The sequence below is a fragment of the Coloeus monedula genome (genome assembly GCF_965178545.1).
Source record: "Coloeus monedula genome assembly, chromosome: 16".
Classification (NCBI taxonomy): Eukaryota; Metazoa; Chordata; class Aves; order Passeriformes; family Corvidae; genus Coloeus; species Coloeus monedula.
In genome coordinates, this window is record NC_138796.1 from 9607644 (window position 1) to 9674341 (window position 66698).

A 66698-nucleotide genomic window follows, 5' to 3' on the forward strand; every position below is an offset into this window, starting at 1 on the left:
TGTACTCTCAGCAGAGTGTGGTTCTAGCTGTAGGAACTTATATATATAAATTACTTTTTCCCTTGTCTTGACAAAAATAATTAGCAGACAAATTTTGTTTGTCTATAATATAAGGCTTTCAGAAGATGAAATACATCTCTTTTTTAAATCCATGGATTCATGCATTCTAGAAGTTTAAAACCGTGGATATTCAAAAGCTGTGATCAGTAGATCAGATTGGCATTCTCTTTGAACAAATAAGAAAGATGAGTTTTAATGATATGAATATAAATAACTTTCTAACAGGTAGATTCTTACAAAATAACCTTGTCCTCATTTGCTACAAAGGACTTCAAGATCTGTTTCAAGTGGAATGGAATTTTTGGAGTAAAATTCCAGGTAGTTGTAGATGTCGGGACTTCTGTTGTTTGTGGGACATTGTGTTCCAGTTTGCCAACTTAAAGACCAGCAAGAAAATGTCTGCAAAATAACATGGCTACCCAGAGTGTGAAACCAGGTCGCTGAACTTCTAATATCATTGTATTTAATAAAAATGGAACAGTGAGTGGAACTGCAATTAGAGGGTGCCAAAGTAAGATTTTATTTTTCATAAATATTTTATGCTGAGTGTCAAGGGAAGAAGAGGTTATGTGTTTATTTCAGCTTAAGTGCATGCTCTGAGCTGGGTCTGGGTAAATGACATCCAGAGGTCTCTTTCAAAATAAAATTTTCTCTGTTTCAGTGGCTGATATATTAACAAGAGTGTCTTTATGTATGACATGTCTGTATGTATGAAACAAAGTGAAATCGTGTTTGTTGTATCTTTGCAGACAACAATATGCACAAGTAGGGACTTTGCAGGAATGTTTGTTGCCTCCAGAACATTTCTGTACTTGCACACTGATGTATGAGAACTCATTACTATGGCAGACCAGTTCACAGAGCTCCAGAGAGAACACAGGTAGGCCACACTCCTTGATATAGTTCCCAACAGCTGTGGTAAGTTGTGCTGACTTTCATTCCTTGGTTCATTTAACCTTCTCAGGGTATTCTCAGGCCATCAGCTCTTTAACAAAGCACATTATTGACATTCATCTGCTTTATTATTCCTTGGCCATGAAAGACACTGTCTTGGGCACTTCTGCTCAACTTGCTGATGGGCTTTGCTAAACCCTTCCCTTGTGAGTTGATGTCCATTACAATCCTTGCTTACAGAAGGACTTGTCACAGAGTAGGTGAGTCTGGAATCAAAGTTTTAGGATCACTTACCCTGGACTGAAACCAGGATCTTGGAGCCTTAGGATTTCTTTTTGTTTCTTTCTATTGAAATTAAGCAAACTGAAGTGGCTCTACTTACTTGAGACTTGCATGCATATGAATATGCTACCCAGCAGCAATGTGAAGGACAGTATAACCAGCTACCACATGACATAGCTCTAAAGGTGGTATACGAATATGAAATTATTTCAATGATCTAAGGTTTCTTCTTTTTTCCAGCATATCAAAAAGTAGAAGTATTACATGTGCTTAGAGCTCTAATGTGATTATGTCTCCACAGGATACCAGGATTTAATGTATTGCATAGAAACTTTCATGTATAGTATTATGCTCTTGCTTACTGTATTTGCAGTCACGGCTGGGTTGAAAACTTGAACTGACTCTAAAAATAGCACACATTTCCTTTGCATTTTAAAAAAGAGAAAAGTGTTAATTGATCATCATGAAAGAGGTATCACAGTCAATGAGGCACATTGTAGAAGCATAATTAGTCAGAGGATGATCTGGCATGTGCAGGAAGAATCTAACAAATTTATCAGTGTGTCTGAAGCAAGTTAATTTGGCTGCCTTAATCTATGTTTCATATAATCTTTATGACAAAGAGAGTAACCCATTTTAATTTTAATGTTCAAAAAGCCAAGAGAAATTGGCATTAGTTAAAATTAAGAATAGTGCAAATCAGTGAGATAATATCAAAACAGGGCCCTGAAATATTATTCTAGCCTCATTTTTCCAGAAGCCAAAGTAGTAAAAACTCCCAGTAATTCTGTAATTTAGTTATGATCATAAGCACTCTTTAAGTTGGATTAGAAGTGGAGTTCCAGATTAATGTTTCTGATTGCACCCCTTAGGCTGCTTCTTTTTTGCAATATTCAGTTCTGCTAGCCTTATATATTGACAGCTCTTGTATATACAAAGGAGAAAGCTATTTGGAGGGCAATGGTTAGGTTCATCCTAATGGATGGTTGTCAAAATTACTTTTCCCTGAGTTCTTGGCCTGTAATTCTCAGTGACCTCAGTGATACTACAGGTCAGTCTCTATTCAAATGAAAACCTCAGTGTCTAAACCTGGACATTTAAAAGCAGAAATGTATAAATATTTTTGAAACATTTAAGTCTCTAAGCCAGAATTTGCTTTCAGAAGTGTCACCTTTCATATGCAGATCTGTTTTCTTTTCTCCTTGCAAAGTAAAAATAACCAATCTTAAGTAACTGCAGATACTACATTGTAGGACTTAAGTAACTGTAATCAGTAGACAAAATAACTTGAAGTTACTCACTTCGATTCTATTCCTTTGCTCCACAGCACAACGTGGTTATTGCAGTTCCTGACCATCTTAAAGACACCATTCTGACCCTGTGCAGCTCTCCTGGTCCTTTTAGTGGAGCACTGAGGCTGCCAGAGCTTTCCAAGCCTGGCTCAGGCTGGCAGCTGTGTCAGGATTTGTAGGTCAGTATCTCAGTCTTCCATAACATCCTCATTGTTTGCCAGGACTTTTCCCTGCTTTGACTGAAGAACTCAAATAGGATGGAATCACAGAGACAAGGAGGGGTGGCTGGTGCCTAGCTGACTTTGAAAACCCAGTTATTGACTGGGGCAGCGTGAAGAAAATCAAGCATTTGTCACAGAAATTTTTAAAAATCATTGTAAAAATACCTGGGAAATTTCCTTCTCCCTAAGACAGGCAACTATCTTCTACCACTGGTCATCCCTAAATCTGCTACTAGGTAACTGATGTAGAGGACTAAAAGTGAGGGTGGTCTGTTTGTGTGTTTGAGAAATACTGCAACAGACACAGAGCTTGAAAAACATTTACTGTAAATGTTCTGGACCAGCCAAATGGTTCTGCTGTCCTTTCTGAAACCACACATACACACTGTCCTCCAGAGGTGCTGCTCTATTTTCTCTCTTCAGCCCTCAGAGGGATGGAATCTGGGGAGACTGAGAGTGCATTTCCTATTGGCACAGAAATAAATGTCAGGCTGAAAATTCTTCCATTCTATTGAAGAAAACCTATTTTTCACCACAATGGTGGAACAAAGCTTGTACAATTCCTCTTGTATGACTGAGATGTACTCTGTAACATAGAAATCTCAATGCTTCCTGCTGCTTTTAAAATCTGTGCCTCATTTTGACTGTGGGTTTCAGTCTTTTGAACAAATGCTTTATTTTTTTTTCAACTCACTCAATCATCCAGATTTTTTTTGTTGTGTTATACCACCTGGAATGGAAGGAAAGGAAATGTTGACTGAAAACTGCTGTCTGCTAGAGGTGAATTATCAGATCTACGTTTCTTGAGACAAATGTTAAAAAGAGCTTCATAAAGATTTTTACAATTTGTAGCTCAGTGACAAGTTTAATCAATAATAGTGTGAAGGCTTCCAGCTGGGCCTGTCTGCAAAGATCATGGTAGCTGAACGAGGTGCCCCTGGGGTGTGTTGGGCTGGATGACAATGTTGAAGAGGCTGGCTGTGCCTTAAAGCACACTCTGGTGTGGTTAAAAAAGTGCATGTGTTGAACACAGATATGAAAAGGCCTTTTTCTCATGTTTCCTCCCTCCATGTGCACACATTTTCAAAAGAAATCTCCACTGCTCTTTGGACAGAGAGTGCTCTGTGCAGCTGGAAGTGCCATCAGGACCACTGATCAGCCTCACACTTAACAATCTGATCAATGTGCTTGATCAACTGTGTTCAGCTCTGGAGCTCTTTCAGGGGCAGGGACTCCTTTGTCAGGATTTCAGCCTGTTACCCCAACAGATCATCTTTGTTTTCAGCAGAAGGCAGTAGGGGATCTGTAGTGTTTCTGGTATCTCAAAGCAGTATTTTGCTTGCTTTCTCCCAGTTTCCCTTAAACAGCATCATCCAGCAGAAAGTGGAAAACCTGCTGCTGAGAGTGAAGTCAAAGGCATGAGTGCAACTGTAGTTGGAAGCATCCCTCACTGGGAGTTTCTCTTTGTTAACACCCATGCAGTTATGTGTAAAGATGAGGGGGAGTTCTAGTTATGCATTTTCTGAGCATAAGATCATTGACAGCTAATCAGAAATTTCCAAACTTGTTCAGCATTCAAAGACACATTGTAATGAAATATAAACTTCAAATTTATACCTTTATATCAAACCCTATGTAGATTCTGTTTTCAGTGGTCTTTAATGAAAAACACACCAGCACTTCAGAGGATTTGAAATGCTGACTAGTTAGTTCCCTCTTGCTCTAATTCCTTCAGAGTAAGCACAAGAGCTTTTAAAGAAAGTTCAACAGTTCAACAATTTAATTCACTAATTAGACCTATGTACATAAATATGTTCCTAGCATTTGATTTGCCTTAGTTCAAAGAAGTAAAGTTCTAATTTAGAAGCAGGGTAAGGAAATACAATTACTTCCATATGTTTTGGTTGAGGCTAAATATTAGTTAATAAATTTCCCAGTACCTTTGCTACTTTTACAATGTGCTTAGTGAAATGTAATGTCCAGGAGCAGAGATGATGACAGGCTGACATTTCTGAATACAGCCCTTCCAAATAGTTTGATACCAGGTAAAGTAATGAAATTAGGGTATTTTGGAGGATTATGAAGATTTTAATTTCCTTCTCCTTTGATGTCACCTAGAAAGGGGCTAACAATTCCAGCACATCAAAATGTTTTTGAATAAGGTTTCTGAAGGCTTTTAGATTCTTAATTTGAGTGAAATTTGGTTCTACTTTGCAAACGCTGTAAGACTATTCAAACACATAAGGCTTTTTTAACTAAAAAGCTTTCTTTGCTAAATAGTTATTTTTATCAAGACTTTTAATGCATTAAAATTTATTAGTCACATGTTCAGAACTCAACACTGAAATATTACCTGCTCAGGGCTGAGGTGATAAAAAGGTGCAATGCACATATTCAGTAGTACATTATTTGCTGTCATCGTACCAGTTTTCAGGCAGAGTTCAGTCAAGGAAAGTTCTGTTTCAGGAATAAAATCTACCTGTTTATCCTTTCTTCTTCCTGCTTCTTTGTTAAGCCTCTGAATGTGGAGAGCTAGCTGGACAATTTCCTTAACAGCTTACCCTGTTCTCTCTGTGATGCTTCAGTGTCTCACCCCATCAAAACCCTATGCACAGTTGGAGGCCCCATTTCTGCAGTGAAAATGCTGGATATAATTTAGTTTTCTGGTAGTATTAAAGTAATGAGTCAAAGATGAGCATAAATGTTGAAGAAAAGGTACTGTGAGTTCCCCAGCTGGGAAATAAATGGTACTGATGGATGTGCTCTGTATTTGCAAGGGTTTTATTGTGTTGAGGAATGCAGTTTCTAAGTTGTTTGGTTTTAGCTTGACTGATGTTGTTAACTGAGAGATTTCACAATGAAGCCATTTTTCACCTCAACCTGGCAAACACTGATGTTTTTAAGAAAATGAGTAGTTACAATTTGTTTAGGTGAACTCTTTCCTATGGCCTTGTACCAGGCCACTGCAGTATTTTCATACAGAGAAGACAGCTCGTGTCTACAGCCCCAGGTGAGCAGATGGGTCAGTGCAGAATAATAAAGATGTAATTGCATTAATCCATGCATTCAACATAATAATTAAAAACCCTCAAGTTTTGGATTTTTTTTAATTAATAGCGTTTGGAAATACTTTGCTTAAATGTTTAGAGTAACTTCTACAAATACATTCTTTGTTGCACTAGTATAGAAACTTCTTGCAATGGAGTATTTCTAGCATTGATTTAAAGAAGAAAAAGAGAGAAATATCTGAGAAGAAAGCTATAAAACTGTATTGAGACACCCCAGAAACAGGTACATAAGATATTATATACTTACACAATATAAGTATGTTGCAGCAATTCATGTTCTACTTGTTTCATGTATATAAAGAACTTCAAAAGAAAATTGCAAACTTTTCTCTCGGCTCACAAGGCTGTAAGTTCAGAAGGTAAGAAATAAACCTTATTATTAATTAAGTATTATGTTAAGAATTTGTATACTTAATAACACTTCCAGAACTATCAGGGTACAGTCCTAGTTATAGTCTATATTTTTCAGGGTAAGAAGTGATTTATTGATCTTAAAATATATTAAATGAAAAATTGATCAGACTTGCCAAATCATTCCCTTTATGTATATTAGTTTGTAATAGGCATAATATTCACCAGCTAGTCTGTGGTGTGTTGGAAGTACTAATGCCACTACTGAGAGTGAACTATGAACTGGATCATTTTTTAATATTATGCTGAAAAATTCTGAGTGTTGCCGTCAAGCATCAGTTTGTCTCATTAGCAGACCTTACTTAAGATGTCATTCATTCAGAGTTCATGGGAGAAATAATTATATATCCTTTGTGTAGTGGAAGTTGGAATGGTAAGAAACCACAAGTGAGCTGAGTGGGAAGATCAGTAAAAATTTACAGCGTACCTGGTAGATGAAGGCATGCACTGAATGTGTGCCTGAAGCTCTGGGTTTGCTCATCTTTGAAACAGAGAGTGACAACAGCCAGAGAAGAATGAGAGAAGTCATCAGTAGTAATGAAAGGATTATCTCCCCAGGAGAAATGGGGATCTTTCCAGTGTAAATAGACAATTTTACTGCAAAGAAATGCTTGGGTTGAACAGTTTCTCATGCTTAAGGACCCAACTAATTCCAGTACTGGCTTGAACTTTACTTAAAAATCAAGAGGTCAACTTCTGTGGCCATGGTTAAGGGAGATTTAATTAATAGAGCTGGAGTCTGAGTCTCTGTCAGATCTCTGTGTCTTAACTATGTTGCCTGGTTTACAGCCAACTACAGTTTTTCTGTTCAGCCTCTGCAGGCTGTGTCCTAATTTCAAAACAATATCTTCACTACATTTCAGTCCCCAAGGGCATGAGCTACACCAGATTTAATTAAAACTGGTAATGCTAATCAGCAGGTCTTCCTGAAACTGAGAGATTTCTCACTGTCCCGAAGTTAAGTGGCTTTTGCCTTCTACCATTGTGGGAAGCACTGAAATAATGCTCCTGGGTGACAGATCCCAGAGTCTGTAGTGCCAGTGTTCTTTACCTGAAACTTGGGAATAGCAGCAAGTTCATTCAGGGATAGTTTGCCTTCAGATACATCAGAGAGGTCGCATAATTGAATTCTGTAACAAATACCCTTTCCACATTTGCATATCATAAAACAACATCAAGACTTTTACTAATGAATATGTGTAAGGAAATAAAAAGAACCTTGAGTAACTTAATGCCCTTCTCTGCACTGAACTGGACAACAATTATACATTACTGCAGATTTCTGTTCAAGGCTCCGAGACCTTGATCAGCTAGACTGTCCTAACCATGGCAGGTACCTCTCTGGCACTCATGGTCTGTGCAACTGGATTTTCTTCCCAGGGTGTGCAATATTGGAGGAGAGGTGGAAGTAGAAGCACACTCAAAAGGAAGTAGGAAATGTCCTGAAGTTCAGCAGTTGCAACTAACAATTGAAATCAACAAGGTGACCGATTATTTACTTTGCTGCTTTAAAGAAAGAAGGGGGGGGGGAGTGAGGAAGAGGGAAGCAAGTGGAAATAGTAAGCAATAAATGTACATGCTTAAATTTTCACTGCTGTAGTGTTGTGTAAGAGTACAGAAATTTCATGGGTTTTACTTTACTTCCACAGGAAGTTTCATGTTTGTATTTAATTTCTGGGAACCCAAGGGCAAAGCAAAGCAATTAACATGTTGAAGACTTAAAAATAAACTTCAGAAGCTTCAAGTAAAATACCTTTAGCTGATTAGTGTTACAATGCATCTTTAATGAGAAATAAATGAGGATTGCATTGTTTCTTCGGATAAGGAGAGGCGTTAGATATCTGCATTGATAATAGAGAGCTTAGAAATAATCTATGAGCTGCTTTTCTAGAAGAAAAATAGGAAACTTCTACATGGCCCAGTGCACAGATAAGAAAAAGAGTGAAACAAATAAATTTGTACAAGTCCTTTCAGTAAAAAGCTCATTGCAAGGTGAATTTTAACATAGTCCCATTGCTCTTTGGGTTGTTTAGACTCACTCCTTGGTATGTATCCATGTTTCTCTATTTTTGTCCAACTGGTTTTTCTTAAACTCTGATTTTACTAAGAAACTAATTTGTATAAAAAGTGCAGGCTGTAAAATGTAGAATTAATTTTGAATGACCCACATATAAAATACTATCTCCTCTTGTACCCACAGCAAACAAAATTCTACGGAAAACAAGGCTCAGAAATAGACTTTACAAAATATTTATTTATTCTGTCATGGCTGTGCACCAAATAAAGGGAATACGAAAAGTCCTTTGAGTGGGAAGACTGGCAGCATCTATGTTTTAAAATCAAATTAATTTTAAATATGCATGAATTTATTGTCTTGGTTAAGTTGCTGCACAGTAAAAAGGAATGCTGTTCTCTGAACAATAATTCATCTGAGCTCTCAAATTGGGTCACAGTGAACACACAGAATGCTCTGGTATCTTTCTCTTTTACCTTGCTTTCTTGGAAAAGTGATTGAAACTGTAATCATTACTGTGTTAAGGCAGTGCACTGATAAAAACCAGTGTTTTTCATAAATGATAGATCCTTTTCTTTAGTCCTGTTTTTGATGGTAATGTATTGTAGAACACCTTAAAGGACAATGTAATAATCTGCAGTCTCAAGAAAATATTCTGAAATGCACTGAATGAGTACAGCAGTCCCAGTTATTGCTGGAGTTTATTTTTGGTAATAAACACTTCACCTTCTCTATAGGACTGTGGTAAAATGAAATAAATTTGAATTATTAATATTACAGTATTTTACAGTCATCATATTCCTAAATATGCCAAATAACATTCTAAATATCCCCAAAATGAAGGACTGGGGGTGGGGTGGAGGCAATAATACTGCTACAAAAAGCTCATGTGCTACATCACTTCTCTCCAGTTGTATCTCCAATTGCTCCAACAATTGAATAGGTTGGGAAGAGCTTTGTAGAAGGTCATTGCTGTTACCTTGTGAGCCAGAGCAGGAATGCTGTGAATCAGCCAGACCTTTTTATTGGAATATATGGACACTGAAAAAGGTACCATGGGAACTCTGAAGGATCCTCTGCCTGGTGTGAATACGGTGACCACCAGGGCAGCTGGGAAATCTTCCTCTGTGGTGCACGTAAGTGCATAACATTAACAATATTATACACAGTTGGTGTTTATGTTTTGGAAACAGTGAAAATGTATTGATGTTGAGTTGCTGTGAGTACCCAGCATAGGCAAAGAAGTAAATAGTCTGCAGGAGTGTTCCCTTCTCCTAGAGTGTCAGGAGAGGATGGTGCCAGCTTCAGCCAAGGAGGGGACCCAGTAGCACCTGATGGGTTGTTTCCCACTCCTGCTTCATTTCTCACCCATATCTTCATGTTCTGATTTCCTGGGGTGACAGCTCAAGCCCTGACCTCTTGCCTTCTGCTCCAAGCTAACTGCACTGAGTTACCTTAGGAATCTTGGTAAAGGAATTCCATGGATTATCACAGTCCTTCTGGCTTCTGCATCAGTTGCAGGACAGAATGAATCCCCTGCTGGAGTTACCTGTCTCCAACTGCAGTCTCTGGTTGTGCATAGTGGGAAAGCAGCTTTTATACAGCTGAAGCAAAGTAAGGTGGCCCTACCTTCTCCTCATTGGCTGAGACAGAGCAAGACTTAGAATTAATAAAAGGGTAAGACTAAGTTCAGCTCAGGCTTTGTAAAAAAGTGGCAGAAGATTATCTTTGTGCTGTGTTCTGTTAGCAGCTTCCTGGCTTCAGTGCTTGCAGGGTACTGCAAGAACCACATTCTGCTGTGGTAATTTTATCTTTGTCTCACATGTATCCAAATACAGTCACTGGTGTCCTACCTAGAGTGCTGCTGACCCATTATTCAGGAAATCCCTGGACAGGCAGGCTGCCCTGTGTAGGGCTGTGGATCTTGGTTTGTTAGAGCAGTATGAGCTACCTTTCTGTATTGCTGTGTCTTTTTTATATGGAAAAATGTGAGAAAGACTTGAATACAGATAATGCCATTACCAGTTAATTTAAAAGGCCAAATGGTAGTTTCTAACAATGCTATACCTTTCTAAACAATGTTTGAAAAAGATAAGGATATATTTAGAAGATAGATGTTTCAATTTCTGGCTGCCCAAAAGTGACATAACAACATTATAAATTTAAATAGGCTAAGGCCTTAATGGGTCTCCTAGAGGAAAAGAAAAGGTGTTTTTAGTAGAAATGTACTAAACTATCTGCATTTGACAAAGTGCTAATGGAGGAAATTACTTCTAGAGAAACAAATGAAAATGTCAATTAAAAAAAAGTAATGGCTCTCTGAGTTGTGGGTTGTGGTTTTTGCCTATGGAGTCTTTTAGGGTGTTTTTTCTGAAGAGAAGTGCTGGGTAATTCTGTATTGCTTGAAATGCTTTTGATTTGTCTGTGTTGTCTTAGTTCTGTGAGTTGGGGGTTTTCTGGGGACTCCCCCCCGCCCCCCCTTTCTGTATCTGCTGCTGCAGAGTTGTATTTCATTTAGACTCGAAGCTAATTTAATATTCTGGTCTAATGCTTTTTCTCTATGGTATGTTTTGTATGAACCACTTTCCAGTGAAGTCCAAGAGCACAGCGCCTGCAGCCTAAACCACCTGGCTTTGCACTTCCATACGTGCCAGGGATGTGATGTCAGCAGAGGGCAGGACGAGACATTCCCAGTAACTGCAGAATACTAGTGAAGTGGAAATTCCCTCTTTACAATTCTCTGATGCCAGTCAGCTTTTCTCCCTGGTGACTGGGTATCCTGAGGTGTCAGGTAATGTCAGGGTTTGCTTGGGAGGCACACTGGGAACTACTGTGTGAAGGCTGCCCTTGCTTTAAAGGATATTGCTGTGTTCAGCTGGAGTCTGCACAGAAAGGCTCAGGAAGGGCATGAAGAGAAGCAGCCTTTTCCCAGCATTAAGCACAGTGATACGATGAGTGTGAGCCTGCAGTGACACACACACACTTGTGCTGTCACACACAGGGGGAGCTGAGCCTTCTAAGCAGTGAAATGTTCAGGTTTTACTGCTGCTGTTTGATTTACTTACGATAGATGTGTCTTCAATTATTTGTCTCATAGCAGAATAAACCCAGCTATCTGAGGATAACGTCTGGAAAAACCAGACACTAGAAACCAAGTTGCTGAGCTGAGGTAAGAAGGGAATCACTGAGCAGTGACCATGGCACAGACTGTCTGCAAACAGGGGTGGCAGGGGAAACTTCACTTCTGCCAGTGTAAAATGTGATTAAGTTCTAACAAGACATCAAGTGTTTAGTTTCTGTGTGTAATCTCCAGGAGCTGAATACTGTAGCCCTATAAAAATATTACCTCTATTAAAACCTGCAAGAGTTGATGCTGGGCCCAAATGCACTAAAGGAGAGCATTAGGCAAACAAAGTGTACTTATGTCTTAATGACTTTTTGGAAAGGTTCAGAAATAGTGTGTTCTTAAATTTGTTGCTTAAAGTGACGCTGGCAAACCAGGATTTCTCTCGAGGACTTAGTTTTCAGTCATTTCCTCATGTTCATAGGTCTCCACCTCAGGCTGTACTTTATTATGTAGTATTAGGTTACTTTCACAGGTTTCTCTGGTGTTCTAATGTGTTCCACACTTAATAAGAGCCATCAAGGTTCATCTCATCCTTTTACCAGCCTAAGAGAAACCAAAATGAACTGTGGTCACTTGGTGTTTTTTAATCTCTGCCCAGCCTCTTGAGCCCACAGCAACATGAGGACTTCCTTGCTCTCTTGTTTCATCAGCACTTTGAACTGTTAGTGATGTCTTGCTTTAAAGGCAGTCAGATACTGACACTGACAGAGAGTTGCAATTACCAGCCCTGCTGGACGTACCAAAATAATGTCCTAAACATCAAAAGATGTTGTTTTAAATTATAATTTAAATTATAATTTAAATAAGGTCTCCATGGGTGAATTTTTTCATAACTTAACATGTTTTATTTTTCTTGACATAAACAAGATGAGGCACAGTGACAACAAGGACCTCTGCCACTTCAAATTAGTTAAGGCATCAGTATTAATTCTAAATTAGCTAATTACACTAAGAAAAGTGAGGAAACACAATTTGTCATTTATGCTGGTAAAAACCCACATTCCCAGCTTATTTTTTAACTTTTTACTACATACAGTAATGTCCAGCCACATACTACAGTTAAATATCCTTCCCATGACTGTGTTATATGACTGGTATGTATGAGACTGTGAAAATGTTCTCTCATTTTCCACATTCTACAGAAAGTGAGATTGAAAACATTCAACTAAGCAAAGCCAGGTGGAGAACAAAAGCAAAATAATTTCCTTTCTCTCTGAATCCAACATTACCACTGCTCAAGCTGCTGCCATGGGGCTGCAGTCCCCAGGTAGCCCTGTCCAGCTGCAGGTACAGCCACTTCACTGCTGCAAGGCAATGCTGCAGAGGTGATTTTAGAGTCTCAGCAGTTCCACAAAACAGGCTTGAAGGAGCCTCCTTGATAAACTATTGTGACTATGTAATTAAACTGACTCTTCAGCACAGCATTTCATACCTCTCACCATATTTAAATACCTGTAACACCCTCTAGGGAACACTACTGTATGTGAATACATACATAAAACATGATAGGAGGCATTAATGATACTGTGTTCCTCCCTCCTCAGGTGCCAAAGCTGCACCAGGCTCCAGTTCCAGATAACCAATGGCATGGATTGTAATGTGTTCAACTAAATACTTAAAAACCCAACAGGTATGACTTAATTACATGAAGACTTTATTTTCAACAAATTAGATACACTTGCAAAAAAAGAGGTGGATTGCAGCACATAAACAAATTTATGCATTTGTTTTTAAAGACTTGTTGCAGTGAAGAAAACATACTTTTTAGGGTTTTCAATATTCTGTATATTACAGTAAGGCACTCTATATTGCATTTGGAAATCAAAGCTCTCCCCTTGTCTAGGAATCAATGAAGTGACTTCTGATTACAGTATTCTGGACAGAATATTCTGCCCATGCAATTATTCCAACTTCCATAGCTAGAGCCAGGATATATGTTAACTGAATGGTAGTAAAATTTCAAAACTAAAATAGTTGTTTCACCTTTAGTTTGTCAGTGACATTTATATCAGCCTCATTTACAGACTTTTCATTATATAAAACTATATAATGGAAACTATAAAACTATATAACATTATATAAAACTTTATAACAGATAAAACAGAAACCCAAGCTGTGACTGCAAACCAGAATGTGTCTGCTCTCCTATTGCTCCTGGCTCTGAAGAGCTAAGAAAATAAAGTGTGGGGAATGGGATAAAATATGACACCAAGGGAACAGGATATGATCCAAAAGTTGCTAAAAGTCAGCAGGAGTCTGCTGATTTCAAATGTTTTGAGATTTTTTTCTGTAAAAATGTGCCCCATTCATATTGTCCAGAAGGTAACAGAAATTACTAAATTTATTGATTTTGAAATAACTTCTCCAGTTAAAGGGTTATGCAGACACCAGTTTCTCTGTAATAAGAAAGTATTATCTAGGAGCAAAGTGAAAATTCTCAGAACTGCACTTTTCAATGACACATTACCATATTAGCTTTGCTCTTCTCCCATAGGACCTTCCTCATAGGTCTCATTTTCAAAAAGAAAAACATGTCAACAACTTCCTTGTTATTTAGGATGATAACAAACTGGGAGCTGTTCTGGGACACTGCAGTCAGAAATCTGTAGTTCTGCTTGGGGAAACTTTATGAAACTGTTTATATTTATCTAATATGGAAAAACATCTTTTGATACAGCCTACTTTTGCTTAGCAAGCATATCCAGCAGTTCCTTCTCTATGCCGTGGCTACCCAGTTCAGTTAAGCTGTAGTATCTGTGCACCACCTTCTCCTCTGTCACAAACACCACTCGAAGCCCGTGTGTATCCTGTCCCAGCTGACATCCTATAGCTGATGACACCACCATTTCCAGGCCTTTGTAGGATCCTCCAGCATTCCTATGGTAATGTCCAGAAAATACAGCTCTAATGCCTGTTTAAAAAAAAAAAAGACAGAGTATGTATTTAGTTAGCACCTTACAGGTCCCACATTTACCCTCATTCTTTAATGGCTCTTCAAGGATAAAATTACAACTAAACCATTCACACAAACTTGCATTTTAAACAAATAATTAGTAAAGAGTAGCAAATATTTCTAATACTAATAATTAACCAAACTTTATTGTGCTCCACCAGCTGTGTTTAGGGTTACTGGACTCTGAGTTCTTTATGCCCACTAAAAGGTGTGCTTGCTGTCTCCCCACTCCTTTGCCCAGAAAGAAGGGACAGTCCAGAGGTAGCTGATTAAAATTAGATACCTGCCTAGAGAATGATGGTACTGAAACACAGGTTGGAAGACAAAGAGAGTAGAGCTGTATTTGTCAATTAGCATGAAGAAAATTTACTAAGGAGAGCTTAAACTGTACACCAAGGCCAGTGACCTTAAAAAAATAGAAAGGGCAAGACAAACAAAGAAAAGACATACATGAGAAGGTAAGTTGTAATCATTTCACAAGACATTGAGGGTATCACAGAGGGAACAGAGCCAGGTACATCAAAGAAATCTAATAAAGCAAAAGAAGTTGTGAGTTTTGAAGAGGGAAAGAAGGAGGAGCAGCCAGGAAAGGAAAGGTTCACACCTGCAAGAGTCAGGCTTGGAATGACATGAATTAACATTTATCTGGTATGGTGACAAACAAGGCAGGTTGACTCTGATTCCTTCTATTTTTAATGACTTAAGGCTGTTCTGTTTCATTTTCTTAAAAAAAAATAGATTACTTATATTTTGGACTTTATTGGAGTAAAAAAATATAGAATTTTTACAGAAATTTTGATACAATTTGAAATCAAATTAATTGTGTCATCCTCACCTCCAAACCAGTAATTTCCACTTTTTGTTTCTCCTGTCTTGCAAGCATAAACAAACAAATGCTGTATTTGTTTGCATAAACAATACAAAAGCTGTATTTGTTACTCTAAGTGGCCTTTTTGATTGTCTTTACAAGTCAAATTCTTGGTGCCAAATAGATTACTTTCCCCTCCCCATATTTTATAAATTTTAATAAAATGTTTCTATTACTACAAAATAATGAAATCTTGAGTCTGAGTAAAAAAAAAGAGTAATTTTGTTGTTTAGTACTTTCTTTCCTGTCAAAGTTTGCAAAGCTCCTCACAAGAGACTTGGGAATGGAGCTTCCTCTCCAAGAGAGACTGTTCTGCCCTAGACAAAGCTTTTCATTCCCAGCTTATTCCAGCCTCCTTTGCCATTTTGCCTTTCCATGCTCTGCCCATAGGTACATCTGAGCACCACAGTGAACAGCATTCAGAGTTTGGTAAAAAAATATTAATCAGTTTTCTTGCTAATTTAAGCTAGTACATGTTTTATTTTGAATGAAAACGTGGAGTTAGTATAAATAGCTAATTTTACAAACAGGTTTTGGGATTATGTTTTGGCATGCTTAGTCTAAGGTCCTTGGACCTTTGGTCCAGACTCCTACAGCTTCCTGAAGCTGCATCTAATGCTACTTTATACTGTTGTGAAAGAGAAAAATTACTGGACCAGATGGCTAAAAATACTGGAAATTTTGTCGGCACTACAACCTTAAATGACGTTTAAAAAATAAAAGCTAGCAACAACTGATTTAGCCTTCAGACTGCAGAATTTCAGTAAGACAGCAGAGACAATTCAAAGCCAGAGAGCTGTAATGAGGAACATGCTGTAACTTCACATGGAAACCCTTATTTCTCTAGCCAGAAAAAACTTTCCACATTTTCTCCTGCAGTAGACTTAGACCTCTTTCACAGAGATAAAATGAAAAGGGAAGTAGGTGAACCCATCTTAAGACAGCTGGCTAACATCAATCCTTTGCTCTTGTGGGAGTGATCTGAAGACTGATATAAAATATATAAACTTGGCTCAAAGTATAGTTAAAAATTAAGCAGCTTCGAAAGCAAAATATAAATTATTCTGCTGTGTGTCTGGTAAGAGCTATATGGGCTTTCATATTTCAGATCCAAGCCCTTCTCAAACAGCAAATGAGTCAAGGTAGAAAACAGAGAACGAAGCCACCTTGTCACCGAGCAGTGATACATGGGCCTTGTCAGCTCCAGCCTGTCTGTTCCCCTGTTTTAGTGTATCAGGGCTGATTACCCTGCTGCTGGAACCATCCTCTGGCTGCAGCATGAGGTACACTTGTGAGTAAGGCAGCAGGGCAACTTTGGGAGCTTGCTGTGACTCAGCTGTACAAACCCAGCAAAACCGGTGAAGTGTTTTTACATCTTGGGAGAAAGCCAGTTAGAGTCCCTCAAAAGGCAATGGTGGAATATAAAAGTCAGCTGCTACTGTAACAAGGTAACAAGGCCTTTTCAGTATATTCAGTATTCTTCAGGTAAGCAGAACTACTTTAGTCTATGAAAAAGTTAAGAACAAGTAAGAATCATAAACCCATAGTGAGGTCCAAACCCATGTGACACACTTTTAGTAACAGAAATAAGTATTTTAGAAAGGAATTAAGTTCTCTCTTTTTACTGGAAGCATCTGTGTCCTAAAGTAGCATCTTCCCACCATCCAGAGAATTTAACATTTGGGTTTAAAAGAGGAAAAGAAGCCAAGACTTTGTGTCATCATATATGTAAACCAAACCCTAAGTGTGATTAGAAGGACAGAGGATACAAAAGTCATAAAGGAACTGTAGTTATGCTAAAGAAAAAAAAATTCCACTTGTCTGATAATTCAAGGAAAAATTTTGAGAAACCCATCCTAGACAGACAGACACAAGTAAAACATTTTGTTTCCAAGACTTCAGTTTTCAGATACCCCTTAGTGCCAGTATAAACTCTTCTTATTGCTGGGTTACAGTACGTTACATCTTGAAGAAGGAAACAAACAGGTCACTGCTGTGTATGGACAGGAGGCTCACTGATGGCGTTTTTCTGCAAGAGCACATTTGTGTTCACTCAACTGTACTGCACCCACTTTGTGGCTTAGCACAAGGAGGAAAGCTGAACCAGTCACTGCAATAACACTAAGATGACAAGCAGGCAATTTACTTTGCTCTTGCTTTTGATCTTTAACATAAAAAGAATCTTAGAGATGTATGCACTCAAATTTAATTTACTAATGTCAGATGTTTTTCTGAAGTAATAATGTCAAGTTGCTAGCAACAGACACCCCTCACCCCCTTATTTTTCCCCCTAACTCTGTGAGGAAAGAACAGTACCCTGGCAGACCTCAATTTCATAGCCCACTTTAATGCACCCCCAGGTCAGTTAAATGCATCCAGCTATACATGAAAACATACAGTCCCTTCCCACTACAACAAAAGAAAAAAAGTGATTTGTTTTTAATCGCTGGTTTTGTTAAACAGCAGCTGGAAAAAGCATTAATATAAAAGCTGTATGAAATACTGAAAAACTACTGTGTAAATAAATGTCCAAAGAACAGCACCTTCACAAGCATTCATTATTTCATTTTTTATGAAATACACAGTTATTTGAACTGAAATGTGACTGGAGGTTTCACAGTATCCATTTACTAAAAAAGAGCTGGATCCATTACTGCAAGACCCTATTCATACCTAATGGATTATTCATTAAAGAAAAAAGGGATTAAAATCAGAATAAAGTAAAAAGCTGTGCAGACAGTTACTCTAAAACAAAAGCAAAACAATCCACACATCCTTTTCTCCGTGATCATCACCATCATCTAATGTCAGACTGCATAACAACACAACACAGATTACAGAGTATCTGCTAAGGAAGAAAGGTCTAACCTGCCAAATTCATTTTTGATCAGAAAAGGTCAGGCTCCACCCAGTGCTGGGTACCAGGTCCTGTTCTGTCTGTGCTAAAACTGTACTTGGATCATGAAAACACCTAAACCCACTGAGCTTCATGCCTGCTACCAAATATGAGTTTTATGAATCAGTCAATATGCAAAAAAAATCAGGGTCTTTGTAAAAAATGGTTTAGATACAGGAATTACTTTTGATTTTAGTAAACAAAAGCTGTTCTGCTATGCAATTTACCATCATTTTCTTATCAAGCACAAAATGTCCTTTTTAGTTCTGATCTGAAAAAGCTGAATCTGAAAGACAAAATGTTTTCCTTTTCCAAAGACCTGATCATAACTCTTTTTCCCTTTAGAATAATGCATCCCTACTAAAGAAAGAAATACCTATTTTGGTACAAGTTCTTTGACCCTAGAGCAGCCTACTTAGCAAAAATAATTCATGATGTAACAACCAACCCAAACAAGCATTGTTCAAGAGCCATCTGATGAGATGTAATACTTGCATATGCTGATATGCCTTAGACTTTTCATCAGTTCAACCATGAAAGAAGTTAATAAACACTTTGGTTTGATGCTAATTCATACACTGCATTATGGCTCTTGGGGCTGTAAGGCCACACAGTGGCTGTGGCAAGGCAAGAGGGGAGTTCTGGGGAAGGGAATTACCAGCTCAAGCAGTTCAGCATGCTGCCTCTGATGCTACCTGTTTCATAAGCAGAATCTTTAAAGCACAACTCAATTTTGAGAAAATTTCAAACAAAGTTCATATTTTAATTTGGATACCTTTTCCCAAGTCAAAAACACAGTATGAACACTTGACTCATAGTTTCTGTTGTGGACATTTTTCAACAGGAAATACAAAAGCACCTCTGAAGACTTTCCTCCCCGCTCTCCTTTCCAGTGTCTGCTTTCTAAAGCCAGCTCATCAAATAAGTAGTGGAACTTCAGCAAGTTCTTGTTGATTTCCTCACTTGATTTTCCTCATTTGATTTTCTTGTGATCTTCCTCACTTTAACAGCTTTGGGAATTTGGACAATTTCTTCCAGCATTTCCCATCTTCTCTTTTTCTGCTGGTTCTCTCTCCAAGCTTTGTGACCCACACCAGCACATTGTATTAAAGGTGTTTTTCTTACAGAAAAGATGCAATGGGTACTGTTCAACTTCCTCACTGGCCTAACAGGAGAAGGTATCACAAGTGTCTGAGACCTGCTCTGGATGCTGCACAGAAAAGGCTGATACAGAAAGGGACCAGGAGGCTCTAGGGGATCCAAGCAAGCTCAGAAGCAGCTGCCTATGTACAACCATCATATCCTCACAGGCTGCAGCAGCTCTGATTTTAAAGAGATTATTCTCTGTAACTGTGGCCATCTTACAGCACTTCTGAGCTCCAAGCAATCCAAAGCAGAGAAATGTTCTGAAGGAAACCAAGTCCTAAATTAAATATTCACCACCTTTTTCAACCCTGGAGATACTGAAGAAAATGAGAAGAAAACTTTAGCTATCCCAGTGCTGTTAGCACACTGTTGACTTTATTTCTGACAAGAATCAGGTGAGAAAATACTTCATTACACAAAAAGAAACTACAACTGAGTATCGTGCAGGAGGCAGTTTGTCTGTCAGCAGAAAATGGCGAGGAATTTTACAGAATTTAAAAAGTGCAGCAGATTCCTTCTACAAATTACCATTTATCACTGAGAAAAACCCTTCCGTGGCACCAGAGGAAAGGGTCAGCATGATTTTGATACAATTGCACTGTAAGAGAACAAAGGTATTTAGCTGTGTCTCATGGATGATTCACCTGGGGGCAACAACATCCCTGTCTTACCATATTATGCAAGCGCAGTCCTGTAATTCCCAGACTCCTTTCCCTTACTTGGGACTCTACTGCTGTCTTCTGTAGTGTAGAAAAATGTAAGGACATGGAAGACTGGGCATGGTTCTCAACTCCATTTGGGCAGGAAAGAAAGGGGACTCTGGTCTGCCTTCACTGTGTGGCCCAACAACAAATCTTTTCTACTCGATGTTTTGACCAGCCTTTCTATTTCAGTAGTTAAATCATGTTAAAGTCTCAATTTAAACATGAAATGCTAGACAAATCATCTTTTTGATTTATTAAACAAACAGGTATATTCTGTAACCATGCAACAGTAAGATTTTGTGAAATAGGTAACATCTCTTTTTGTAACTTCTTGAAAAATTTACTGTTTTCTAGTTTAATTCAAGAAATACAGACTGAGCCCCAGGCTCCAGGGAAAACTGAGTTGCAATGGCACTGACAGGATGGAAAATAATACACCCATGTTTACCCTGAAATATAAAAAAATAACAAAGAAACATGCACCTGGAAAACAATTTTTTCTCACATAATCAGATAATATTGGGTTGTAGTTCACACTTGAACTGGTTTAAATTCCAGGGATGTCTGACTCCAGTGTCTGTAATTACACTCACTTCTATGGCTTGATTCCAAACCCCCCTGAGTTCAGAAGAAGCTGTTTTCCAACTCTAGTTCCAAATGTACAAACCCCATTTTTGAGGCAGGTTTGCTGTGTCCAAAATGTGACTGGCCTTAGCTGGAAATCAAACTGCTCAACCCAGCACTATGGACAGAGTAAAAATATAGGAAAAAAATTACCAATATAAAAATAAACCAAGAAAAGCAAGCAGATTTTCCAAATTAGGAGGAGAATGCCTGGAATAATCAGCATAGGCAATCAGTGGCATGCTTTATTTAGACTGAGCCTTCAATTAAATAAATGCTTTTCTCAGCAAAAGCAAATGAGACTGTAAAAGAAGGAGAAGGCTAAATTAGTGCAATATGAATGACATAATAAATATGTAATGGGTACAGTACAGACCTTGTCTCTCTTCCCATGCCCTCAGTAGAGAATTTTGATGAAAAAAAAGTGGTTCTGACTGAACAATGAAATTTATCACATGGTTCAGATTATCACCTTTTAAGTGCTGATTAATAAACTGCAGACATGAATCAATGTTCACTGCATTTCATGTACAGATTAATGGCTCTCCACCCAGACTGCAGGTAAAGTTCAAAGCAAACTAAAGAAGGCATTTCTTCACAGAGCTGTGAAACATGAAATTCCCTCCTGCAGACCACTGTGAAAGCTGGCAGTTTTCACAAATCAACTGAACAAATCTAGAGAGGAACCACTAAATTGCATTATGTTGATAACATTAGTATGACACAGAAAGTCCTTGAAAGAAAAATTGTTGGAGGTGGGAAGAGGCCTGGAAAGAAATACCATTATGCTCTTTTCTATCCTGTGCCCTTCACAAGGGTTTGGGGAGTAGGAGCAGCAGGAGACTGGGCTACTGGGACCCTCATTCTGGTCCTATTACTCTGCTTTTCTGTTAGCTGTCCAAATTTAATGATAAAATTAGATTTTAAACATAATTATGTTTATCCAAAACTCCCTGATTCACCAGACAAACGTCTTGCTTGGTCAAGGACTGAAGAAAGAGGACAGACTGGAAAAAGCTGATCCTAGATACATTTGTCGCCCAAAATTAAGAGAGCTAGAGAGGAGCAGCAGTAGAGCCAAAGTGGAAGCAAACAGGTGGAGAAGCAGTTCTGTAAAGACATGAAATTGTATTGGAGGATCTGAATGTTATCAACACTCTTGTACCCTTTCATAGTTTTCAAAGACAGGAGAACCAAACAGCCAGGCACAGGGAGATGCTACCATGAGATGTGCGTGTATACCCCCGCACAGGTGAGAGTACACAGGTGTTTTGTAAAAGGCAGTGTTTCTGGCAAATACAGCCATTTGAGTCATATTGGTAAATTGATCTTGAACATTTTCCCTGGAGTATCAGGCACAAACTGGCTTTTCTTTCTTCCTTTCACTTGCAGAGTACAGCTCTGTCTGAAGTGCTGAACAATGTGGTCAGTTCAAGAGCAGTACCTGTTCTCACAACAATTCTGCACTCCAAAATTATATTCTTTCAGCTTCCCTACAAGAGCCACATTAACCATAGGCATTTTTTGCTGCACATTTTGTCTCCCCCTGGGCACGTGGTGTACCTCATCTTTCCAAGACTCCAGTGCTACACAACGAATGACAATATTTAGAAGTCTTTGAAAACAAAATCTCTTCAGTGGAATGGAATTGATTTTATCTCATTGCAATTTCAGAGTGCTTGCATTGCCTCATCTGCCAAGCAGGTGTTACAGCAGCAAAGATGTGAAAGCACCAGTCACAGCACTGTTAGCAGAACTGCTTGGTGCTCAGGCAGTTCTCAGATCCTGTTATCCAAAAAAAACCCCAATAATTTCCCACCAACAGAGCTCCAGTAGAAGGAAATAGTCCCACTGTAAAGCATTGGGGATCAGCACCCTCCCTTTCATAAGCTCTTTGGTCAGCCCTCAGTAACATACAGAATTATTTTGTGTAGCCCTTTTGAAGCTCTCTGTTATCCTTTCTCCTCAGAAGAGCTGTATGAATAAAATAGAACTGAGTAATTAGAATTTACATTGCACAGCTCTATAAGCATCTCAATAAAAATATCCCATGCACTCCTGTTTCCAAACATTATCCTGCAAATGTGCAGGAAACCTCTGCCTTAAATTTGCTTTGTGCACTAAAAAATCAGGAGTTTGATGCAGCCGGTGGTCAGTGGGTCTGTGTAAATGGGAGACAAGATATTATTTTGCACAGTGTATTTATGTCGAAGCTTCTTTCTATAGGACAATACTAAATAGAGCTATATACAAAAGGATTTTAGTGTCACTTGGGTTTCCTGTATAATCAGAGAAACAACAGGCACAGCCAGAGGGTGATTCCAGATCACCTAATTAGAGCACTGATCTAAATAAGCCTTTAGAGGTGCTGTCTCTAGAAGGTCACTCTGTCTTTGAGGTTTATTTTTGTGAATGTCTCTTGTGACCTTTCAGTGGAATTTACTTCCTGGTTTTGTTACTTTTTTCCATTTGAAAGCGATGCTTTCTCAGAGAGCTGACACAAACCCCAAACAGTCCTGGATTGCTGTGTGCTCTAAGGATCAAGAAGAAGCTTTAGCCCAGTGGATAAAACTGATTTCAAAAATTTATCCAAGAAGAAATATTACTTAATGTCCTTACAGATTATACGTATTTTGTACTTGCTGCTGAACTTCTGGAAAAAAAATTTTTAAAGATCTATGTATAAGTGTATCTCCATGCAAGATTTACACTACCATACCTAGGGAACTGTTCTTACACAGAATGTATCAGATGTTGTCACTCTACCTGTGCCATAAGTAAATAATTGCAACCTTGAAAGAGGTTGATCTAAATCACTGAAGTTGAGAGTATTTAAATTATCTTAAATACTGACACATAAGCGCTGAGATTACTCACTCAATGTATGGGCTTTGCCAAAATCAAGGTCTCAATGGCAGGAAGATGAAAATATTACTCCCCTGTCAACTCTGATTACACAACAAAGAAAATAATGAAACATAGCATATGTTGTCTGGTAAATTTTAGAAACAACAGCTTTCAACACTCCATGCTTTAATTTTGTGCTCAAATATATCTCAGCTGTGGATGTTCTGAAAGCTTCTTCTTCCTTTAACACTACTCTCCTGTCACAACATTTCTAAGAGGAGAATGTAGATATCACACTCTTTTAATGAGTAAAGGTGTTAGAAGTTATAGCACCTCCAGTCACAAATATAATGAAAAAATACACCATTTAATGAAGTTCGGTTGTTATTTTTGCCCCATGTACGTATTAAGTACTTTTAACCACATCTGAAAAATTGCTTTGAAGACACTTAGATGAATTTAAAACTTTTTAATTAAAAGAAGCTGAAGACTGAAGGGAATTTCCTTCTGTATATTCCTATCTCTAGTCTAGTTATTTTCTCTAAGATGCAACATCTCTCAGCTACACAAACCACCTATACTCTTCATCTAACTCTGAAACAAGGTCTTTTTTAACTCTGTTGGTGAAAAAACAGCTATTAATTGAGATTTTATTCAATAGAGCTCTTAAACAAGTTCACACATTTACTTAAATGCTTTATCTCATTTGTGCCATTAAGAAATGTTTATTACTATATTGTATTAAGTAATGTAAGTAATGCTCAGTGTGTCAGTGATGGTTCTCAGGACAAAAAGTCTTTAAAAGATTGTTTATAGCTCACCAAAAATATCCATACTTTTCAGGTCATAGAAAAAAAAAAATTAACATCCTAAGAAAATTTTACTGGAATGAGATATGTAGAAAAAAGTAGGTCTTCTATTACATAAACTGCCTAATTTGAAAACTAATTTGCTGCTTATGTTTATCAAAGACACATGAATTGCAGACCAGATTTTTGGCCAGACCATTACTACTTCTTTATTTTCCCTACAATGCTATGAGGAAACCTATTTATATCAGCGCTGTAAAATCCTTAAAAGCTGAATATGCATTTCATGCAGCAGAGTTGAGTGACTGCAGCAGATCTTACAGATGAGAACGTCAGGTCAGCTTTTTCACAGTTCTTGCACATAGGTTTTTTCTGTACTTAACTTCTGCACATAGAAGAGACAAAGCTTTGACAACTTAGGCTAAACTTGCAGAAGTTATACCAATATACCTTCAGAAAGGTATTTCTGCTTAAATTCTAAGCTCTGTTCTCAACTGATCTGGTTTTCACTGTGGCCGAAATCACATTTTCAAGGACAATAGTTGTTATAATACATTTAAAAAAAAAAAGGTCTAGCTGGATTTCTTAGATACGCAGCTCACAAGTATGGTTTAACTTTGCACAGTAGTAATACATATTTACAAGTGCCAGATTTTCAATTATAAATATTTATCATAAGGACATGATTTTATCTTTAATTAGCCCAACTGTTAAGGACACTTCTAATGTGAGAAATGTAATTCAGTACTTCATACCAGATGTAGCCTCTGCAGCTAGTCTTTTATCTCTGCTTGTAATGAGCAGATACTTACACCAAAACCATTATGTAACATGGGAGTGATTACAAGAGAATAACTACAAAAGATCTGGGCTTTGGAATTAAAATAAGAATGTTCTTAAGTTGCTTACCTCACTTTAACTCACCTGTGCAATATGACCATACTTTAGTATCTGATTATTTCCTACACATATCCATATGAATTTCTTTGTTCTTGGAAAGAGCTGAATTACTAGATTGTCCTTCTTTTCCATCCCTCTCTACCCAGCTGAGTTATAGCTCTGTGTTTGACACTTCCAGAAAAAGTATAAACATGAGAACTGGGATAATTACAGGTTTGATCCTGGGTTATAAACGACAGAAATATGATGTCCATCTAATAATGCCAAACACAGCAACCCCTAAACCATGCATGTACTGACATAATGACACAACAAACCTTTGGCGTGGTTACAAACACTGAAACAGCAAGAGGCAGAAGGAAGGAAGGAAGGAAGGACTGCTGACAGGCTGGAGGAAGAATAGTGGCAGCCTGGTGGTCTCCTAAAAAGGCAGACTGACTTGCTTTTTCCAGAATAAATAGTTATACCTAATATATAAATTTAAAAAAAGCAAAGTAGATTGGGATTTCATTAGCAATATTCTGTGTTTTAATCCTCCAAGAATGTATGAAGTGAACTGGGGGAAAACCAATTTTGTGTCTAATGATGTGCTAAAATTCATTACTCTTTGGCAAAGCAGAGCTTCAGAAAGCAAGTGGTGTCCTTGCATCTCTGTGCTTCTACCCCACCATGCCAACAGCCTCTCTGCAACCCGCTGAGACCTCTGTGGTCTCACAAAGGCTGCTCTTCAACAGAATAATAAAATGGAACAGCACCCGTTACTAAGGAAACTCTGAGCCAACTTTTGATTCAGCTCATTTTTCTCAGCAGTCTGAGTTACTGAGCTGCCTGTTCTCTGTATTCATTTCATTAGCAAAATGTTTGATTATTGGCTTGTGAACGTTACCTATTGAGTCAGTGTATAGTAATAAGCATGCCAAAGATCAGTGTTTAAACAGACTCATTAGGGAACCAAACAACTTATTAGAGATAAGGAACACAAGGAGAAATGATGGAGGGAACAGAAAGGTGGCACAAAGGAGTTTGGGAATTTCTTCCCTGGAGCTGTATTGCTCACTTCCCATTCTGCTCCCTTCCCCCATCATTTGGAGCTTTCCCAACTTTTGGTTAAGCCTCTGGACACCCTTCTAAGAAACACTACAATGTAACAACAGTGTTACAATGAAAATGTTTTGCATAATTTCTTTTACCTCTTGATTCCCAGTGTTGTCAAATGTTAGTAAACCTACTAGGCAACAGAAAATCCTAGAACAGAACTGCTTTAGTTCGCACATTAATGCCAATTTCCTGGGATATGCCCATGAACTAGGATGTGCTGTAGTCCATGGTACACAGGCAGTCACAGCTGCCCAGCTCTCCAAGAGCAACTCTTCCCACTATACTAACACTGACACAAAAATGAAAAAAGATATGAGGTATTCTCAGTGTGTCTCCTTATGGGGAAAAAACCCCACCTGTAAATCTTGAATCTGGAAATATATCTGTGCCCTGGAGAGCCCAGAGAGCTGTGAATTTTGGCCCCACTGATTGGAAACAGTAGGAGATTGAGAGCTTGGAAATTAGGCTGAGTTGGATGAGGCCAGGCTTAACAATTATATGGTAAATTAGGAATATAAAAATTTTGCATTGTTCAGTAATCCAAATAATGTGCTCTCTTACAGATACAGAGACAATGACATTCTGATGCAGCAATGGCAGGATAGCAGGAAATTTTGAGGGACTGGCACACTCCAGGAACATGAAGGCAATTACCAGAAAACAATGGGAACAGCATGGAGGAGTAGCTGTGTACTGTGTCTGTCTCCATGGCGCTCAAGTGGCATCACACAAAGCTGAGGGATTTGGTACAATTACTCATTTAGCACATGCTCCACCTGCCCTTCATCCCAGACGTGGCCCCTATTAGAAACGGATGGGCAAAGCACTGATTTTAGCAGAGCAAGACTTGTTTTAACACTGAATAAATGTGGGGTGCATTACACTCTTGATTTAAAATTGGCTCAGTGTGGGAGAAAGCAACCTCCAAGGTAATTGTGAATTCTGTTTCCATGTTTTATGTAAAACATAAATTCTGTATTTTTCTCCTATGGCAATACCTGATTTTCCACTCTGTAGGCAGGATAAACTCAGGTTGTCTTGTATCTGTCAGTGCTTGCAAATGGAACCCTTGCTATTTATGTTAAGGAACTTTTCATGTTTAGCTTTTTACTTTTCAAAGTTTTAGATTTTGTTTAGTACTTTTTACAGGTGACTAGATTCAGTTGATAATTTTGATCTATGGGAAACAATGAGGCTTATAAACTATATTCAAAATTCCTTGAAAACAGTACCATTTAAGTGAAATGTATTTTGTCTGACAGCAGAGCCATTAACAATTTGAAACAAAAATTCAAGAGTGGGAAAGTTTGAGCAAATACCTGCTTTATGAAACTTTTCCATTATCTCCTGACGAACCGATTTATCCAAGTTGAAATAATCATGGTCTTCATCAGGTTTGCTCAGAAATAGAGGGATGTGCTGAAATACAATTATATGCTTGCATTTCTGGTTTGCAGCAACAGCCAGCTGCTCATCAAGCCACTCATCCTGGGCTTGCCTTAACTCAGGGCACTTGGAAGAATCAAAGTATAGCTGAGAATTCAGCACAAGAAAGAAAACACCTCCAACCCAAAAGCTGAAGTAATCATCTCCCCAGTTCTTGCAATAATCATCTATTGTTTCTCTTGTAGGAGTATTGCCAATATCATGATTCCCACTGACGAATACCAGTGGTATGTCCTGGTCAGTGTTTTTCAGAACATCCTTTAAATCTTGCTCTTGGTTTTTTTTCCATCGGCTTCCTAAAGAAAAAAAAAACACAAAACATTTGAGTGTTTATACTTTCTTTTCCCACCTTCATCGTTAGCTTTTGTTTATGGTGCATAGTAAGAAGATATCCTGTATTAGATGTGATCATGAAAACATCTTCACTTTAACCCTGTACGTCCACCCAGCCCTGTCCCTTCCTTACCAAGGCCTCAGCCATTTTCAGTAGCTGGCCTGAAGGCAGGCTCTGGACAGGACCCAGCAGAGAGCACAGCAGTGGGTGATGCCATGGTTGCTGCTGTGCACCAAGAGCTTCAGCTGATTCTTTTCATCTATAGACTGATGTTGTGATGAAAAAATGCAGCAGCCTTGGATGGTGTAACGGCACAAGGGTAAAAACCACGTCAGCTTCTGTCTTATATTTTATGGCTGTGCAACAGTTAAAGGTTGTTGGGTTTGAGGTTTTTTTTTTTCATTACAAGAACTACTTTAACAGCAAAAATTTAATCTGTGTCTTGTGGTGACTTATTTATATGATAAGTCTCTTTTAATAATAAGCATGCCAATAATTTAAAAAAAAGGTAATTGTGTACTTTGCTAATTTTCTGCATCTCTGCCTTTATATTAATATGCATATCCATACAGGTACTCTTCAGAAGTCAGGAATTTGTCCCTGCCTAGGAAGATTTATCTTATGGACAGATTTATTTACAATCACTGAAAAAAATTAGAAAGGAAATTTTAAAAGGGAAGTAATTTTCTTCTAATGATGACAGAGGTTTTCCTAGGTTTTCTGAAGACTAATCTTTAACTAGAGGCCATTGATACGATTATTATTAATGAACTAAATGAACATGTGTAAATTGTTTTTGTCCTGCAATACATAACACAGATCTAGCATGGGCCCATTTCACAAATAATAACTCCATTTTTTAAGCAAGAAGCTGTAACAGGATTTTTACAAAAACTCTGAATTCAGGTTTCTAACATACACTTGCACACAGGTTGATGCCAATCAATCATGTCCTTTTAAACTGTGTTCTACTTTCCTAACTACACACATACCTTACACACAGAAATGCATAAAGGGGTTCCTATATTGCAACTATGAGATAAAAGGGGTTTTTACCATTTCTTCAAAACACTTACGATGAATATGTTGACAAACACTCACCCTAGCAAGTATTTTGTTTTACATACCCTACAGTTACAGGCTTTAGCACCACCTTATTGCTGTTACTAGAATTCTACAGCTTTAGAAAAATACTGAGAAAAAAACCTGTATTAGGTCTAAATTACAACTAAATGTAAAAATATTGATATGAGGCGCATAAAGTCAAAACCCACAACTCTCTTGGGTTTAACTGCTGCAGAGGGTAGAAAGTTATTGTAGGAAAATCTTTGAGCAACTTGACAAATACTGGACATATGTTACCCAGGGGAGTTTAAAAAGTAGTGGAGAGCAGATCACTTTTTGGGGTACATTAATGGTCAATTTAGGCTGTTCTTGTTAAACCCATTAAAAAACAGGGCAAATAACATCTATATTACTTGGAGAAGCTGAATTTTAAAAAATAAACCCAAAAGTTCAAATAAACTTGGCACACTGCTGTCCATGGGGTAAGGAACCTGGCTGAGAGCGCTGCTCTTCCTGCCATTCCCCATTTTCCTATGGAAAGAGCTGGAAATTTCAAGCTCTAAATATGAAAGTGTATGGGAGGGTGGGGAAATGCAAGGGGGAAGGCTCTATTCAGATCTATGTAAACACATTACATCATGTTAAACTCCATGCTATCACTTTGGGAAATTTAGCTAACAGTTGCAGAGTATAAAGACATTTATGCAAAAGTTACAGAAATAATTTGCAGAATTATGTATACCTCTTCCCAGCTGTGAAATTCAAGCTCTAGAGACTAACACTTAGATTGGATTTGTCGACAGTAGGGCACTGATTCCCTCATTTAATGAAATATTATTTCTATAGCAACAGAGAAACATATTCAGTGTTTATTGCAGAAAACAGATTGCTCAAAATGGAAAACAAAGTCTCTGCCCGAGAGCCTAGGAAATCATACTAAGGAAAGACTGGTTTAGAACAACTGCACCTTGGCTTGACCTTTTCTTGGTAGACAGTCAAAACAACCTCAAAAGAAGAGAATCCCACAGAGATAAAGGTGGGAAAAGGTGGAGGAATGTCTCAGGACCCCTTGGTGTAGTGCTGGAGAGGAAGGGCTCAGATGTACCACTGACCCTGAGCTGCACACAATATGTGCCACAAGGAGCCCTCCTGAGGCACCTTCCCCTGACTTTACGTCTGAGGTAAGTAACAGGTAAAGAAGATCAAGACAGTGGTAAAGAAGGAAGCCACTTGAAAATTAGTGGTCACTGCCACAGCAGAAAAAACATCCTTTTAATCTCTCTCAGGCAGAGAGCTGTAATATTTAATTATTCCAATTATTATGAAGAACATTTCTATTTGATGACATGTATTTCTTTGGCTTAGAAGGAGCTTTCTTGTAGGTGAATAGGGAAATAATATAGTGCCAAGAGGCAGTGCAAAAAAACTATTTGTGAAGTGCCAGGGTAGGTGCAACTGAAATAAATTTCTGTGATGTTTATCCTGGCATCATGTGCAGTGACATTTTTAAATCCCTGCCCACAATTTTCTGCCTTTATGTTAGGTTGTGTAAATAAAGTCTTGCCCTGAGATAAACAACTTCACAAATTAATAGCCCATAAAGGGCAGCATGGCTTTTATGAAAAACATGAAAGTGAGAACTGTTGCTGGTGCAGTTGTGTGCAGTTTTCCACAGCTTCCCAGTCTATCATTTTTGAAAGCTGAGCGATGTGAACAGGAGCATGAAGGTGCAATGCCACCGTGCCTGTTGCATGGCAGCTTTCTGTTGTGTATCACTGCTTGCCTCAACACCTCCGGCGTTGTCCTGCACTGCTTAAAGGAACCAAGACAACCAGCCTTCTTCACACACTGAAAGAGAAGATTTCAAGACAGTATTTTTACAGCATTTTTGCTGAAGCTGGCTTCAGTCAGCAGAATTCACAGATTATTCTGCCAAAGAAATAATCCTTTAGCTACTAATCCTCAGTTACAGTTTCCTTTGGTATTCCACAGAAGGGTGCACCTCTCTAAGAACAGGCTGTAAGTAGTCTTTGTAAGGCACCAGCTATGAAAAACAACTAAAAGCATGGTTTCCCCCACACCGTATCTCCGCAATGCTGATGGCAATTTTTGTATAACACAATCCTTCCCATACAGTAACCTCCACCAACACTGTAACTTTCCCTCCAGAAGTATTCCACATGAAAAATTATCAAAAAATAACAACAGCACCACTTTTTCTACTGATATGAATCAGGAGGGGGGAAGGGGGAGGTTATGATGGCATTATGAGGTGGTACCCCCAGGCATTCCTGGGTTGGTGTTAGAAGTCTAAGTACTCCCCCCAAGGCAGGAGAATCCTTTAGCCCAGACATCTTCAGCCAATTTAGCAATATGCAAAAATGTGGCACAATCATTTCCTGGATTTCTCATTACTTGTTCTCAGTATTTTAATGTATCTTAAGTGTCCCAAACTTAGAGGAGCTACAAACACATTGCTTTTTAACAGAAAGCACAAATTTTCACTTTGAAGAAGAAAAAAAGAAAAATTAAGTTTTATGCCAGCAACACTCTTGAAAGGCCCTGATATGACAACTGCAATCTGTTTAACATTTAACCCAAGAGACTGACTATCAAAGAACAAGTAAGAGCTAGATTGCAGACAAAAATACTATACAAAATATCAAATAGAAATAGTACCTACATTTGATAAAAGCAAAATAGAAAATGTCAAAACACCACTGATGAAAACAAGATTTAGAAAAACACTGGGCCCATTCCTTCTGTAATTTATGGTATCAGGAGAAGTACTCTGACATCAAAAGACAACTAATTGTTGTTGAAAGCAATCACATGACTGTTTAAAACCAACAACAGACAGATTTGTGTATTTTCCTGGGCCTTACAGAGCATCACAACTGCTTAAATTAAAGAGTCTAATTATTTTGAGTACTTCCTGTTCTTGAGACATTTGTCCTGTTTTGTATGTTTTCATGACCGTCTGCTGTTGCCCTACTCCTCCTGCATGCCATTTCGTGGACCTCCTCTAGCACTATTCCCTAAATTTCTAGGGAAGAGGGGGGTCCAAGGCTATACTCAAACATGCTTTTTTTTTAGCTGCACTGGAGGAAATGTAATTTCTACCCCCATCTCTGTGGGAAAGCAGCCTCCTCCTCCTGTCAAACCAGGACTGCCTTTCACCTCTGCTCTTGTCTTGGATACCTGGCTGTTGGCTCCAGATTAACAGGGCTACAAGCAAGATCCTGCATTGTCCCTGTCTGCTGACCCCTCCCCAGGGGCAGCCCCACTGGTGCCCTGGTCACTTGGAAGACACCACAGGTCCAAACCCAGTGGTATCATCAACACCACATTGTACCTTCCAGGCTCCTTCTGCAGTTGCATCTGATTGATGTGCACTAACATAAACATAAATCTGAGCTCTAATCTTGCCACATCTCAAAATACCAATCCACAGCATCCCGCCAGAGCATGGATGCAGATGGAGCTTCCCTACCCCAGAGCTCTGACACTGTTCCTCACTGTGCCACCTCTCTTCTTTCCTGCCCTTCCCCATCAATATGGGTGACCCCTCTTGACTGCCAGGGTCAAACTCTTCCCTCTACTCATCTGTTTACAATTGATCATCCCATAATAGCAGTGATTCTCTTACGGACCATGAGTAGAATGACACACTACGGTCTCCACATTCTTTTTGTCCTAGGATGCTAAAACATGTGATAATAGACAAGGCACTGCATAGAAAGGAAAGACCTCTCTGGCCACCGAGTTCAGTCTTACTGGTGCTCTTCACCATTTCTTGTTTTAAACTTAAAAGCTTCCCCTCTGGTGTCTGCTGGAATGAACTAATGCAACACACTGCATCATTCCAAATTATTACATGCAAGAATAAGCGGATTCATTTTAATAAATCCATTATGGTCATGTTCTGAAATAGGTTTTTTGTTTTAGTCTGTGCTGTAATAGCTAAAATGTCTCCTCTCTCTTCTTTAGACATATATATTTCTAATCTTCAAATAGCCTAAAGACAACTTTATGATGAACAAAAAATTATGCCATTAAAAATAATGTAAATATGACTATATTCATTCCTGAACAAACTGACTGACTACTCAGTCTAACTTACAAAGAACCTCATTTCATTAGTTCCAGTGAAAAGCAGAATCTGGAATACTCATTTGTCTACAGCTGTAAGCGGCTTTTTCAGTAAATTTGAAACAAGTAATAATCTACACTGAGACTCAAAAAGTGATCACACGAAAATTTCCCTGCACAAAACCACAAATTAAATCTATAATATAACTTTGGGCATTAAAACAAGAAGAAATTTTAACTCTAGTTTAAGCTAATAATGAAAAATTATTACATTAAAGCAATGACAAAACCCCAAAATGAACAAGGAAGCCTATTAGGGGATCAACTGCTCCTGGTTTCAGTGCACAACATTAAACATAATGACTGCAAATGCTGACATTTTTCTGAGTGCCAGCTACACAGGTGCCCACTTAACAACCTAATTCATGGCATTTACTGCTCCATGTTCTGCTGTGAAAATAAGTATTATCCTTCACTTAAGCTCAACTCTGCTCTTATCCTTGCGCATCTCCCAGCAACACAGAGCTGTCACAGCAAGCACAGGCCATCACTGCCTTTGGGTCTGTGCTTCTGACGAAGTCATCACAAACAGGAAAGAAACTCTCAGTGCTACAGTACAAAACCAAACTTGATTAAAAAAACTTAATACAAAGATCTAGTACTTGTACTAGATTTTTAGTACTGATTCTAGTACTTGTATCATAAAATATAAGATCTGAGAAAATTGTGTAACTCATTACGTCTCCAAGATTTTAGTATCTAGAGATATCGATCTGCCAATCAGATTTCTAAGTTTAAGTATAGATGTCATCTAAAATACAAATAAATATATACTTGCTGAAGACGAAACTTTTGCTTCTGCCAGCCCAGTGGTTTCTCTGCAATATGACCCTGTTGGGCGTGCATGGAGATCGCTGATGCTTCCCTACTCTGGGCCGATTAGAGCAAATTTAATTTCACAGTAAGCTGTTTGAGGCTTTGAATGCTCCATTAGGTTTTACTAGAATCAGATAATTACTACAAAATGTTTATTTATGCAACCACAGTGACATTTCTTTAAACAGTTATTATTAGATGTTTAACATATAATGTGCTACTTACTCAAATTCTTAGACATTATTAATTAACATTGGCGTAAGAGTTTGGAGAAGAAAATAGCCAAGAGTCATTTTGGTTTGGATTCCATCCTACCAGGCATATCAGAGTTAGCTTACAATAGCGGAAGAAATGGATGCAGTGAGTTTATTTAGATTAAGCTAGTTTATTGTCAGGAAATTAGGTCACACCTAAGCACTGCCCTATTGATCAGGCAGTGACATATTAATAGACATGTTATCTTGCATTCGAATAAATAGAACTTTCACCTATACTTTGATTCAGTATAAACATTTTAAAGCCTCTGCTTCTGCTTTGCACCTAAAAAGTCGATCTATGTCTTTTCTACTTCATGCTCTATTACAAATCTCCACTGACAAAGATTCAGGAATTTGGATTTAGCTGACAATTTTGCTGAAACTGCAAGCGACACTGGAATACAGCTGCCTCCTCCCCAGCTGTGCCATGCTGCTGGGAGTTAAAAAAATACCTTTTGTTAGTCAAACAAGCAGCCAGTTCAAATGGCAAAAAAGGCAAATATAGTAAAGGTGAAATGCTTACAGCCATTTTTAAAGCTGGAACCATATTTTGAGACACTATTTTTTAACCTGCTCATATGCCTGTTATACAGACAAACCAAACAGCAGCATTCATGCTCTTGCCTTCTAGATGTGAAAGGGAATTTTTTGAGAATTAATACATTTTTAGTTAAAATTAAAACTTTAAAAAATATCTCCTTACGTACGTGCCTCACTTAAGGACTAGGAGAGCAGCCTAATTTTATCTGGCCATTTTTTTTTTTAAATTAATGATCCTTTGTTTTAGCAAAATTGGTTATTTAATGGTAGTTTAAAAGCAATATTAAAAGCAGTTCACAGATTTTTTTCCTTTATGGAATGGCTTACAAGATCACTGTATATAGCATTAAGAACTTGAATTGGACCTGACATTTCTCTGTAATTTATTCAGTTCACAAATGTATAAATGGCAGCTTGTGCATTTGCATGCAGATTTCAACATTACATTTGTATCCCATCCTGTGTGCAAAATCCACCAGCAGCAGATCTCCAGCTCCCAACACCTCGGTCCCTGCAGTGTGACCACGCCAGTCCCGTGTGACGCAATAAAGCACGAGTGCAGCACCCGCCTTGCCAAGGACAGCGCTCAGCTGGCTGCAAAGTGGCTGAAAATGACAACTCTGTACAGCAAAGGGCTGGGAAATATTTCCTAACAAGGAAGAACACAGATGGGCAAATGACTGTGGACTTTATCAAGCGCAATAAAACTGGACATTTCCTCAATGTTCATTTTTAGTGGATCCCGGACCATAAGACTACCATAAGGTAGGACTTCTTGGGAGGTACCAACTTCAGCTCTTACACAAACCAAGTATACACCGACCTTTCTTGACCAGCCCAAGATGGTTTTTTAAGTAAGAGAATTCAGAACATTCACAAACAGATTTTAAACAATAATGCTTTGACTAGGAACATTTGTTATGGTGTGTGCTTTCCTCAATTTAGAAAATTAAGCAAATTAAAGACTTTTTTTCAGAGTTACCCTGTAAGGTGTTTGCAATATACACTGAAGCCTATGCCTTAAGATTTAGTGTCTATAAAAACGACACTTTTGGAGGGAGTCACGTTAAGGCACTTCATACTTAACAGAAACAAGGGACAAGTATTTTGGACCATGGCAGTTGCACATCAAATTTGGGAATGGGTGAGAAGCTCACAATAAGTCAGTTAGTGATTCTCCCAGGAGAGAGAATGGCTTCAAATGCTACAGTGATTATAAACAGAAATGAAGCCATACTGCTGTCTGGTCACCGGAACCATCAGCTCTGATGTTGCTCAGCTCTGCAGCTTGTCTATTCTGAACATAAATAACTTCACTCCCCTCTGCGGACGTGTCACAGGTCATAAGAGGGACTAATTGTATAAGAGCCAGTATGCCCATCTCATCTTGTATTCTGATCACCAAATTGTCAAGCAGGAGTCAAATGGAGAAGTACTGATTTGAAAACCTGTCACTTAATTGCTGTCTAAATGGAAACTCAGAATCCCAACATTTGGCACCTACTTTTAAAAAGCTTGATGCACATCATTGCCTGTTTTATTATATGAAGAAACACTGCATGGGAGACAGGATAGGATATATAATTTTGAGGAGACACGCAGCCAGCAGTTTTGCTTTTCACATAAAGAACATACTGTTGCCCAAAATTGTAATTAGCTGAACTGAGCTTTATGGAGGAGTTAGGAGCGTTAGCGGAACGTGCGAATTCGTAGGGGAAAACGCAAAGCAGTGATGCACACACACACAGAGATACACAGAGCACAGCATGCAGGCAGGGGGAGCTGGCTGGCACCAGAGAATGTCCCAGAAGAGCTGGGGCCCCTGGAAGCAGCAGCAGGACAGCCACAAACCCCAGCTGTAGGCAGGGGCCCTCAGTGCTTGAAGCAGAGAAAGCAGGCAGAGAAAGAGGAAGGACACCGGGGCAGGGAGAGCACTTGCATCTATCTCCTGCAGTCTCACAGTGATTCTGTCAGTGACAATTCTTTCCCAAATTCATGACTCTGCTTTTTACAGGATGCCAGACATCAAAGGTAAGTCTGTACCTTTCACCACCCCAAGCTGCTGCAGCTCTGGGGCCTTGCATGGCTGCCTGGCTGCTTTTTCCCCCCATTACACAAAGTAATCTTCTGGCAGCTCTCAAGGCTGCAGTGCTTCAATGACCACGAACACACCAGCAATGAGCTGTGTATAGCTTGGGCACCTCTGTTTTCAGCTGTTCTATTGTCAGGGCCTTTTCTGTCACCTCCTGTTTAAACTATTCACAGTAACAACACATGCCTGGGCTCACAGCCTGAAACACACATTAGATGGCACAGCAAAAACATAAAAATATGTAACAGACACAATCCTGGAAGATTTTACAATCCAAGTATGGCCCAACAAAGAGCGTGAGAGACACAGACAGCAAGCACATAAAGAAACAGTAAGAAAACATTATTAAATATGACTGCAGCTCTGTAAAGCTGATTGAAACAATCAGATGTTTTAGCTTGTTCCATTTAGAAAAGATACATTTATAAAAGCAAAAATGCTGAAACATGTTATAAGTAATGATTTGAAACCCCTTGATAAAAAAATTTAACAATATAAAACAAAGGTAGAAAAAAAAATAGAAATATGTCACTACTTGGGTTGAATTGACAAGAAAGGCTGATGTGAGATTAGAGAGCACTGCATGACCTGGGTAGGGAATGTGTACATTAGAGATTATTATACCTTCACATTAACTAAAGGAATTAGTGCAAGTGTTCACAGTGTATTTCAAGTACCATAATAGTCAATTCCAGTGATTTTGCTTTCTTGTAATTAACATATACACACAAATGAATTTAAAACTGCAAGCATAAACATTACTTGCTCACTGATCCATTAGCACACTGCTAACAGATCAAGTTTAATCAAGTTCTAGCAGGTTTTTTGTGATTGTATACATTATAAAGACAAGTCTCATTTCATTTAGTCTCTAAACAGTTACATTTTATTACAGTCAGGGCTAGGTAAGTTTGCAAGAGACTTGCTGTCTTACTTGCTCTTCTACCATGTAGCCAGAACAATTAATGAAATATAATTAAACACCTGGTCTAAATACATCCCATAAAAAACTTTCATGGCTAGAACTATCAAGTTACTGACAGCAGTAGTGTCATTAAAAAAATGCAGTTAAACAATTTCCCCTGAAGGAATTCAGCCACTTAAAAATAGCTGCTGGATTCTCAGCTTCACAGTCCGTGTTTCTTAGTGGCTTCAGCAGGGTGACCTTGGCTGCCAACAGTTGAACTCTCTGCTGCTGTAACAAAAGGTGTTGAAATGCTGACACTGTTTCCTGGACACCAATCTGCACTCCAGGTATGGGATGGAGAAGGAAGCACAATGTTCATGTTAAACTGGAACAGGAAGGGCAGACAAGAAAGAAGGTGGGGGAGTTTGCCCCATGTTTGGAGGGCACTATTCTGCGGAACAGACACCAGCCTCATTGAACCTGAGTTAGGATCAGCCACTAAAGGTGGGATTTTGCTACAGACCACCCAAAAAGGGCAAAAGAATGGATTAATTCTCCTATGAGCAACTTGCCCTAGCTCTTATGGGATACTAACCTCCCTGACACCTGCTGACAGCAATCCAGGAGATCTGGAACCCAGGAGTCAGTCTGCGACAATCCCTTGACACAGACAGGCCAAACAGGGCCTGCTCTCCTGGTCCTACTACTCACAAACACAGGAGTGCTTGGGGATGTGTTAATCCTGGCAGCCTTGGCTGTAGCAGTCTCCAAGGTGGAGTTCAAGATCCCAAGGGGAGCAGGAAAGGCAGAGAGCACATCTGGGGCCTTAGGACAGCAGACTGGCTTATTCAGGGATCAGCCACACGATCCTATGTGAGGCTGTTCTGAAAGGCGAGAGTTTGAGAGGGTTGACAAGTCTTCAAAGACAAGCTCCTCCTAACACAAGAATGGTCCTTCTGGATACTAAGGGAAGGCAGGGGGAGAGAGAAAAATGTAACTATAAGGAGAATGATCTGGCTACATGAAGAACTCATGCCTGAGAACCAATGAAAAAAGGATATAAAAGGGAGTTGAAATCAAAGACATACTTGAAAGGAAGAGTACTGAAAAAGTACCTGGGTATGCAGGGCTGCTGTCAGGAAAAGCGCTCTGAGGGCTGAAACTAGCAAAGGGCAGCAAAAGCTTCTACTGCTACTTTAGCAATAAAATAATAAAGAAAATACAGCCCACTGCTGTGTGAGGCAGTGACAAGCGACAGGTACTCAGGGCTTCCTTTGCCTGCCAGCACTTCCCTTCCAGAGGAAACACCGGTGACAGAGCAAGTATCTCCTGGAAAGTTTCAAGCCAAGCCATCCTGTGGGACTGACAGGATGAATCTAAGAGTACTGAGAGCGCTGGCTGATGTCACTGTGAGGCACTGCTCTATAATCATCAAAGGGCTGTGGAGCTGAGATGTTGCAGTCCGGATGAGTGGAGAACAAGATGGGTGAGGAACTGGCCGCTGGACTGGAACAGGACTGTTGGGCTCGGAGTGTATTAGTAATGGAACAATATGGAAAGCTTTCATAAAACAAAGCAGAATGTTCCAACTTGATATGAGAAAAACAACACTTTTAGAAATAGATTTCCAGAGCTTTAGAAAAATGCAGTGAAATAAACACATTATCTGATCAACAATATTTTACAGATTACCATTTTTGTCATACTAAATATTATTATACTTGATGCACAAATTATATTCTACTAAATGCCTTCAGAAGGAAGTCCTTCATTGTCATGGTGTAGCCAAGTGTAAGCATCTAGTTCATAGAAATTGTATTCAGTGACATAGTTGCACTATAAGGTATTGCTTGAAATTCCTGATGTGATTGTACCACAATATTAGCGTTACCAAGAATAGATATCCTATTCTTGATTATGTAATCAAGAAAAACTTCTGGAAATAATATTCAGAGTACAAACTACTTTTAATCAGCAGCTAAATACCAAGGTATGATTACTTCGTTGCTCTAATGACATCTGTAATGGATTCCAAGTGCTGTGCCTGATTGCTTCCCAGCTGATCAGGATTCTGTTCATCACTTCTAGCTGCTGGAATTCTAAGATTTCTTGGAGTTCCTCTGCAAAAGGCTTCAACACTGGTTAAGCTAAATGACTACAGTACGTGATTTAAAACAGCCCATCAAAAACTTTACTGTCCATGATAAAATGTTTTAAGAGAAGAGAGGAAGAGCTGTGTTGCCCACTCACTTTTTACTGACAGGCATTGATTAAAAAGCTGTATAATCACCCTGTCCTTCTAGGCAACTAATCCAAGACTGTTAAGCCACAGGTATCTGCAGCACAGAGCAATTCACTGTTTGCTCTGTCATCTGTTTAGACAGAAAGAAAAAGGGCCGTAAAATTGTACTTTTATGTACAACTTAATGGTTAAATTGTACTTGTATGTTTATCAACACATGGCAGAGCAAGCCATTTGTATAAACACAAAGGCAATAATGAAGTAAGTAATTGTTCCAGCTGAATATTCTACAATTCCTTTTAATAGTGCATTTCCTGAACCACTTTATATAACTACATGATAACGCAGGCTTGAAAACTATTAACATAATTTCAATCAACAAGAAATTATTAGAGAAGTTAAAATAATGGTGGCTCAAGTGAGGTAATCATAGAATCATTTAGCCTGGAAAAGACCCTTAAGTTTACTGAGTAATGAACTGCTCTTTCTTTCAATTTCTTGGAAATTGCACAAGGCAGCTTCAAATATTTATACAAGGCACAGCACATCCATCACACAATGTAGGTGATCTCACCAGTACAATCCACTCCGTTTCTTTCACAAGTGTTAGCAAAATGAATAATGCTAATGTTTTGCAAAGCCCTGACAGGTTTGTATTTAAAACATTACCAAGTCTGAGACATACACTGGCAAAAGGGACAATAATGACTACAGAGAACCACTGCTAGAAAAAAAACCCCAACCAAATACAAAAAGTGCCACACAAGACTTATTTACTGCATCCAGCCATTGAGTACCCAGTGCAAGTCAGAAGATTTGCTGGCTCTTTAGTTCACACTTTAGCTCTGCCAACAGAGAACCCTTAGAATAATGTTGTTTCAAGTCAAAAGATACAAAACTACTCAGAACTTCGCACTGTTTTATGTGTATTTGAGAAATATCCAGGTAAAATAAAACTAACTCAGCTTCCTGGATTACTTAAATTTTTTGAGTGAAAGATCCTTTTCAATAGGATGTATAACGCCATTAATTGTCTTGAATTTTCTTCCTCTTACAAGGGATACTGAAACCAAAATATTTGGAACACCTACACAAATTAAAAGTCCTAATCAAAATATTTATTAAAACTCTGCTATAGGAAGGACAGATGATTCCAAAATAATGGAAGCGCAGAAGCCAATAAAACTGCATCATGGCATACTTTATGATCAAGCTACTGAGGTGTTACACAGTAGATTCAAACAAGCTTAAATCTGTTGGTTTTTACACTTTCCCACTCTTTCAGTAAAACTGTGTTCTGATCAAAAGAAAGCCTATAAATACTGTCAATCAATTTGACAGCTAAAGTCTTAAAATTAACATTGTGGGACACTGAAGGAATTAGGGAAAGGTCTCCAGTGTGCTCAAACCCCTGCTGTGTGAGCAAGGGCTGGGAAGCAGCTCCTCAGGTGCAGGTGGAGTGTGAAGCAGAGTGGAGCACAAGACACAGGATGTTTTCAGGCTCCCTGGGTGGATTGTGGTGCTGGCAGTGAACAGTCAGGGCTGTCTGCAGCTCTGCTGCTTATCAGGGCTAACAAATGTGAGACACTGTGCTTAGATCCTCTTTCCAGACCACTTGTAAGCAGGTAACACCACTTACTTCACTTCCAAGAGAAGTACTTATCTTTCTTGTAACTCACCTTTCTGGATGGTTTGTTGTTCTTCCTCTCAGTGTACACAGAAACACATTGAGCTCAGAGTCCCACAGCCACAGGACAGAATTGCTAAAGCTTGAACTCGCTTACCTTTAGCATTTTAAAAACTTAAATATTTGAATTTATTAAGCACTAGAAAGCTAGAGAATTTTCTGAGCTTTACTCACTTTAGGTACTCAAAAAGCCGTATCTATTTTTTGCTATCTTCTTGGCATTATTCTTCCCCAATGGCTAGAGCCCTTCTTTGTCATCTCAAAGCAATTTGTTTAGGAGAAAGACTTTTATTTCAAAGAAAATTTCCTACTGAAAAGAAAGCAATTAACTAATGAGAGTACAGCCTTAAGATGAATGCTACAGGAAGTCAGATGAAGAAATCAGAATAATATCTCAAGAATCATCTACAAATCACACTTTTTTTCCCCCAAAACAGGAACTAATACTAATGATACTTATGAAAGACTATTTTGAAGTAAAGTCAAGTAAATTAGCCTGACTGCCAATCTGAAATATAAAAAAAAAAGGAGTTACTACCTCAATTTGGAAATTTTAATTGCTTTACCTGGCATTCCATGGACAAGGTCTCCACACAGCACAAAGAACTTGGGTTTAGGGTTTAGTTTGTTAACGGCTTGCACTGCTTGCTCTGCTAATTTAATCTCCTCTCCCCATTCATCATCTCCATTATTAGTGTCTCCATGCGTCCAAGCTTTCATCAGTCCAAACTGAGGATCTGCTCCCTGGATGAAGTAGAAGGGCCCCTTCCATTGGTACTCAGCATCTAAGAAGACAAAAGAGGAAAAAAAAACCCAGTAGAGATGCTTAAAAGAGAATGAAAGCTTCCACACATCATTAAATTGATTGTTCTTCACCTCAGTAGGTTGATGCTGCTTTAACGTAAGTACAGAATTCTGTACTCATTCATACAGGACAAATATAAAGGCATAAGTACAAAATTTTCCTCTAATGTGTAGTTGTAATAAATGAAAGTATATTAATCTAATTACGCGACATAGTAATTACAGACTGATTAGAGGAAAAGTATGTGAAGAACTCAGCAAATAGTGCTGGAAATTACAAGACTACAACACAGCACAAGTGTGTAACATTAGATTTCAGTTGATTCTTTTAAGACTCCAATTATTGCTTCTTTAATTAACAAGTTAAAACATACACAAGTTTCACATTTTATGGTTCCAGTAGACCTTTTCTTTTCATATTAAGGAGTTATATGCTTTTTGGTGTTATCGTTTCAGAGAAAAGTCGGATGTAGCACATTCAGTTAGAACTGAAGCCACTCAACAGGACCAAGGTCAGCAAACACTAAACCCAGCAACACCAGAATTAGCAGCAACAATGAAAATCCAAATTTATTGCTGCCACAATTGCTCCCAAGACCTATGGCAGAAAGGTGAGAACTCAGAAACAAACTTCCATTGGTAGAGTCATTGTAGGCCGAGAGTGTGACAGAAACTGTGCTGCTACCATTTTACATATACTTCTTTCTCCAATATTGTATTACCAAGTACAACAAACAAAGGGTGATATATGTAAGACTACATATATACATTTGGAAGAAAAAATCTCAACACTGGGTAAATAAAATAACAGCTGGCTACAAATTTAAAACAGAAATGGGTAGCCTGTTTCCTAGACTTATGTCCCAAGCTGGAATTGAAGTACAAACATGAGTATGCTGTGGTTGCTCCAGCTGTCTATATGCATTCATTTGCAACCTGAATATTTCAGTTTTGACAGCTGTATTTGGCTTAATACTGTTACTGTCATTGGAGGTATTTTAAACAGAATTTAAGCTGTTAAAAACTCACTTACTACATCCATCTATAGTTGACTCGAAAAAGAAAAGATACAGCAAATTATTTAAAATTAAAATATAATCCACAAATATACTCTCATATCATGTCAGTCTAATCTGAAATTCATTTTGAGGCAAAACTGGTCTTCCAGTAACAGTAGAGAAGTACCATGTCCATCACATGGATGTACTTTTGACTTCCTTCCACAAGCTCCAGAACTGGAGCTTCACACTTGGCAAAAAGGGGAGTGTGTTTCTTTCAAGGAAGGTTAGAAAACAGAGCTCAGAATTCATCTCTTGCACCATGGATATGGATAGACTGGAGTGAGGGATAAGGAATGTAGGCAACTCCCAGAAGCTGCTTGTAATTGTCATCTGTTGCTATGGCATCAGATCATTTTGCCAAATGAAAGCTTCTGCACTTTAGTTAAACTAACATTTCATTTCTAAACAAAATTATTTATATACCAGCACTGACTTATTCTAAATAATAATCACGTATTTTATAGGCAGAAACTTCTAGCCACTCATCGGCTTTTAATTCTGAAAAAAAATTTACTCTTCCAGTTACACAACTGTTCAGGGAAGTGAAATGATCCATCTATCCATGAGTTTGCAGGAGAAACCTTATGGAACTAGTTGAATGCCACAAAGTAATTTAGGTTTTTCTTTTATGACTTCCATGAAAAAATACAACTGCCATAAAAGCAGCTTGCATGATGCAGCAAAGGCACTGTTTGTGCAACTTACAGTTTTTATAAGTGGGAAGCTATGGGAACAATATCAGTCAAGGAAGCTTGCATCAGAAACCCTTTATGACCTCTACAAAACAAAACTGTAAAAAGGGAAATTCTGAAACAGGAACTTGGTTTGGAGGAGTGGCACAATTTATTCATTAAATGGGGAAAAAAGATCAAATCTTTGAACAATATGGCAGGACTTCTAACACCTGCCCTTTTTCCAGCAACTTTATAGACAGTACTGTTAAATCAACGCTGAGCAAAATATACTTGTTTTGTATTGTTTAATCCGAAGCTAGTATTTTTACCATAGTAACCTAAGTAAAATGTATTTACATTTATTTATTTTTATAGAAACTACTTTAACAAAAGAGCTAGCAGTTGTTTTTAAAGACTGTGTTTCAAGTATGGACAGACTGTGTCACCCTTTCAGAGCCCCAGGAATGGTGAGTGGTGGCCATAGGCAGCTGGAGCACCTGGAGCAGTCCTGGCTGGTTGGCACAGGCAGCAGGGCTGAACCAGGTCCCAGGGAACAGGGAGCTTTATATAATACTTGAACATAGAAAGATCTGGCAAGCAGACAATGCACTGTTGGGGAGCAGGCAGAGCTGATGCAGAACTGGTGGGAAAGCCAGACTAGGGGTTATTCTAATACATGTTTCATGGATATTTTATTTTCCTTACTTATATTCATGCCAATACAGGAACTCTCTAGGTTTTAAGTACCTGAATGTTTCTAAGACTGTGCACAGATGCTCTGGTTTGAGTGGGTGAGTGATGGTCATGTGAGGCAGAGAGAGAGACTGATAAGATGAATTTCAAAAGAGAAGTTCAGTACACAGACAGAATCAAGAAATGGCAGAAGAAAGGAGAAACAGAAGATGCAGGGGTGGAGGTGGTGAAGAGTGGGGAGAAAAGGAAGGAGATAGGAGGTGAAAAAAGAAAGGAACTGAAAATGATGCAAAGGTATATGCTATATTCTCCTTTAGGAAAGAAAAAGATAAAATGAAGAAAGTGAAGCAGGGACATCAGAAGAGAGCCAGGAATCAGGGCTACATAAATAACATTTACTTAAAATGTTAGTTTAATTAACTGGTTTTAGTCAAATAATTCAGTCAATAGCTGTTTCTGTGGTATTCAATAACTCATCAAATAGCTACAAAAGTAACAGTAAGGTTGAATAAATATTTTCTACCTTTGTCTTGTTATCTGATAACTCCAACCAAAAACACTAAAAACAAATAATCCTAGTACTTAAACCAAATTCCATTAGCTTATTACTTATCAATTGGTATTCACTGATCTTGTTTCCCATGAAACAAAAGTATATGGGAACAAAATAATGCAAGGACACTTTTTAAACTTACAACTTAACTTTTTCTTTAAAATCAGGATGTGCTTTAATTACTATAAAGTATTATAAATATAAAAACTGAGTCTCATGATGAGAGTTGTATTAATACAACACCACAAGTGCAAACTTGCACCTGGCACCAATCTTAAGCCTGTTCTGAATTCAGCTGATCCAGGAGGTACTCTGAAGTGCCCTCACTGGTCTGTCTTCAGAGTTGTTTTTGCAAGTTTTTCCTTATCCGTGTAAGCCATAACACCAGTCCAGCTAAAGTTTCAAGTGTTGCTACCAGTGCAATTGCACTAATTCTGCTGAAAACCACAGGACTAGGCCTGCACGAATGCTCTTCCAACAAACCAATACGGTAAGAGGGTAGCAACGAGAAACAGATAGGAAAAGCATCTTCCACTACCACAGACGGATCCAGAAGTCTCCTGCCTTACAATTAAATGGTTTATCAATGGACCCTGTTCAGATCATTATTCTATACCCTCCTTTTCTCCCTCACCAGCTGCTTGTTGGCAACCACAAAACAGGTACAGTGGCAGTGCAAACGAACCCTGTCTGCCCCGTAAGACAGGCACCACAAACCCCTGTTTGAACCCTTTGGTCTTTTCACTGGATCTCAAGAACAGTGCTCAGCAAAATCATTCTGCTCCCATGCTGGGGGTCTGCCAAAGTCTGGCAGAGGGGAACTAAAAAACACCACTGGGCACGAGTGGTGGGAGGGCCAACAGCTGCTTTTGCAGCAATCCTCTAGTCATGATCCAGGTCCCAGATGCTACTTCATAAGGTTTCAATTAAATAACATGTACAATGGCTATCATCCCTTCAAATGTAGCAAATGACTTCTGTGGGAACAACAATAAAAGCATCCTTCTCACTAGGAGCTTCAATTTTTAAGCCTTTAGATGAGCTATGTAGTTGTATCAGACAAAGTGCATGCTAGGTAAAGCAATAGAACATTAGGATTCAATTAATAATTTTTTCTGCCTTCTCCCATCACAAAATTGAATGAAGCTGAGAATGCCTGAAAACTGGCTCTTCATCCCTATAGACATTGAAGCTGTTTGCAACTTTCAGAATTTACCGTAACAAAAAGAAAACACAATTGCAGAAAAAAGTTGACAGACTTCTCCAATAACTGATGTACATGCGGTTTCCATTTCTGAAGGACAAACTATGTCTGTGGAGCTGCTTTTACACACCAAGCAACAGAAAACTATTTCAAATCAGTATTGCTTCCAGACCTCCTTAAAAGCACAGTTGATCGCCACAGAAGTCCAACTTCTGAACATGTTGTTATGCCTCAGTTTCAATAGCTTCCTACTCTTTTTCTGCTCCCATGCATACCAAAGTACAGATAGAGGATCAATGTAATGTATTTTTAGCAGCATTGGCTGAAAAATTGTGCCAGCTTCTAATTTTATCTAAGGATTAATTCTGTGAAGGACCGAAGTAGTCAGCAGCAATTCACCAGAGAAAACCTCAGCCATGTATTGTGATCACAGGCAAAAAGACACCTCAAGGACTTAGGTGGGATTTCAGCCGAATATCCCAACTTCTAAAGGACAATAGCTAATGTCTTGCTGTGCCTTTTTTTCTCCCCTTTTTTCTTTTCCTAGTTTCTCCTTTCTTTTCTTTCCCCATCTCCAAGGACCACAAACACACATCTATTGAGATTGCTCAAAAAAACCACTGGCCTCTGTCAGGCAAGTGGTATGGGTGGGATTTCCAGTATTTCTGTGGTGGGATTTTTTATAAGTACACTGATTGGGTTCAACAGTATATTGGTGTTTTTCGTCCTCTACACTCTGCAGCATTTAATGGAAACAATTTAGTTATGGAAAGTTATTCCTGTCCATAGTCCCTCTTTAGACACTACTGTGTCAGAGGAGTTTGGACATGGACACATCTCCAAGTGCCTGCTCAGTCCACCATGGGCAGTAACAAACACAAAAATGCCCTCATTGTCACATTGGGTTTGACAGGAGAATCCATATCACTTCTCTGAAAATCAGAGCACAGCAGAAATAGGAACATGGTTCCCTGCCCTGAGTTATCTTTGCCTACAAAGTGTGCCTGTGACTTTTTCTGGGTGAAAGTGAAAGGGAAGCACAACCTTGGTTGTGCTTCCAAAGAAGCTCTATGCGGGAAGGAAAATGGAATCTCTTAAGTGAAGTCAGTATGTATACATCATAGACAACACAAACAGCAACAATTTGTTTTCATTACTCTCAGTCCTGAAATAGCTTCAAAACCAATAAAGGAATTGCACTACATTCTTAATAATTCCTTGTTATATATTAAAATATTATCAATAGATACAGCTTGGAAAACTCATTATTTCTGTATGTCTAAATACAAAAGATTTCAGTCTGAAGAAATGTGCATTTTTTTCAGCTCCTTTTCCATGTGTACCCAAGAGTCTACCAAAGATAAGACTACTGAAGGTTCTGCTGAATGACCAAGGCAACCTGCCATGAAAGGTGCAATTTTATGTGCCAGGGGAAAAACCCCTTCAAAACAGGTATCAAAATACATTTTCAGAGAGAAAATAAAACATTTTAAAGAGTAATTATTCCAGAATTATGTACTACAGAAATACTGTCAGTAGAAACACTAAATGACAGAATATGGTTTCTCAAATAAATGAGACAGTGCTACTGTTTTCAAAAGACATACTTCTAAACTTCTTAGATAACTATCAAGGTAAGAAATGCCCCCTCAGACACAGTTTATTTGTACTGAGGGCTACAGAATCTAAATTCTAGTCATGCCTTATGCCCACCCCCAAATTTAACATGTAAACTCATTACAAAAACTTTACAGCCCAGAACTGTAGGTGTGAAGGGGGGTGGTTTGCATAATGACAAGGTGAAGTCACAGAAAGTTTCTCAAAACCCACGTAAAAATTTCCCTAATTCATATGAGAGTTGGAGACAGTATTGGGAATGGAATATGCAAACTGGGAAGCAGTTCTGATCAGTGCTCAAAAATATTACTGTTGAAGAGCTCTAGAACAGTAATCATAATGTGCCAAGATCCAACACTCCTCTGAAAGCAAGAAATCAACTGCGGTTGTATTTAATTTCAAAGAGAGGCGAATTATATATAATTATGATGCTTTTTAAAAGTGCAAAAATCCTTGAAGGCAGCACGGAAACTATTCAAAGACACTATCCCAGAGGCTCAGACCATATGCACAGCATTTACTAAGAACTTCAGAAAGACCAGAAAGAATCCAGATTGTCTAAATTACTTAAGTAACAGCCATAAGGAGGCTAGTACGAGCAGGACAGCATCCTTTGAGAAGCTAAAGCATCCAAATAAAAAGAACAGAAAGATTTTATACACTGGATGGTTAGATACTAAAGTCCAAGAAGTCAAGCTAAAAGAAGTGAATAACTGGAAACAGCATAAATCTGACAACTAAAAAAGCACTTTGTAGGGGAATTAGGAGCAGGTAGCCCACCAGATGCTCACTAGGGTTAGCAGATGTTCCAGACATGCAAGATGCATCCAAAAATAAAGGCTGAAAAGAAGAAAAATAAGGTACATTTTTGCATCTACAGGTATTGTGAGGGAACTTGTGAAGATCTAATGTGAGAATTCTTCCTGACAGCACATCAGATCTGTCTCAAAGCAAAATACCAGTAGATGATTCAACAAATAGACATAGCACTAAAAAAACCACTCAGGTGGTTTAGTGCTATGTGGTGGGATTCTATGGATGCAATTAGGCGGCATCCATAGAACTCCTCAAAAGTGAAAACCAGTGAACCTCTGGGGAGTTACTTCATCCTTAAAACTGCCCTTGCTCCAAAGGAACACGGAGGTGGTCACTATTACACCAACATTTAAAAGGGTTTCCTGAGCTGACTGCAAAAGTAGCATCTGTACAGACAAGTGATGGAAATGCTAACCAAGACAGTAGCCACTGTGTTTACTGATTCTTCAGAAAGAGTAATCAACAGCTTCTACAGGGACAAGGGAAATCCACTTGATCCCATCTCCAAGACACATCTAACAGTTACTTGCCAAAGATTCTTAATGAAGCCAAGCTGTCTGGAAATATGAAAGGAAGTCCTTGCATGCACAGAAAACTAGTAAGAGAAACAGAAATGGACAAGACACACAGGCCCCCCCCTGGATCTGCACTGGGACCTATATACTGTTCAACAAACTCAAAACAATCTGTCACAGCAACTGAAGAGAGGAAGTGGAATTTGCTAAAATTAAGCCATTTGGCAGCATGAGAATCAGGCCTGGTTGTGAAGAACTGAGAAGAGACTTCCTATTCAGTGACTGTTCAAAAAAGGATGAACTTCATGCAAAAAAGTACAGGATAGTGCACATGGGTAAAACACCACCAACTTCATGTGAATTCTAGCAAGTACTACCAAGAAGTCACCTCAACATTCAAAAATGGCAAAAGATCAGAGATTGGAAAGGAATAGAGAACAGAGCAAAATGAAAATATGAGAAGCAACTGAATAAACTTTGAGAATATGTAAAAGATTGGTGAGGGAGGCATGACAGAGAAACGTTAAATCACACATGGAACTGAGATTGTGAGGATGCAATACTGGTGATTCGCCTGTACCAGATAAAGGTTTTGGAACCATCAACTAAAACTAGCAAAAGACAGGTTCAAACAGACACTTCTCAACCAGTTAAACTGACAGGAGTATCACTTGTTTAGTTACTTGAAAAAAGTGTTCTACCACTTTCACAGAAATTCTTTGCACAGCATGCTACTGACATACTTGGGACCAAAAAAAATATATATAATAAATCAAAACAAAATAACCCCCTGACTTCTGGAGAGAAGTGGTGAAGACAGCACTCACCCAAACATATGGTCCTGTTTCTTCACTAAAATACGAATAGAAGGAGTAGACAGCTGAAGCAAAATTTCACATGAGTAGAAAAGGGAGATAATTGATTTTAAAAAGTAAAGCCAAAGCATATAAAGGTCTCTTGCCAATAAGGTAGGGTATTTATACACTGTTTACTACTGTGCCTCATTGATTATATGGATAATTTCAATCCCTCACCTCCAGATTCTCATTCACATGTTCCATACCAAGGGCAGATTACAGCAGGTTACAGGTAAAACCTCCTCATTAAGCAAAAAGCAGACTAAACAAATTACTATTAGGGAAGAGGGTGTGGAAGAGGGACTTTGCAGAAAGGGTAGTAAGAAAAAAAGGAAATTTAGCTCTCAATAGTGGCTTTCAAATTTTAAAAAGAAACAGTGTGACAAGCCATAGCAGTGGCAGTAAATGCTTTATGTGGATACATGTTTAACAGGAGTGAAACCCAAAGATTGAGGAAAGCAACAAAATACAGAGAACTGATGTTCATCTTACACTGCATGAACATTTGCCTCAGTTTTAACAGCCCTTGGTTCTCTTTTCCCCCAATTATTCAGTTATTAAAATGTTGTGTTGCACTTTAGCCTCTTGAGAAAAGGCCAAGTAAATTATTTACAAAAAGTATTGCACCCGAAGATGGTAGCTGGACTATGATAGCCTAACGAATCCTGAACAAGATTAAAAACAACCAACCGGTAGAAAAGTCTTAATTAATATTTAAAGAATTTCAAACAAGGACACTTCAGGAGAAAGAAGCACACCTGGAAAACAGATTCCCAAATGCCATGTTTAAGTAAATGTTCAAGAAGTACTTAGATAAAGCTTTTATTGAGAAAATTTTACACTGCTGTTGAACACTCCTTTTGTCAAAATTTCGCTATACAGTTGATGTAACTAGATGGCTTGTCTGCCATCTGTCCCCTCAGCAAATGCTAGGCATTCTGTTCCAAACCAACCAAACCATCTGCAATTAATAGGTTGCCAGAATGACTGTATACATATACTTCACATGCTCTGAGTTGGTGATTTTTCTTTATTTGGCAACAAGCAAAGCCAAATATTTCCAGTGCAACCCAAGAAAAGACCACAGAATTGCTGGGACTTAATAGCCTTGCTGACCTCACCAAACCAATACAATTTGGAATTCATAAATACAGATAAATAAAAGACCTTCCACGCGTGGCCACAGGAAATGATTTCTTAACACAGAGCTCGCTGTGCCGCTGAACACCCTCAGCACACTGTAGAACCTCCATCCTTGGAGGAATTTTACAAACAGGTGCATACACTGAGATGTTCAACGCGTTCAATCCGCTCCTCTGTGTCCAGCCACTGGCAAAACCCAGCAGTCACAGGCGGCTGCCGCCTTCGCTTTGGCCTCGTTCCCTTACCCACCTGGCAGGTGTGGAAGCACGTCCGCCTTGGCTGGCTGCAGCCCAGGGTTTGCAGTGCTGCTTCTGCACAGCGGGGCAGGGCCAGGGGAGCACCTGCGCTGCTGACCCTCACCCTGAGCGAGGCTGAGCACCCCAGGGAAAGCAGCATCTTACCTACTTGTGAACCACCCTACGGCTGCCTTTCGTTTGAGCACCATGAACAGTGACCCAGCGGTAACCTGTTAGGTCACCCTACAGGTACCAACACAGGACAGCACAGTGCTGGCGCCAACAGTTTCACAGGCTATGGACACCAGGTTCAGCAGCACGGACAAGCATTTTAAAACGAATCCAGTGTTGGACACTGCTGGCATCTTTATGGGAGCCCGAGCGTGGGGATAAACTTGGGCGGCTCCGGGCGCGCCCCGGCACAGCGGGGGCAGCGGGGCGGCCACAGCCCCGCACCCGTCCGCGCTGCGGCCGCCCAGTGCCTCCAGAGCCCCGCTCCCCACCACGGGCTCCCCGGCGCCAGCAGACGGCCCCGGCCCCGGCCCCGGCCCCGGCACTCCACGCCTCCCCCTCCCCGGCAGCAGCTCCTCCCGCCGCCGGGGAAGCCCCGGGCCTCCCTCCGGACGCCCCTCCCGCCCGGCAGCGCGGCGGGGAAGAGCCCGCAGGCGATGGCGCGGCTCGGCCAGCGCCCCCCATACCTGGGCGGAAGGCGGTCAGAGTCCTGCCGCGAGCTCTCAGGAACACATTCCCCGCCGCCGCCATCGTCCCGGCCCGCGCGGCCGTTGCCACCGCCGGGCCCGGCCGCCGAGGGGGCGGCACCGCCTCCGCCGGGGGCGGCGCCTGGCGCGGGCGGGAGGCCCCGCGGGCCCGGCCGCTGCGGCCGCGGTGGAGGCTGGGGGCTGGGGGCTGGGGTGAGGGCGGCGGGGGTCGGGCGGGTCTGGGGCGAGCGGCTCCCCTGGGGCAGCCCTGCGAACGGGGGGTGCTGCGGGGCGGCTCCCGGTCCCGCCATGTGCGGGGGGCGGCTTCGGGTGGAACCTGCCTCGAAGATGTGCTGGCTTTTAAATGAATTATAATAAAGTAATAGATTACCTCATTTTCAGCTCGTTCCTAACCTGCCAACTGAAGCGACCCGGTGTCGTCTAAAAGCATTGGCAGCCTTCCTCTGTTCCTTCATGGGTTGTTCCTCTGGTCAGGTTTCCTCAGCGTTTAAACGTGCTCCCGAATTTAGGTGTCACCAGCAACTACTATCTGAAAAAAGAAAAGGCAAAATTATGCAGAAAAAGCAAAGGCCCAGCGTCTCCCTGCTGTCAGTGTCCCCAGCCCGGTCTGTCCTGCCCATGGCTGGGCACTGTGGCGGGCACAGACCAGGGCCCATGCGGCTCCTGTTTCTGTCAGAACCAAGCGACACAGTGAGGTGATGACTGAAATATATGGGTGACCCTTACAAGGCACTGTTTTCTTCATCTCTTCTGACCTAGAATCCCTTTTTGACCCAGCCATACAGGAACAACAATACGGTTGCAGTTTCCCAGTTGAACAGCCAGGACCCCGCTATTCTGCGTGGTGCAACATGCAGAGCTCTGAGTGCTCCTATTCATCGTGTGAAATCTGCAGCAAAGTGCTAGATGAGGTTAATGCTGTCAACTAAAATGCATTCCTATGGCTAGATGGTTTTTCCATCTGTAAAATGTGGGTATTGTTATCCACAAGTGAAGACAGCTTCTGCAGTCCTCCTTGTAAACTGCTTGATGATCATTAGATGGAAAGTGCTAGGGGAAGTCTTTTTTATTAAGTAGTTTTTGTCAATTCACCTCTTTTGAGGCAGCGTGTGGTATATTAAGCAAATAAAAACTAAAGTGCATTTTTAAGTCTCAGGTGCAGCCTATCTAAATATCCCAACACCATCATAGGAAGAGGTGATCACAGTCTCGTAGTAGAACTGCTCATGCTAATATAAAAACAATTGGCTCAGTCATGCAAAGACATTTTTTACCTTTTATTTTTCTTTTCCATTTTCTTCTCATCTGCTTAATAGGGCTGAGCAGCCATAAACCAGAATATATGACTGCTGCATGACTTCAGCTAAACTCAGGATTAATTTTGCAAGTGAAATAACATCAAGAGCAGGCCAAAAAATGTAGATTGTTTTGGCAAGGCAGCATAGTGTGGTTCTGGAGCACAAGGACATGAGATTGTTACCAGCAACTGAATTACCTTTGTCTTACTTAACCTGGATGTGTTGCTAAAGGCAACCATGTTTCTTGTCAAGTTATGCATGTCTGAAAGATTGAATCAGACCTGGCAGAGATGTGGATCGTAAGATCTTCTAGATTTATCTAAATCTGTAATTTCATAGCTCTTTTTTTCTAGACATGTATAGGGTGCTCTCCTCTACAAAACTCTGTTGTCAGTACTGTGTTTGGTGTCTTTGCAGAATGGGTCATGGATGAGCCTCAGGGTGCTCAGCTCTTTCTAGGTGATTATGATGGTGAGTGCAGCCTGCCTATGTTGCCTCCTCTTCAAATGAAATCCTTTCATCTTAGATCACCTTGAGCATTACTACTGTAATGAGGAGGCCATGAGAAATTTTAATTTTGTAATTTAAACACATTTTCTTGTGATTTTACAGCCTGAGTGCAGAAGTGTTTTCATCTGCAGAAATAAAGGAACATTTGCTTATAAACGTGAGAACTGAGAATCAGGACTGTGTGTTCAGGAGAGGGATTTCAGCTCTCTCCTGCTTCCTTTACTCTGCCAAATTTGAAGTATGCATTTTTGAAGCCAAGCTCATGGACCAAACGCTATACAGCTAAACTCATTTTACTATGACTAAGTCGTTCAAAGTTACTACTGATCTATGTTGGTTTAATTATAGATTTTCATGGACTCATTCCAAATGAGACCTAGATACAGCATCAGAATTTTGTCATAGGACTTGATTTGTTATAAAAAGTGTCATGAATATAATGGCACTGAATAAATATTTTACAGTAGCACGTGTCTCCTCTTATTTATAGAGTGTAAATTGAGATTTTTACTAATTTTATAAAGTTAGTGTGAGCATACAGAGGGAAATGTACCATTCTGGGAGGGCATGCAGTATATTGAAAATAAGAGATTAAAAGTGGGAAATGTAGGCATTGAAAATAAAATTCTTATATAAGGTTTAGCTTAGTAAGGACTGTGAATAGAATAGTGCAGATCTGTGGAGTCCAGATCTTGTAAGACTTAACTTGAGCGTGCTTTAGATCATGCTGCCAACACTTACAGTTCTTGGAAGTTCTGCAAAATCCAGTAATAGACATGCTACTTTATTTTTTACTGCAGTTTAAAGTAAGACTCTATGCACCTTGAGAAATCCAGATATAATACTAATAAAACAAGTAAATTATTCTAAAATTTACTACCTCTATTGAGCAATTCAAATAAAGAGCAAAATAGTCAAAGCAGTGGTTGAAGAAGGGGAATCTTTTTTCTAATCTCAGCAAATGACAGCAAAACTGGAAGAGTACAAAAGGTGAAAAGGACATAACAAGGTTACTCTAGACATTGGAATTAAAATTACAAAGCACAGACAGATATGCAGATTTGAAACGAAACCATTTTAATCTTATATATAGAATAGAATGACTGTGTGCCATCTGGAATTCAGGGAATCCAATGAAAGTTGGAGGTGTAAACAACATACACAGCAGTATCAACATCTGTTTTCAGTGCCTGCTGATAGATATGAGTCCTTGAGGGATAAGTTAGACAAAATAATGGAAATTGATAAAACCTGGTGATAGAAAAAGGATCACACATAATTGTATTTGTTTAGAAAGAATATCAGTTTACTCATGCTGAAAATAAATGGTGCATACAATGTATTGTCTGTTTTTCATGAATCTCTTCTCCCTTTAAGTCCTTGAACGGGACACCATTCACAGCAGATGTAACATTTTGGAAGGTTTGGCATAGGATACAGCTCCTCTCCTTCCCCAAGAACAGCTAATGGATAAAAATCAGTAAGTTCTGCAAACTTACAGCAGTATCTCATACGAGTACACTCTTACATCCTGCTCCATTGCTGAGAGTGAGACTCCAGGATGGCTACACCATTATAGGTAAATTTAGCAATCTGAGCCTAAAACATTACAGAATATGATAAAACTTAAGGTCTGATGTTCAATACAAACAAAAAAGAATTACTACAATAAAAATGAATTACTGCACTGAAGAGTGCTAGAAATGTTAAAAAAAAGGCTCTGATAATATTCGGCCTTGATACCAAATGGCTTTCAATTTTCAAAGGGCCCACAAAATAATACCAAAAATGTTAAAAATGTTTAGCACAAACCAGCTTAAAAGGATAGGTTGATTAGGACCAATATTTTGTTGCTAGGAAGGGAGCAATGATGACATTGATTATTTCCACAGCTAAAAATCCACAGTGTAATTGATTTTTATCTGACTCATTTAGTGTGGGCAGGCTTCATTTGTTCAAGAAACCTGTAATATATTCCTTGAATCACTGTAACTATGAGAGATATAAAAGTTGATGTAATGAGTTAAATACACTATTTAACTCAATTTGTTTTGCACACTGAATTCCAGTTTCTGACACAGATACAGGTTCTATCTGGAGCTACTGCTCATTTTTTAAGATGTCTTGTTCATTTTCTGTGCTCCCAAATATTGAAGAATTCTACTTTATTCAGGGTGCCTCTGATTTTAGAATTCCCTGTCCTGAGATTTCTTTTTCAGTTACGCTGAGAACTTGCACCTTTCATTGAATGATTGAGAGCTGGGCTACCAGCAAATTTGAAAGTCGTGACTAGTAAAGACTCCAGTGAATGAGAGAGCCAGACTAGGAGGAATTCTTTGATCTGGTGCTTATCTTTGACACATTCAGTGTCTATTCCTGAAAAATCATGGTTATTTGGGTCATGGGTTTGTATTGAAACTGCTAGACACCGAAAAATTGCCTAGGAGTCCATCAGGGCTGGAGCTGAGTGAAAAAAATCAGGGTTTTAGTTGAAGTGTGCATTTCCAAAATGATGCAGAATATTTGTGATTGACTGCCACCTCATCTTGAACTATCTAAGAACTTCCTGACTTAACTGTTCTCCAGAATTTTTCTGTCAGAATTGTGCAGCATTTGCCCTCTATCTAAAGATTATGATTCCTGGTGCTCATCAAGACCTGTCCAGTTACAAATGGAAAGGAATTAGGAATATAAATAGATTTGAAGAAACTATTTAGTATATATATACACATATATATCTGCATGCTTTTAGAGTACTATGGGTTTCAGGTATACACTGACCTGGTCTAAGAAGAAAATCTAGGTTTAAAAGCTTTTATTTCACAACTTGGTCTCAAATTTGGACTTGTTGGACTTTTCTATTTTAAACAAATAGATTTTCCATTAATGTATAAGCAAAACCTGGAACCTGGAAGAAAAATTAATATTTAGTTTATGTATCTGTATGCATGACTTTGAGATTCCTTTCTCCTTTGCTGATAAATGACATTTTACTAAGAAAAAATAAAACCCCTGATGATCATTAACCACACTTGCTATTTCTGCCAAAAAAATCAAAGAAGCAGCAATCTTTCAAGTATTAAAATTCAATAAACAATCAGAGCACTTCGATATTTTTCAACTAGACATACAACAAGGGCATTTGTCTTTTCCTGTTACATTGGTTAACCCAAAAGGTGTTGCAAATGTACTGGATGAATCTCTTTGTTTCCTTACTAAAAGTATACATTTTTTTTTTCCAGACTGGAAAAACTCCTTTTTACATTTCAGCTGACATACAAGCAATTTGGGTGTTTTGAAAAAAACTGATACCTTTTTCTTTCCTTCTATAAAGAGATTTCATCCTCTTTCAGAAAAGGGAAATTTTTGTTTTTTAACCTAAATTTTAACCAAATATATTTTTCAGAAGCACATGTACATCACCATCTGACAGGATATAACAAACTGATATAAAGAAACAGTGGCGTCAGATGACTTTGAGAAAAAAAAGAGTGACTACAAGAAAACTGTGAAAGAGAAACCATTGTCATACCACTTTGCAAAGATGTAGCTTCTGCTACAGAGTGGAGTTTGACACCACAGAAATGACAAGGTTCCACGTAGGTTTTCTGAAGTGCAAAAGGTAGTTGTACATCAATCAGGCAAATAAATCCTCTTGTTGATTGGCCTTCCTGAGTCCCATTCTGCCACTACTTTCCCCTCAAATACAGCCTAATAAATTGCATTGGTGGTTCAGAGAATCTTTGCTGCTTTGGAGAATGATTTGTTCCCTAAACTCTTCATAGAACTCTTCTACACATTAGGATTCACTCATATTGTGTGCCAGGTTTTGCATGTGAAGTAGATCTTAAAATTGACTTTACCATCTGTGATGTCACTAATATAGCAGTCACTGAACTTCCTGAAATAGGATGACTATGAAGGATGCATCTATTTTGCCACAGATTTCTATAAAACAAAATGTTTTTCAGTAATTAAAGCTGGAGATGAACAAAGGAGGTACTCCGGGAAAAGTGCAGATTAATTTAACCATAAGTGACCCATTTAAGGGTTTTTTCACTCAAGTAATGACTGAAGAAAATGAGTTCAGAGACTGATGAAGGATGTTGAATAGGTAATTATCGCTATTACAAACCTCTTATTTTAATTTGCAGGAAATGTGATTTGAAAATTAAATATTACTTGATTTTTTTTTTAGGTTTCAGTATGGACTCTCCTTCAGCTGTGTCTAGCACTTTTGTTTCTCCAAATTTCAAGGACCTTTCTTTTCCCATTAATGATTGTATTAGATAACCAGAAGGGTCCATTTTTCAACAGTATTATCTCAGCAATAAATTACATTTTCCACTTCCCTCAGATTCCTGGTCTAAAAATCTGTAAGTGTTTTACAGGCCTCGGATAAAAACAGATAATGAAAAATCTGGACACAGGTAGAGGCACACAGAGGCTGATTTATGAGTGAAGACATAACATGCACCACAAAGCTTCTACTTTTAAAATTAATAATAGATGAGGACAAGACTGCATGCCCTACAAGGCAAATGTAATCCACCTGTTCTGTACTACCCTTCACTTCAACTACGAGCTTCCTTCACCATGTTTGCAATGATTTTTTCAGATTCCTTCCAGTAGTACTTATTTATAACAACCAAGTCAATGACAGCAAACACTGTCTGTATTCCCAGAGTGTTCTTACAAATTTTTAACGCTCCAGTATTTTTCAAATCTCTGTTACAAATGTAACAGAGTCCAATGTCCCAGCATAAAAATCCAGAATAATTGACACTAGAGAAGTGGCTTTCCCACTCTTTGAATTTCTTCTGGTTTTGAAACAATTGAGAAGTAAAATTTTATTCACGGAAATATTGCTTGGTTTTATTGATCCATTCCTACATTTGCTGCAGGATGATCACAATAAAGATATGTCCCCTGTACATCAAGCAAAATATAGAAATTAACTCAAGTGCCTCTTCTGCAGATGACTTGGAACCATTAAAGATCATTTTGATGTTTGCCAGTTGGTTGCAGGAATACACAGTAAGGAATTGCAGAAGGCTGTGTACAACAGTAGGCTACGAATGAGAAGATGCTACATCCAACCCTTCCAAATATGCTCTGTGGCAAATTAACCCAGTGTCCTTGCAAAATGAACTGTGCCACCCTTTTCTGCTTCAGACACTCTAGCTTTAAAATCACACAGAACTAAGACCTTCCTGCTATGAAGCCTCGTCAGGCTCATTCAAAAAGCATGGTGGAGACATTGCACACTGTCCCAGAGGGGGCCTGAGAGTGAGCAAATGGCACAATGCCAGTCCCACCAAGCAGAGACACTGGGAGGCCATTTGCCTGTAGGGATGCCCTCACCATGCAGAGATGTAACAAATCCTCTCTAGCCATGACATCTTCACAACACCCACTTGACAACACAGAGTCTGGCCCATGATCCTGAATTTATGCTGTGGTCTTACTTTATAGACCATGGTACTGGAATGAGTGGTAAACCAGAAACAGCTCAAAAATAGTGAAGTGTGATTAGCATTTTTGTTGAATGCAATTGGATGGGTTTGTCAACCATAACAATTTTTTGGAATAATTAACTGTGCTGAATTTTTTGTTAAAATAAAAGCACAACATTCATATGGAGTAATTACTGCAGTGTGAAACATGTTTGAATTAGAACAAGATAACTTTGTCATTGGGTAGGTAAATTCATAGTGCCAGGAAACGTTCTCCTCCCCAGGTTCTAGGAATCATGTTAGGAATAATGTGCCTAACAGTCTCCTGCAGCACACAGTACAAGCTACTATTAATAATATATCTAGAGCTGAACATAAGGTATGGAGGGAGTATTTAAAATGTTTAATTATTCAAATGAAGGAATTAATTGACTGTGCCTTTTTTGCAGTTCCACAGTATTTCTAAACATCATAAGAGCTCAACATGCTAAGAAGAATATAATAATGTATCTGAATCTGCACTTCAGTTTATTCTCCAAGACAAGCACTAAGGAAAAACATTTTAAAATCAGACATTTGGAACAGAGCAATTGACTTTAGGGAAAAAGCATATCTATGTATATATAATGTATATATATATATAAAATATGTATATAATATATAAAAACGTGATTGATGAATCTGATTCAATGGGTGAAGATCTTACTATGCCTATTTGATGTACAAAATGTGATGTAATACTGTATCAACAAGCTGCACTTCACTACAATATTTATGACAGTTCCTTTTAAACTCATCAGTTCTCAAGCAATTGTAATCTAGTCTTATCTGCCAGCATATTCTATGATAATTTCTGCAAAAAGTATTAAAGAATTCTGAACTGGTGAGAATTTTGCCAGTGCTGAACTTCTAGCAAAATAGCATTCATTATTATATTTCCAGGCTTACCTAGATGGAGATCATTACATTCCTTGCTGGAACAGGCAGGTGGGAAAGCAAATATTCCATTTGCTTCTCTAGAAACCTTCAAGACTAATTTGTCTCCAGAGAAGGTCAAACTTAACTGAAAACCAGGTTGATTTACATATTTCTTTTCAGGCAAACTATAGTAAACTATAACTTTTGTCTGCCCTAAGCTTTCTCCAACAAAATTTTTTGGGGCTGAGTAAACTGTTCATATAATGCTAAATTTCTTTCCTGTGCAGGTGCAGTTTTGTAAGCCAGTATTATTAAACTGGAGTAGGGACCCTCCCACTACGCATTTTAAAGGATTGAGAGATCTGCACGTGGTCTGTTCATGGGCTTGATGTGCCACAATAATTGAAGTCCACCTAGTGTGAAAAAGAATGGAAAGCTTGCCTAGGAACAGGTTGGGAAGCCTTGACCTGAAGAAGTATCTGTTACCTCCCTGTCAGTCAGAAATAATTATGTTATAAACAGGCTGGTACTAGAATTTCCAGTCTTTTCTCAGTCAGAAGTCTGTGTAGTTCTCATGTTACACTGTCTTTTTCTCCTTCAACTCCTCATTGGGCAAACAGGTAAACTTTCTCTTCAAAAAAGAGGGATCAATTCTTTACTAACAACCAGCAGAGAATACTTTTAGGGTTTCTGCCAGGTTTGCTTAATTGGACTCTCTGGATAAAAAAAAAGCCAGCATAGGGCTATGATAGTAGTCTCAAAGCTCTGATGTTCACACTTCAGCACTAATTTGCTTCTGGATAAACTTTGGTTAATCAAATTTCTGCAACTCAAGCAAATAAAGAATGAAATTCACCCTGGCTGAAAGGAGCCCTGGTCTCATTTAGATCCATTAGAATTTCATCTACTAATATTCTCCCGGTACCTAGTGCTTCATCTTTTGAAATGTACATGTTTTGGAAGCGTCCAGGTATGTAAATTTTTCAGTTGCTAAAGTACTTTCAAAATTAATTTCGCAGTGAAAAATGTTTAATGTTTAATTTTAATACACTCAATGACAGATTTTAAACCTTTGTTTATAAATGTCTGCTTTCCTTGCAATAAAAATTCTTCTACTTACTCCTAAGAATACTTTGTTCTACTGCACCTGAAAGATTTGTGCCTTGTCCATACCCACTCAGCCTTTGACTTATAATGAAGCTATCAGAAAGGGCACAAAGTAGTGTAAAGCACAGTGGCATTCTTGTACAGTGGAACTGGAAAAAACTGTAAATTTAAAATAGCAGTGTTTACTATTAAAAACTTAGTAAATATCTTGAGAAAGATTTAGTGAATCAATGAGACTGCTATTTTTTTCACACTTTTCCTGTAAGAAAAGAGAATTGTAGTATTTCTGGGTTCTTACATAATCTAGTCTAGCAACAATTTATCTCATCTTCTAGATAAAAAATCAAACCCCTCATTCTTAAATAAACCCTTTGTAAACAGAAGAAGTACAAGATAGAAGTTAACTTAGAGGATTTTCTGTTTGAGCTTCTGAACAATGAATCTCACCTGAACAAATATGATAATACTATCCTGGGTAAAACTTTCCTAAACTGACTGACCAGACAGGTAAATAATTTTTTCCCAAGGAGAGCTCACATTTATTTATCAGATAGGGTTTTAGAGGAGTTGGGGTTTTTTCAAGAGAATGATCTATCATATGGGTGTCATTTCTGAAAAAAATCATGCACCTCTTATGCAGTCTAGACTAAACCAAAGTAAAGAGAGCATTTTGTGATTTCTGCAAGTAAATTCCTAAAGACCAACAGGACTCAACAGATTTTTAGGACAAAATCATAAACCTGTTGTGGTGAACACCATGAATGTGGGGGAGGTGGGAGAGGTGCCAGCTGGATCCATCGTCTATCTTGGCATTTATGCTGTGTTCATCACCATGGTATCAAAACACCTTTACAAGTTCTCAGTGTAACCACAGTAAAGGATCTGTAGTTTCTCCTTGTGTCCTAGGAGGGATGGCTTTGTTGTTGCTGCTATTGTTATTATTATTGAACAAGCAGATGAAAATAAGGGATTTTACAGTTTATTCTTAAGGAGTTGAGATTCCTCAGGGAATCAGCTCCACAGCTGTATGTCAGTTGCCAAGAAAATTGTATCTGTACATGGTATACAGATGACCCTTCTCTTGTCCCAGAAAATTCCAGCTGTATTTAGTGAAAGGTCATGAAGTCCGTGAGAAGGAGCCCTCATCCTCTTACACAGGGCACAGAGAAGATGCTTAGGATGGATGGAGGCAGGAAGGTGGAAACAAGAGTTGTTGAATACACTGCTGATTTTTCTTGCTTTCCCTAGCAGTGCAGGCAGCTTCCCTGAGCATATGTGCCAAAGAGCTCTCCTTACCCCTGCGCCAGCAGAACGTGCCTCCCTTGGGCTTCCATGGACTGATGCAAAGAGAGACTGAGAGCTGGCCGAATGCATTTTCAGGAACATGATGCACAGGAATTTAAAGCTGTATTGTACGTGGAAACATTATTTGCTTAAATATTTCTACATTTTCTTATATAATAAGTATCAGAATATGGCCTTTGTATTTTTGTCTTTAACTTTTCCTGTTTTCTTCTTTAGCCTTTAATGTTAGATTTTGGGTTTTCTTTCATTATGAAGAACACTTGCATTATAAAATTACCCCACTGAAAAAAATGGAATATTATGTCCTATAAAGAACATCTCAATGAGAAGAAACTTATAAAATCTTGAACCTTAGAGTGAAATCTTCACTCCACTGACTTTAATGGTAATATTCCTGTTAATAATAAGGAGTCAAGACTATGCATACAGCAATCAATAACTAATTAATGATAGTCAACAGACCTAATACTAAAAAAATCCTGTGCAATGAGATAAAAAGACTGAAAACTGGACCCAGGCTGAGGCTTTACATGGATCTATTTCTGATCTTGCTGTGCAAATGTTTTTGTGTTGTCTTTTTTTTTTTTGTTAACTTGAGCTAAACATTATGACAGAAACAAGTGAGATAATTGGGTATTATGAGATATCTGCTCTTTTTCACTTATGGTCATTTTATGTGTTGAAATATTTGCATTGTTTATGTAGGAAAGTGATCCTATTGTTCAGACATCTAAATTATCTCTTTGTTCATCATATTATCAAGGCTCACTTCAATTGTTCTAGTTTGCATAGAAATTATGAGCAATTTCCTTTTAAATTTTGTTATTTTTTTCTTTTTAAAGAAAATCAATCCCTAAATTCACAGGGAGAATTTGTTAAACTGGAAAATCCTATTTAAGCGTTCAAGGTGTATAGAAATGACAAAATTGACTTTAAAGAGGCCAGCTTTTTGTTGGGTGTGTGGGAGTGAATGACAGACTAATTCACACACACACACAAGAAAATTGTGAGTTGTCCTTTTACCAAGTATTCTGTTACAACTGGCCCTATATATGTGTGTGTGTGTATCATTTCCATATTACACTGAAATATTCCTTTTAGAGCTTCTTTACATTTTACTCCTAAATTACTTGCCTATATCAATTACGGGTTAAACAATCCATTCTGAAACTGTACTCTCGGATACCAGCATCTTGTGATAAAACTTACTGTACTCTGCAATAATCTCCAAAATACATGTTTTAGGGAACAGATATCCTAAATATGTTATTAGCATTAGATTATATTTAGCAGGTTAGAGATAATCTGCTGATTTAAGTAAACACTACAACAAAAAGGTACCACAAGAGTCTGCTGTCAGCATCTTTTTGCATCACTTCCTAAAACTCCCTGATGTGCATTTCACATTGCAGTTAAAATCCTTTTATTTGTGCTATTATTTATCCACCTGTGGGATCACTGCACTTTCACAATAATAAAAAAACCTTTATGCAAATATATGTTATAAAACCACAAAAAATATTAAAGATGTTCTGCTACACATTATTTACTCAAAGCATTAACTTTTCAGTTTAATATTGGCTTTATGCAAAGAGCAATGAAATTAGATTGACACCCTTTCATTCAAGATAGTATAACAGAATACCTAGACAGATGTTCTAGATAGATACTGCATTTATGTAGGTGTAACAGAGTTGCATTGTGATCAGAAATACCAATGATGAATGCTGTTAGCATCAGAATGCTGTCTAGAAAGAAAACATAAGTAATGTCATTTGCTCTTCCACCTTGAAATCTTCATGGATTTTTGACCCATCTGTCAGCATACATGATAGGTTATTTCTCCTCGCTGGCTATCATGCTAAAGGACAGAGAAGCAAATCCCTTTGGAGCCAGCTTTAGCACTGCTCTTTACAGTTGGCTGTCAAGTGCAGTCAAGAAGGGACAGTTGCTACCATCTGCCTAAAAGCGCGGTCTGGAACCTGTGTGTGTATTTGTGCACGTCAACAGCTTTCCAACATATGGGCCTAAATTTAGTTTCTGAATTCATTATTGGGCTTTCAAATATGTGACCTGGTTTTCAGATGTACTGACCACTCAGACATCTGGTGGTTTCATGTAAGCTGTGATTATTCAGCATCTCTTGAGCAAAATCACTCAGTACCGTTTTCATTTTAAATCAGTGAGAAGACAGTTGCTGAATTTAGTAGATACTCAGTTGGTCTGTGGATGTTTAACCTTTGGCAAGCACATCTGATCCTCTTGGCCAGGCATACAGTCACATAAGTGAATCTGATAGCCACCTGACAACTGGTGACAGTATCACCTGACACTGATAACAGGTGATTTTTAGAATTAAAAAGGTATCACAGAACTCTGACCGTTATTACTTTGTACCTCTTATTTCATCAGTCTCGTGACTTAGCCATTTAAAATGCTGAGGATCTTTTTAACAGTTAGTATCCTTTTAAAATGGAACTGTCAAGTGAAATTTTCTTATTCATAAATCCGAAAGTTCCTGCATCTATATATTAGTACTATATGTAAGACTCAAAATACATCAAGTTCCTGATGGGCATGTTGTGACAGTGATACAGGGAGACATCATTAAAGCTTATTATCAGGGAAGCACACTAAAAAGGTCTAATTTTCAGCAAGAACTTTTGATTTTGGTTGCTTGACAGAACATTTTGGAAGACATGCAAAATACATGGTGGCTAAAATATTTTGTTAGTTAAGTAATACAGCGAATTTACATTTCTGTGAAGAGCAAATTCTTCACTTCTGAGGTTTACAGCTCACTTCTATAGCCCTTGAGGGTTATTAGTGCTGAAACTGTCAGACTTTGACTCATCAATTTGATTTCTTATTCTGCCTTCCATCCATGGATGTTCTGGGCCTGAAGAATGCACATTGTAGGCTAAACTTGTCTACCTCTTTATCTCAGTTGCTGAGGAGTTTTAGAAGAGGTATTGGTTAGATCAGCTCCTCAGCTGGTCTAATGTATGCCAGAATCAAACAGCAGAAGATCAGAAAATTTTCTCTCCTATGTGTCCTCTTCTGTATCTAAGCACAGCTTCTCTACGTTCAGGCAGAGTATACAGCCTATTATACTCACTTTAACCTTGACAATTTTTAATGCTATTTTAGGCCTGTTTAGAAAGGCTTCCTTTCTGTCTTGAAAAGTTGAACTCATGGGAACAAAGGTGGTTTGCTTTTCAGCTGGAAGGATACAAAAGCAGTTCCAATTTTTTGATCCTGTGTAGCCTTTTTTTTTCTTTTTCTTTTTTTTAGTTTTCTTCACAAGATAAAGATTTTGTTGGCACAAGTTTGCAATGATCTGCAGAGCCTACTTTGTCAGCTGCAGTAATCCTCAGACACCCAGTCAATCATTCCAGATCTAAATTCCGTGTCAGTCTAATTTATAACAAGCAGAAACATACCTTGTTCACAGGTACTT

General features: G+C 38.7%; 1 protein-coding gene across 1 annotated transcript; it reads right to left on the bottom strand.

Annotated features, from left to right (window-relative positions):
• Nucleotides 1-13006: 13006 nt before the first annotated feature.
• Nucleotides 13007-52725, bottom strand: CPPED1 (calcineurin like phosphoesterase domain containing 1). The gene is made up of 4 exons (XM_082291887.1): nt 52624-52725; nt 42319-42537; nt 27534-27956; nt 13007-14280 (listed from the first exon to the last, which is right to left on the bottom strand). The coding sequence occupies exons 1-4, from the start codon at nt 52685-52687 to the stop codon at nt 14048-14050; spliced, it is 939 nt and encodes a 312-aa protein (XP_082148013.1). The 5' UTR covers nt 52688-52725; the 3' UTR covers nt 13007-14047.
• Nucleotides 52726-66698: the final 13973 nt, after the last annotated feature.

Coding starts and splice junctions, on each gene's coding strand:
- CPPED1 (XM_082291887.1), bottom strand. CDS start 52,687: ATGGCGGCGGCGGGGAATGTGTTCCTGAGAGCTCGCGGCAGGACTCTG. Junction 27,957..42,318: donor CCTTGTCCATGGAATGCCAG/GTAAAGCAATTA, acceptor TTTTTTCTTTAG/GAAGCCGATGGAAAAAAAAC. Junction 14,281..27,533: donor GGAAAAGTTTCATAAAGCAG/GTATTTGCTCAA, acceptor TTTTTTAAACAG/GCATTAGAGCTGTATTTTCT.